The sequence below is a fragment of the Sorghum bicolor genome, chromosome 6, assembly GCF_000003195.3.
Source record: "Sorghum bicolor cultivar BTx623 chromosome 6, Sorghum_bicolor_NCBIv3, whole genome shotgun sequence".
NCBI lineage: Eukaryota > Viridiplantae > Streptophyta > Magnoliopsida > Poales > Poaceae > Sorghum > Sorghum bicolor.
Genome location: NC_012875.2, coordinates 56,213,288 through 56,281,837, shown reverse-complemented (window position 1 = coordinate 56,281,837; position 68,550 = coordinate 56,213,288). Strand labels below are relative to the sequence as shown.

General features: G+C 42.8%; 8 protein-coding genes across 11 annotated transcripts in view; 1 reads left to right on the top strand and 7 right to left on the bottom strand.

Annotated features, from left to right (window-relative positions):
* LOC8063969 overlaps positions 1-1,485 on the bottom strand; it is a 5,595-nt gene extending 4,110 nt beyond the window's left edge. The window contains exon 1 of the mRNA XM_021462982.1: positions 1,005-1,485. The gene's annotated coding sequence lies outside the window, so the exon portion shown is untranslated. The remainder of the gene's footprint in view (positions 1-1,004) is intronic.
* LOC8063968 (putative leucine-rich repeat-containing protein DDB_G0290503) lies at positions 12,809-21,905 on the bottom strand. Its single transcript, XM_002447048.2, has 9 exons — positions 21,709-21,905; positions 20,489-20,588; positions 15,306-19,790; positions 14,970-15,194; positions 14,720-14,878; positions 14,228-14,386; positions 13,882-14,031; positions 13,550-13,642; positions 12,809-13,465 (listed from the first exon to the last, which is right to left on the bottom strand). Exons 2-9 carry the CDS (start codon positions 20,558-20,560, stop codon positions 13,247-13,249), a joined length of 5,562 nt encoding a protein of 1,853 aa, XP_002447093.1. The 5' UTR covers positions 20,561-20,588; positions 21,709-21,905; the 3' UTR covers positions 12,809-13,246.
* Positions 27,603-32,943, bottom strand: LOC8072343 (gamma-aminobutyrate transaminase 1, mitochondrial). Its single transcript, XM_002447046.2, has 19 exons — positions 32,709-32,943; positions 31,791-31,921; positions 31,619-31,703; positions 31,295-31,367; positions 31,090-31,187; positions 30,862-30,954; positions 30,348-30,421; positions 30,132-30,170; positions 29,930-30,018; positions 29,754-29,830; positions 29,591-29,665; positions 29,304-29,351; positions 29,126-29,209; positions 28,952-29,039; positions 28,771-28,849; positions 28,595-28,685; positions 28,403-28,481; positions 28,112-28,227; positions 27,603-28,027 (listed from the first exon to the last, which is right to left on the bottom strand). Exons 1-19 carry the CDS (start codon positions 32,748-32,750, stop codon positions 27,953-27,955), a joined length of 1,536 nt encoding a protein of 511 aa, XP_002447091.1. The 5' UTR covers positions 32,751-32,943; the 3' UTR covers positions 27,603-27,952.
* Positions 37,302-46,981, top strand: LOC8063966 (DNA (cytosine-5)-methyltransferase 1). The gene is made up of 20 exons (XM_002448480.2): positions 37,302-37,792; positions 37,906-38,002; positions 39,521-39,628; positions 39,704-39,841; positions 39,919-40,018; positions 43,323-43,501; positions 43,585-43,650; positions 43,735-43,950; positions 44,086-44,144; positions 44,219-44,285; positions 44,377-44,706; positions 44,797-44,865; positions 44,936-45,022; positions 45,085-45,172; positions 45,297-45,418; positions 45,489-45,593; positions 45,737-45,780; positions 45,874-45,943; positions 46,135-46,238; positions 46,403-46,981. Exons 1-20 carry the CDS (start codon positions 37,302-37,304, stop codon positions 46,602-46,604), a joined length of 2,742 nt encoding a protein of 913 aa, XP_002448525.1. The 3' UTR covers positions 46,605-46,981.
* On the bottom strand, positions 47,544-52,327 carry LOC8063965 (MADS-box transcription factor 31). The gene is made up of 8 exons (XM_002447045.2): positions 51,206-52,327; positions 50,283-50,505; positions 49,160-49,229; positions 48,907-49,068; positions 48,715-48,759; positions 48,585-48,629; positions 48,205-48,464; positions 47,544-48,084 (listed from the first exon to the last, which is right to left on the bottom strand). Coding segments are annotated over exons 2-8 (771 nt in total). The 5' UTR covers positions 50,471-50,505; positions 51,206-52,327; the 3' UTR covers positions 47,544-48,083.
* LOC8063964 (peroxisomal 2,4-dienoyl-CoA reductase) lies at positions 52,524-54,812 on the bottom strand. Its single transcript, XM_002447044.2, has 5 exons — positions 54,413-54,812; positions 53,827-53,986; positions 53,441-53,610; positions 53,127-53,349; positions 52,524-52,866 (listed from the first exon to the last, which is right to left on the bottom strand). The coding sequence occupies exons 1-5, from the start codon at positions 54,596-54,598 to the stop codon at positions 52,712-52,714; spliced, it is 894 nt and encodes a 297-aa protein (XP_002447089.1). The 5' UTR covers positions 54,599-54,812; the 3' UTR covers positions 52,524-52,711.
* On the bottom strand, positions 56,186-59,590 carry LOC8063963 (peroxisomal 2,4-dienoyl-CoA reductase). Of its 3 annotated transcripts, none has more exons than XM_002447043.2 (5): positions 59,293-59,590; positions 57,600-57,759; positions 57,205-57,374; positions 56,901-57,123; positions 56,186-56,578 (listed from the first exon to the last, which is right to left on the bottom strand). In XM_002447043.2, exons 1-5 carry the CDS (start codon positions 59,476-59,478, stop codon positions 56,424-56,426), a joined length of 894 nt encoding a protein of 297 aa, XP_002447088.1. In that variant the 5' UTR covers positions 59,479-59,590; the 3' UTR covers positions 56,186-56,423. The 3 variants fall into 3 exon arrangements, with proteins under 3 accessions (XP_002447088.1, XP_021317900.1, XP_021317901.1); XM_021462225.1 differs by having other exon boundaries at positions 57,600-57,904; positions 59,293-59,315; XM_021462226.1 differs by lacking the exon at positions 59,293-59,590 and having other exon boundaries at positions 57,596-57,759.
* Positions 62,524-65,381, bottom strand: LOC8072342. Of its 2 annotated transcripts, XR_002453882.1 has the most exons (6): positions 64,920-65,381; positions 64,336-64,423; positions 64,027-64,231; positions 63,483-63,554; positions 62,959-63,352; positions 62,524-62,887 (listed from the first exon to the last, which is right to left on the bottom strand). XR_002453882.1 is itself a non-coding variant. In XM_021462494.1 (5 exons), the coding sequence occupies exons 1-5, from the start codon at positions 64,997-64,999 to the stop codon at positions 63,147-63,149; spliced, it is 651 nt and encodes a 216-aa protein (XP_021318169.1). In that variant the 5' UTR covers positions 65,000-65,381; the 3' UTR covers positions 62,524-63,146. The 2 variants fall into 2 exon arrangements, 1 of the variants encoding a protein (XP_021318169.1); XM_021462494.1 differs by having other exon boundaries at positions 62,524-63,352.

Sequence of the window (68,550 nt, the reverse complement as noted above, 5' to 3'; positions counted from 1 at the left end):
AGAGGAATCCACAAAAGCCATGGCTCAGGTCTCCTCCCCTCTCTTGCTGTCTAAAGACAATGGTGACTTGACAATATGAAATCAGGGCCATGAAGGTTAAGGGACGGCACAAATTCCCCTCTTTAATCACAAGGATTGCGCATAAATCCATATGACAACTACTCGCAATGATAGTCTCATTTCGGGGAATAAGGTAGGGCCTACACAATTTTGGTAGCCGGCAGTGAAAATGAAGCTGGGCAGGGGCATCACGTACTTTCTTGAAAGAGAAAAGCAGGAACAAAAGGCCCAAAAAGCGCCACCAGGGATTGGTATGGAGTAGCCAAAAAAATCAGCCACTTGTTGCAGCTAAGTCTGGAGTGCGGTGCGGCGACGAGCAATGCTCGTCCCATGGGATTTCCCCAAACCTGAAAGAATGCCGAAGGCAAGAAATGGCAAGCCATCGACCACGCCTCCAAGAATGTCTCCACAAGGAGGGGACCTCGCTTTCCATCGCATACGGCACCCAAAGCAGATTACCAGCAACCCTCACGCTTTTCTATCTATCTATAGTAAAAAAAATAGAAAGAAAACGAGCAATCAGCCGATGCTACTACGATCGAACAAAAAAGGGGAAAGGGGGCTATAAGAAAAGGCAAAAGAAGATAAACCCCGCTTGGCTGTTGCTCTACTCTGCCATACATCAAGAACCTTTCCCCGCTGTTTGGGTATGAAAAGGGGTAAAAAAACAGAGGGGCCTCGAACAGATGAACCAACCACCCGTAGAACGAGGACGAAAGCTACGCGGGCTCACGAATGCAGCCATGGATCAACCAAAAAAGAGCATAACGAGAAAAAACGGCCTGACAAGTGGAAACCAAGGCAGGCAAGAGAAGGCGCCGCCAAGATTGGCAAGATCCCGCCTTTCCTCCATTCCGGGGCTCACGGCCGGCGGCCAAGAGATCCGATCTCGGTAGGATTTGAGGAACAGGAGGAGGAATTCCATTTCCAGGCGCTCTGCTTACCTCGACGGGAGCAATGGCAGGCGGGCGAGCGGCCTCAGCAGTGCTCCCCCGGTCGACGCTGGGTATCCATAATTGGGAAAATGGGGATGGGAATCTCCACTGTTTATGGCGACGCCCGGTGGACAGAAGCCGCCAGCTTTGCAGCCTTGCTGCAGCGCGGCAGAGCAGCCAGCGGCCTCCTCGGTCCAGCGGCCCCTTACTGCTCGCGCCTGTGCGCTTCCGCTGTGAACGCACAGGCACAGCGGGAGGACCAGACCAGGGGCTAGAGCCTAGCGAGTAGCGAGTAGCGAGAGGGAAGAGGAGCCGGTGAAGAGGGGCGGAACCGGAGGGTGCGGGAAGCTGTGGGCAAAGAGAGAGGCAGAGGGAGATGGAGAGGGGCGGACGGAGCTCCCTCGGCTAGCTAGGTGATCATGGTCACTGGGTCAGAGATGAGACGAACAGCAGCTAATACTGTTGCGCCCGTGTGATGTGTCGACCACCGTGTTGGTCTGGAGGTGTGGCTGCATAGTCGTCCATGTCCCCCCCGGAGAGACGGACGGCCCGGATCGCCCGCCGGGGGAGACGCCGGCACGTGGCCCTCCGGCGTCCTCTCATCCCGCGGCGGGCTAGGGTTTGTGGGAGGAGACCTTTTTGTGGCGTTGGCGATAAACCGAAATGTTTTAGAGTACCAACCAATAACTGAAAATCAGCTAAAAGGGTGGTGACGTCAGAGCAACTCCAACAGATATGTTATCTATATTGTCTATGCTATTTTTATATTTTTAAAGCAAAAGTTAAACTCCAACAGATGTGTTATCTGGTTTGCTAAAATAGCAAGTTTGCTATTCCTAAACTTTCGCTTGTCATATATAGCATGTCGTCCTCACTGGCTATCCTATACAAGAGCTGTTGTGGAACTCTATGTTTTGAGTGAGTTTTTTATTTTACACAATGGCTAAATCTTATAATTTAGAATATAATTTTAGCTAGTCTCTTGGAGATGCTCTCATGTTACTAAAATTAGCATGCTACAATCTTACTATTTGATACTAGAGACCAAGAGCGATCCATTAGCAATTTAGCACTAAAAATTAGCTAGTTAGTTAAGAACAACTCCACCAGATATATGCTACCCATATTATATAGGCTATTTTTATATTTTTAAAACAAAAATTAAAGTTCAAAGCAAGTTTGTTATTCCTAAACTTTCGCTTGTCATATATAGCATGTCCTCCTCACTAGCTATCTTATACAAAGGCTATTGTGGAACTCTATGCTACCTAGACTCTTGGAGATGTTTTAATAACTAATAATTGCTAATTTTTAGCTAGCTAGAGGTTGTTTTTGGATCCACCTAATAGTTGGTTGGATAGTGAGTTGAAGGTGTATATAAACTATTAGCACCTATTAGCATTTCCAGACCAGCTAATGGAACTAATTGTTAGCATGCCTTTAGCCATTAGCAAGACTGTTTGGATCCACTAGCACTTATTTAGTTGGTAGTTTTTACTGCAAATAGATCTAAACAAACCCTAAGGTCATGCCTCGAGGAGTCATTTGGTTCATCGCACATGTAATATTATGGCCTTGTTTACTTCCACCCAAAAACCCAAAATTTTTCAAGATTTCCCGTCACATTGAATCTTTAGACGCATGTATGGAATATTAAATGTAGACGAAAATAAAAACTAATTGCACAGTTAGTCGAAATTGACGAGACGAATCTTTTGAGCCTAGTTAGTCCATGGTTAGACAATAATTACCACAAACAAACAAAAGTGTTATAGTGTCGCGAATTTTTTTCCTTCACGAACTAAACAATGCCATTGTTGGGCCAAAGAGCGTTCTTAGATGTTCGGTTTTGGTCGCCTGGAGCTAAGATCGTGGCCTAGCTAGCCGATCATCTACCTGATCATGTGCGATCCAAACAAGCCCAGCATTGAATTGTGATATTTTTGTATGCCACGTCTTACGTATGTATATGGATTGGAGATAGCACATTGGAACTCTAAGGGCCTGTTTGGTACACCTCACAACAGCTTCATGAGCTGTTGTGAGCTGTTTTTTTTTTGCCAAATACTTATTTTCAAAACAGCTTCATGGGTGAAGCTGTTTTTCCCCTTCTCTCGCAAAGACATAAGTTGGATAAAGCTAGAAAAAAGTAGCTTATTGCAGCTTCTCCCTTATTTCTCTCTCAACTATGCATAAGTAGTTGATGAAGCTATTTTGCCAAACACTTTCTCCAAAACAGCTCAGCTTCACCTAGAAAGTCACTCATGAACTAGTCAAGTTGAGCTGTGCCAAACAAGCCCTAAATAATGTGATGCCAAAGAGTTCTATGGACTGAGTTTGTGAATTATGTCGACAATTAAGACTGGCCCGAAGATGATTTGAGATCTTCGAGCATGCTCGATGGCATGTGTTCTAGCGGGACACTCGGCTTTGTTACGTTGTTAGTTGAATGACTTGCGGTTTAGAGATTTATTTAGCGATAATGTTATGTGTTTAAATCCATATATATGGGAACTATGTACTGTTGTGCATAAATACGTGTAACATGTTGCTTTGATTCGTATGGGTACGAGAATGTTTAGATATTTATATTTATAAATGATTACTTCATGTATTTCTCCCTCCCAAAATAATAAATGTTATCTTGTGTCCAAGGAGTCAACCAATCATATGGGTGATAACTGATAAGGGTGTGTTTGGTTGTGGTTATTAAAGTTTAAGAGGTACTATAATATTTTTGTTTTATTTGATAATTAGTGTCTAATCATAAACTAATTAGTCTTAAAAAATCCATCTTATACTCTCTAGCTATGGATGTGTCCAGACATTCGTACGGCTTAAGATGACGCGTTCCACGAAAGGTGTTTGCTGCCGTAGAGTTTTCCGTACGAGTACTGTTGAGAGGAACGAAGACCATGGTTCAATTCCTTTCCTGGTAACCATGATGGTGATGAGAAATCTGTGTGGCGCCCCGGTCGAGCAGCAGTGTATCCAGTAGAAAAGGTGAGAAAGCACAGGGAAAACCACCACAAAGGATGATAAGGCAGCAGTAGCGCGGCATATAATGGTTGCAAACGGTGTCTCCATCCATCCATCCATCTCGTCCCAGGTCCAAAGCGTCGTCACTCCTCTCGATCGCTTTCGGTTCGCTAGCTGCAGCTAGTAGTGCATGGTCATGGAGAAGAAGCAGGTAGCAGTGTAGAGTATCACATGAACGGGCCCCGGCTGCTGCATGCTGGCATCAAAGCTGGGCGGAGCTCGATCATCATCGATCGCTAGTGCTAAGAGCGAAGGCCGGAGACACAGACGAGAGGAAAACACGAAGGAGCCGGTCGCCCCGACGGCGGCTTCTAAAACCTTGCGATATCTCGATCGCTCGGTATTGCTGCTTGTTGGCGATTTGGCGTTCGTCCCGTGGAAATAAACGTACACACCGGCCGGTCTTTGTTTTTGCGATCGCCATCGTCGTCGTCCCATCCATCGCATGGATTGGGGTCGGAGAAAGATGCCGGATGGATCGATCGGATAAGAGGGCAGAACGGGCTGCTGGTTTCGGATAAGGCCTTTGTTTGTTATGCTCGCGGGCGGTCAGGATTCAGGAAAAATATCTGTGCTTCCGCGAGAGCCGAGAGCGAGAGGGAGAGCGAGACGTCGTCGTCGGCAACGCTGGGTGGTCCGCGCTAATGGAGAGGAGAGCGAAGCCCAGCTGATTTCTGATGATGCAGCAATTAATTTGGCTCAGCATTAGTGCGGTTTAACATCTCGTTCTCTCTATAGGCCACGTTTGGAAACAGCGTAGATTATGGAAGGGAAGCTACTCCCATCGTATTTAAAATTTTAACCTAATTTGTAGAAAAAAAAACATTAAGATTGATAATACCAAATGGCAGCAGCACAAGCTCTGCCTCGCTCAAAATGGCAGCGGCACCGCAGGAGGCAGGGAAGGGCAGGCGCGCATGAGGGCACGCAGAACCAACCAGAGCTGCTGTGTGTTTTGTGCATTGGATGGGATGGGAGTACTCCCCTACCACCCTCCTCGGCCTTGATCTGCAAGGCTGCGATTCCTGCGCTGCAAATTAAAATCTGCGACTGCGACTGCGACGCTTGCATTGCATTGCATGGATTTGGTTCAGCCTTTTTTGACGCTGCATCATCTGCATCTGCTGATTGTTTTGTTATGGTATCGGGTGAAATTATTAAAGGCTCTCAGGGCAGCATTGATTTCGTGCTCGTGGGAGCGGGAAAGCAACGGCCTTCCTTCCTGTAGGCTGAAACGGCCGCGACAGTGCCGGGCTGCAGCAGGCAGCCGCCGTGGGGGCCGCCTCCCCTCCCCCTCGATCCCCGGGCGACGCTTGGAGGCAGCCATTGCCTTGTGGCCGCAGTTGCTCCACGTACCCGGGCCGGGCGGCCACAAGTCTGCTTGCTATCAGTGCTGTGAGACTTGAGCACTTGACTCCTAGGTGCACTAGTCGTAACGGTGGAGGCCAAGGCAAGGCATTGCCGTTCTTCAGGGAGGGGAGGAGGCCGACAGGAGCATACGACAGATGCAAAGAGCGAAAAAAAGCAGGATAGGATAGGAACCGGGACCATTGAGATGTCTCCATGCATGCATACCCACTGTGTCAGTGCGAACAGCCGGCGCGGCGTGGAGCTTTGGCCGCGTGTGCTTTGCTTTGCTTTGCACTGCCACGGCGAGCAGCGGCAGGCAGCAGAGGACGACGGAGATAGGAGGGTTCCCAGCGGTGGCTCATGCTCGCTTTCCCAGCTGGCCGGCCGGCCTCACCCACACCCACCTTTGACCGGCCGGCCATCATGGCGTTGGCATTTGGCAGTGGGGCCACGCCACGCCCCCGCGGTGGTGATTGCCGGTTGGCGCCATATCGGAGAGAGCATCCTTCAACAGTGCCACGTCGCGCTCCCATTGGCCACCGATCAGCCTCTGCTCTGACGACACCCACCCAGCACCAGCAGTACCCCTTTTGGGTATCCAGGAACAGTATCGCGCGCCCTTTTCCCAACGCGCTTCGCCGCCGCCTCGGGAATGCCGCAGAGATAGGGTTCGGTTCGTTGTGAACCAAAAATGCCAACCGTTTAAAAAAAACAATTCTAGGTGCATTTTTTCAATTCAAGTGTCTAAAATTTTGATCAAATATTTTCGTCAAAAAACTTGATCAAATGTCTAGGTAGTATTATAATGTTATGTACTAGTATATAATAATAGTATGTTTTATGACGAATCTAATGTTACATATTTCTATAAGTTTTTTTTATACAAGTTTGATCAAATTTGACCTACTAAAACATAACACTATTCAAAATTGCATCTTTCTTGGGAAGAATGGGGTAATATACTATACCCCCTCCTTTTTAACAACAAAAAAAAATCTCACCAATCAATACAAGTTGGCTAGCACACACAAAAGAAACGTATCTATACTAGTATTTTCTTCCACATGTGTTTATTAGACAAAAATTTGCACCTATCGCTTCTCAAGAAGTCAAACTTTTTAAAGTTTGACTAGAAATATATCAAATCATATCAATATTTATATCTGTAAATAAGTATATTATAAAAGTATATTTCATGCTTAATATAATAATACATATTACATATGATAAATATTAATATTTTTTATATTTGGTTAAATTTAAAAAAAGTTTGACTCCTCGAGAAACGAGATGTGCATTTATTTGTGGACGGAGAAAGTATATATCATATTTTTAAGATATATAGTTTGACTTAAAATAGTTGGACAAAAATAGCTGTTCTTTTCTATAAACTTGCCCCGGCTTAAAATAGTTTGACTTCGTATAATTCTTGAAGTTAATCAAATATGAGATGTGGGAGTATGTAGTATTAATATTTAAGACTCCAAATTGCTAATATGGAAACATTAATATCTTTTATATAGATTGCTTCAAGCATGATTTTAGAATTATGTTTTTTCTTATCATAAACATCAATACATTTTCTTTTAAAATCTGGTTGATTTTACTACTTGTTAGACTTAAAATAAAGCTAAAATTGCATTATTTTGAAGGGAAAGAGGGGGGGTGGGGTGGGGGGAGGTAGTCATTTGCAAGATCCCCATCATCCGAATTGCTTGGAAAGCGAGGTAGAATAAAATGGTTTTATCTTGTGACACTTTATTGTTTCGTTGAAAGGATATATAGAGCTGTTCTATTTCCAGTAGTGTTTGATTTGAGGGGTGGAATGAGGAATGCACTGAACCTGCGTTGGGGGCGCACCATCGTCGTCCTCAACATGCCACTACACTCACACTCTTCTACCCACCTCTTCCTTGCTCAAAGCCTCGCGTTGGGGGCACACCAGCCCAGTTGTTCCCGCCCGTCGCCCGCGTGGCCGCCTGGTTGGAGGGAGAGAGAGCAAAACGGGAGAGAGACATACAGTACGACTGACGCACACGATTGCATGAACATCCGGCCCCTATACGAATACTGTTGTCCGAAATGTCTCTATCCTCTAGATACTTAGGGCCTTGTTTAGTCAACAAAAAACTAAAATTTTTTCAAGATTCTCCGTCACATCGAATCTTACGCCACATATATGGAGTATTAAATATAGACAAAAATAAAAACTAATTACACAGTTTACCTGTAAATCACGAGATGGATCTTTTAAGCCTAATTACTCTATGATTGGATAATGTTTGTCAAATAAAAACGAAAGTGCTACAGTTCCGAAAACTTTTCAGTTTCGGAACTAAACAAGGCCTGAATCAAACACTAGCAGAAATAGAATGAATGGTTTCATTCTACCTCACGCCACAAACCATTTACACTCTAATCAAACGAAAAAAAGGGTATTTATGCAAGATCAGAATAACACAAAAATCTTACTAGGCCTTGTTTAGTTCCAAAAAATTTTGCAAAATAGAAATAGTACCACTTTCGTTTGTATTTGAAAAATATTATCGAATCATGTACTAACTAGACTCAAAAGATTCGTCTCGTCAATTCCGACCAAACTGTGTAATTAGTTTTTATTTTCATCTATATTTAATACTTCATACATGCGTTTAAAGATTTGATGTGACGGGAAATCTGAAAAATTTTGTAAAATTTTTTGGGAACTAAACAAGGCCTAGTACTGTTGAGTAGTGGAGTGAAATAAAGTCAAAACATTTTTCTTGAGATTTCCACAACCACCGTCTACATATGCAGCACCTTGACAGGCCTTGTTTAGTTGTACCCAAAATGCAAAAAAATAAACTTTTTTAAAATTTCTTATCACATTGATCTTGAGACATATATATATATATGGAGTATTAAATATAAATAAAAAAAATAATTATTTATATAATTTATCTATAATTGATAAGATGAATCTTCTAAAAAAAATTCAACCAGGAAGTGATAACGTGGTGAATGCATGCGCGCGCGCACGCACGCATCGGGAATAGGGACGGATCGGAAGTGGTGTCTGCTGCTTGCTGTGCAGCGCGGCCATTCATCCGGCCATCCCGGATCCCGCCATGCCGTTTTGTTGCCCATCCGATCCCACTAGGGGCGCGCCTACTACGGCTAGCCAGGGCATCTCGCAGATAAGCTAGCACCTACTTGTCCGCCTTTTTCACTTTTATTACTGCTACCCTTTTTATCCCGTCTGCAAAGCCCAATTCGTGTGGGGATCCTGGATCGATCTAGCGGAGTCAGACCCTCTTTGGTTTGCACCGTTTTTCTAACACAATATTCTATCGAATATTTAGATATATATTTATATAAAGTATCAAATATAGAGTATTTATAAAATTAAAACCATAGCTAGACAATAATTTACGAGATAATTTTTTAAATCTAATTAGTCTACGATTAAACAAATTAACTGTTATAGTTATAAATGTGTTATAGTACCTATAAATTTTAGCACCTCTAACCAAACATTCTTTACGTATAGGTTATTAGTTTATGTGCTCACTCATCATCTAGTGGAAAGTTGGTTCCTCCTAAAACCTATGCGCTTTAGAGGGTTCGGATCTAGGTTTACATATTACACCGAACAAGTTACATATTACACCAAACAATAGATTAAACATAAGCTAATTATAGGAGGTAATGTAGATTCTAATCATCATTTAACCCATGATTAATTTATGTTTAGTGCTCCTACGAGCGGTGGTGGAGGACAGATAAAGAACAAAGTGTGACTACATGTAGTAGAATTGTCGGAGCTCCATGCCTTGATTAATTGTGTAGACATTGAGAGAAAACACATGATATATACAGCCAAGATAAAAAAAAATAGCAGAACAAACTTAAGGTAGTAGGGTGTCAGCCCTAGCGAGCGCTCCACCACTACATATTGCATAAAAAAACTTAGGGGATGCAAAATCTTTTTGCATTTTGACAGTGTAGTATTTTTGTGTTTTTGAGTGTACCTAAATAGTTCTAAATTTGTTTCAAGATTTTCCATCACATTGAATCTTTAAACGTATACATGAAGCATTAAATATAGATAAAAATGTAATTAATTACACAGTTTGCCTGTAATTTGCGAGACGAAGCCTAGTTAGTTTATGATTATTAGACAATAATTACCAAAATACAAACAAAAATGCTACGGTGATAAATTTTAAAAAAAAAATGCCAACTAAACAAGGCCTAAACAACTCTTGCATACTCTGGTCACGATGTTTGGAAGTGGAAAACTGCAGGGGTGGGCACCGATGCTGAATCTTGAAGAGGAGATGTGTCGCGCTTGTGTGCCATTCAGGAGGAGAGAGGAGTTGCTTTAGTCTAGCCGTCATATTTGGTGCTATCGGCTAGCAGATGTGAGAGCGTGAAAGTGGAAAGACCGAGGGAGAAATAGACGCAAAATAGACGGGGATACTGCAGGGGTGGGAAACTGCAGGGGTGGGCAGGGATACTGCGGCAATTTTGTTTATATTTGATAAATTATTATTTAACTATAAACTAATTAGGCTCAAAAGATTCGTCTCGAAAATTATAAATAAATTATATAATCAGTTATTTTTATCTATATTTAATATTTTTATACATACGTTTAAAGATTTAATGTAACGAAAAATCTTGAAAAATTTTAGAAACTAAACAACGCCTGCAAACGAGAAAACCCACTGCCTCGCTCAATATATCCGTGTCCTTTCTCGTGCAGAAGCGGTCAAGATTGCGAACGAAAAATTTTTTTTGTCACATTGGATGTGTCGGAAGTATGTTGAAAGGGGTTTTTAGGAACTAATAAAAAAACAAATTACATAGCTCGTTAGGAAACTGCAAGACAAATTTATTAAGCATAATTAATCTGTCATTAGCATATGTGGGTTACTGTTGTACTTAAGGCTAATCATGGAGTAACTTGGCTTAAAAGATTCGTCTCGCGATTCTCAACTAAACTGTGTAATTAGTTTATTTTTTTATCTATATTTAATATTCTATGCATGTGGGATGGATGAAAAATTTTTGGGTGGAGAACTAAACAGCGCCTTAAAGAAGCGGTCAGGATGACGATGACCGATCCAGTTCCCAGAGACCAGAGGTCACCGCACGCAATGCAAAAAGACCATCGGACGAGACAGCGAAACCATACTGCAAAGATCAGCGTGGATTAATCACCGTGCATGCATGCATGCCAGAAGGACATTACCGGGCCGCTGAACCTGTCCCGTAATTAATCATCACATGATCGAGCGCAGAGCTTCTGGAACGAACCTAAACATCATCAGAATGCAAGTGCGTGTCAGTGTCACCACGTGGATAGAGATATATCCTTGCTTAGCAGCTCTCATCATATATATATAGTAATAAATAATAAATAAGGGTAGGTTACATCTACAAGAGTTTCCTGGACCTATTTTCAATTTTGATTTTTAGTAAGATTAAAAGGTCTATGTTCGATAACTCATTATCTTAACTTCTAATCTTTCTGCACTTAGGTCTTGTTTAGTTCGCGAAGAAAAAATTTTGTGACACTGTAGCATATTCGTTTGTTTGTGTTAATTATTGTCTAACTATGGACTAACTAGGTTCAATAGATTCATCTCGTCAATTCCGACCAAACTGTGTAATTAGTTTTTATTTTTGTTTATATTTAATACTCTATGTATGCGTCTAAAGATTTTATGTGATGAGGAATCTTGAAAAAAATTGAGTTTTTGAGTGGAAGTAAACAAGAGCTTAGGAAAGTTGATCAAATCACACAAAAGATACGCGATTGTATCCAATCAACCAATCTTAAGGTAGAGGGACATAGGCAGGAATAAGGAAAAAGAACAAGGTAGTACCTCTTCTTTATTAATAGAAATTGGCTTTGTTTGTGTGAATTGGCTCAACTGGTTGGATTTAGTATAGTGGAACCTGTCCATCCGGATTTAAGTTACCGGCTTAACACAAATGCTTCTATTTCCGTGGATTTAACAATGCTATTCTTTTAGTGGTAGACAACATGCCCGTTGACAGCAAGGTACCTGTGATGACTTCATTAATCTCAAAATTTGTCGATCCAACTCAGTTTTTCGAATGCGCTCATAGAAGATGACCGTGTGTACATTTTAGGGTGACTATGCACTCATTTATAAAGGCGAGTATGCACGTGGTCATAGAGATAGGGTATGTGCTTTCATAAGGATGATGAGTATCGTGAAAAGAAATTAACAATGTCCTTGGTTCAAAAGAAAACAAAAGAACAAAGAACATATAAAAGAGACTAGAGTGATTTGAAAATAGTTTATAATTCTTGATATAAAATTGTTTTCTAGCTTTTAGAAGTATACATTGAAACCGGTTGATAAGACAACAATTTGCAGTGACTCGAAAAACTCATTGGTTTACCAATTATTTTTTAGAACTATTGGAGATACTCCAAGCATCATTATTTTTTGCGGCCATCATGCTTAATAAAACAATAATCCGTAAATAGTTTAGGACCACACTGCTCCAATGATATAGTTCTCTTAGAGAAAATACGGTGGAATTTTTACAAGTCATATATACTCTCTTGTTACCACAAAAAAGTAGAAATATCAACTTTTAAGAAGCCAAATAATCATAAATTTAATAAATATTTACAAAATATACTAATATTTAAACATAACAAACACCATTAGATTAATAATAAAATATTTTTTTAGTAAATGTATTTGAAGATATAGATTTTAATATTATTTTTATATAAATTTAAATAAGACTGTTTGATTTCTCAGAAACGAGACTTTCAGTTTTTTTAACAGAGAGAGAGAGAGAGAGAGAGAGAGAGAGAGAGAGAGAGAGAGAGAGAGAGTATATCTGGTGACATTTTTTATGAGGGAATATGGTGACATTTCTTGATAATCACCAGAATTTCACAAAGTACGCGTCAAAGCACTGAAACGACGGTGTCTGGGCCTTTGGGGGCGGCCTTGACCGGTGGGCTCCGCGAACCGGGCGTGATGATTGGGCCGGCCCTGCCACTTACGGCCCAGTGCGGGAGACAGAAAATGACAAAGAAGGAGAAAGGCCCAGGGATCATCGCCGGCGGCCGGCGGCCAGTCCGCGCTCGCAAAACCTTTCCACAAATGCTAGATCCACACCGGAACCTATCCAAACCTTTCACACTTCTCCAATATTCGTGTAGAAAATAATGCAAAAAAAAGGCATATACATATGCATTTTCCATAGTACAAGGTAATTACCAACAAAGGACGAATTAGTCGCCGAAGAGCATATATGGAGCAATATGTAACATAGCATCACTGAAATCTAAACATAATGAAGGTCACGCCCAGTTGATCAAACAGTGCTCCATATATGCTCCCAGCAATTCAGGTGTACATCAAAACCACTGGATTGGTTGAATCTGTACGTGGTAACAAAACTTGCACTTTCCATACGAGCATATATAGCAAAGGCTTCATGTTTTGCGTCCCTGGACTTCTGATCTTTACAGAGTAGAAATGTACACGGAAACTTGCTGTCGGCAAAACCAGTTGCATGCAGTTGGCCTTTTGCATGCAAAGGGTAGGAATGAACAAAAATCAAATTCCTTGCCCCCCCTTACCCAAAAAGATGAAAATTAAGAAAAAAACTCAACAACAGGAGAATAAAAAGGCTTCCAAGATCTCCGACTTCTCCCAGAAAGTCGTCGAACCATTACCACCAAGGCCACCAATCCTTTCAAACTTCTGCTGGCTAAGCCAATTCAGCTACAAATTAATAACCAAGTTTCGCTGAGAGCAATATTAACAGTGGGATCTTCCATGAGCTGATGGGCATCAACGACTTCCACAAACTGAGCACTAGTACCGCTTCCCAAGAAACACACCAATGAGTATGGATAGCAGGGCAACTCCCAGGATGAACTTGAAAGCCATGATGCCAGAAGGTTCCTGTACTTCTTGCAGGGTTGGGCTCGGTGAGGCCTTGTCAGCAGCCAGAGTTCTGTCTTGCTGTTTGACTGAACTTGTTGATGAATCCAGGCTGACTTCACGGGATCTCGATTCCACAGCATCCGTTACCTGCAGGGAGATTATGCAATTAGTTACTGTTAACAACGGACCAGGGGTAACCAAAGTGATTCCATAGCCAAGTGCTCTGCTTGCCTGTTCCTCAGACTTGGAATAAGCTAGCTGCAGCTTCTGCTCAAGGTCCTGCACCTTCTTCTCCAATTCAACACTCTTGTTTACTTCTGTGACCTGGAAAATACAGAAAAATTCAACGCAAGAGAAAAACAGTTGCAAACTAGCAAATGCGTCATGCAATTTAATCATTTGGTAAATTCCAAAGGCACAAGGACGTCCTGTATTAGCAAGAACCTAAAAGTATGGCAACTGCAAATTTGCAAATTTCCACCATGTTATTTTATTATTCGCTGACCGCCTATACGATAATGTTTTTCTTCACTATTAAACATCACTGCAAGGATAATGTTTACCTTCTGCTTGTAGTGTGCATCAGCTGATTGTAACTTCTGTGTAAGATCTTCAATTTGTTTCTCCAAGTCCGTGGCATAGTGACGCTGAGCTTCCAGTGAATGATTTTGATCCGCTTCCCATTGAACCTCCCTTAGAGAAACTTGTTCTTCCTGTCATAAGAAAAAAACATCCACTTTAAAAATTTCTACTGGTACCAGGAATACTAAAGTATCCAAGTAAAACATAGCTTTTAGTATGTCATCTAGTTGCCACAAAAATCTATAGGAACCACAACCTATGTTAGGTCCAACAAGAAACAGGTGAATTAGCACATAGCCCAAAATGAAAAACTCAAAGAAAAGCCACCTTTTGCTTGTAACGGATCTCAGCTTCTTGGAGCTGTTGTTTAAGAGCTTCTACTTGTAGTTCCAGCTCCTCAGCACGCTGCTGCTCAGCTTCCAGACGATCCTCTGAATACTTCCTAAAAGCGTCCCACTTTATCTCTCTCACAGAAGCTTGTTCTTCCTGAAAAAAAAAAGTCATGTCAAGACTGGATCCAACTAATTTTGAAGAGAGAAATGTCAGAATGATTTAATTGCCTTGGTTCCAGAGTCAGACAATGTCAAGACTATTGAGCACAAGGCAATACAGAAGGAAAACAAGGACACATAAGTTAACAGTTATTATAGAAGGAAAACCAAGACACATAAGTTCTGTCTCCAAACAATAGGAGGTTATATTTGTCCATAATCTTAAAAAAGAAGGAAGCTATATTTGGCAATCCCTTATTTCCTTAGTAATGAGGCTTGAAAATAGAGCAATACAATATCGCCAATATATTTAATGACACCAGTTTACCTGATTTGCTATGGTATGGTAGGCACCATCCAGTTCTTTCCTAACTTCCAGCAACTGTTGTTCCAACTCATCTTTCTCATGCTGTAGGTCTGCGTGTTCCTGCAACTTGGCTGTTAGTGCTTCATTCTTTTCAGTTGTCTCCACTTGCATGGTCTTTATCTGAAAATAATACATATATTATACAGATGAGATATCATTCCCAGGTCAAATCCCACATAGTTTGGAGAGAGATGAACAGGGGACCACATACCTCCTCCATGTACTTTATCTCGGATAATGTAATCTGTCGCTCAAGTTTTGAGATGTGAGACTCCTTTTCTGACTTGTCTACATTAATTTCCTCCTCCAACTTGGCTATTGCATCCTCGAGCCCTTTCTTTGTGGTTTCATATTTATCACTCAACATCTGCTTCTCTTCCATTGTATTTTGGTACTTGCTCTTCAGTTCTTCGTGCTCTTGTATAGTAGAAGATACCTGAAAATTGTTCTACTTAGTTAAAAAAAATCTTTTCTTTCTACTGCTATGTATACGAGAACATATATTGAAGCTACAATTAAGCGGGAATTTTGACAAGCATGTCACTACCTGTATTTCTAATTCTGCTTTGCGCCCGATCATTCCATCGAGCGTTTTACGCAGTGAATGAATCTCTTCAGATGCCTCCTCCTTTTCTGCTACTGCAGCAGCAAGTGCAAGTTGTAAATCGTTCAACTTGTTCTGATGTACTTCCAACTCCTCATTCAAACTACTATTTGCTTGAGCCAAGCTTTCCTTCTCTGTAAGGAAATGCTCCAACTTGCTATGTGTCTCTGCAAGTTGTTCCTCCAAGATCTTTATCTTCTGTGAAGCTTCATCAAATTTAACCTTATGATTCTCTTCAGCAGCAGCAGCTTCAGTTGCCTGCTCCTCATAATATCCCAACTCAATTTCAAGGGCATCCAGCTTCTTACACAATTCTTTAACTTCACCTTCTTTCTGTGCTATTGTCTCAAGAGCCTCACGGAACTGAGCTTCAATTTCTTCATTTTTTGATTCAGCTACAGAATGGAGCTCCAAGGTTCTTGTGTGTACCTCTGTCAGTTGTGAGATTGTCCTCTCATGAACAGCTAGCTTCTCTGCAGCTTCTTCCTTCTCCGCATGAGTAGAGCTAAACCGTTCCTGTAGCTCATCAAACATGGCCAGCTTAGCATCCACTTCCTCTTTTAATGCCCCGTTCACACCAGTCAACTTTTCATTCTCAGCTTCGAGCAAAGCCAGCTTCTCTGTCAAGTCTGTAACTTCAGCTTCTTTTTGTGCTACCTTTTCAAGAACTTCATGCAGTTGACTCTCAATTTCTTCATTCCTAGATTCAGCTACAGATCGGAGCTCCAAACCTCTTGAGTGTTCTTCTGTCAAATCTTCTAACTTTCTCTCATTAATAGACAGCTTCTCTGCAAGTTCTTCTTTCTCAGAATTTATAGAACTACACTTCTCCTGCAGCTCATCAACCATTACCAGCTTAGCATTGATTTCCTGTTTCAAGGCTTCATTTACATGCGTCAAACTTTCAATCTCGGACTCAAGTGTAACCAACTTTTCATTCAAGTTTCTCAACTCAGCCTCTTTCTGTCCTAGTGCCTCAAGAGCTTCCCGCAATTGAGCTTCAATTTCAGCATTCCTTGATTCAGCTGCAGATTGGAGTTCTATACCTCTACTGTGCACCTCAGTTAAATGTTCTACTGTCCTTTCATGCTCAGCTAGCTTCGCAGCAACTTCTTCCTTCTCCGCATGAGTAGAATTAAGCTGTTCCTGAACTTCATGAAGCATTGCCAGCTTAGCACCAAGTTCCTCTTTCAAGGTCTCATTTGTTCCACTCAGCATTGCAAGCTCAGCCAATGCGTGCTCCGTCTTTGACTCCGAATCAGAGACCTTGATCTTGAGTTCTTCAATGGTGGCCTCATGAGTAGAAATCTCTGATTCAAAGGCTTCAAGCTCCACTTTCATGGCCTCCATCTCTTCTGTTGCTGCAGTTGCTCTTGATTGATAAGATGCTGCTTCTTCCTCGGCCAACTTCAGCTTTTCAGACAGTTGCTGGCACTCTGTCTCCTTCTGCGTCAAGCTGTCTGCGGACTGTTGAAGCTTCGTCTCTGTATCTTCAAGCAAAGACTGATACAGAGCTTCCAAGTCTAGTTTCTTGGAAGTGGCATGTTCCAGCGCTCTTCCTTTGTGCTCCAACTGCTCTTCTGCAGATTTAAGCTTATCAAGCACTGAGCTTTCTCTAATACCCAGAGACTGCAATTCATTTTCCACCTCTTCCATTTTGCCACGGGCAGATTCCAATTCGTCCTGCAAAGTTTGGACCTGCTTCTCTGCTTCCAAATGCTTTATGGTTGTTTTCTTTGACAGTTCTTCAAACTTATCCTTTTCTTCATTAACTTGAGCCAACTTTTCTGACAACTCAACCTCCAATTGCTTTGCTTCTACTAATGAAGTTTCGAGATTAGCTGATTTATCCTTGTATGCTTCAAGCTCCCCAGAAAGTTCATCAATCTTCACATGACAACTACTACACTCTGCTGTAGCAGCTTTAAGCTCTTGCTCAAGATCTATGCTTGTTTTCTCAGCAGATGTTAATTTAGACTCCAACTCACTGAGCTGCAGCTTCAGACTCTGTTCTGAAGCAGTTAGTTCCTGAATTTGAGTTTCAAGCTCTGAAATCTTCTGCAATGAGGACTCAGCAGCTGTTTTGGATGCAGTGTGCAGATCATCAAGGGATCTCAGATTTAACTCAAGTTCTTCTTTGTGTGATTGTGTTTCAGAGAGAAGTGATTTTGTTTTGCTATGATCATCATCGATCTCCTTTAGCTGGGACTCCAGTTGAGTGTACATGTCATTATTAGTGGAGAGCTGCAGGTTCAGATCAGCAATGTTGTTTTGATGGTGTTCGTTTTCTTCTCTTAATTTCACCAGCTCTTGTTGCAGATCCAGCACCTTCGATTCTTGGCTCTGCAAACTCTCTTCAAGAGATTGCTTTTCCTTCAAGCCTTCTTCAAGTTTAGCTTCGTATTCTGCAGTTAGTTCTTCAATTTTCTTCTTTTCTTCAGTTATTTGGTTCAATGACTCCATAAGCTCCTTCTCTTTCTCGCTTGCTGCTTCCACCACAGCTTCAAGACTAGCTGCTTTTGTCTGATAAGCTTCTAGATCATCAGCGAGCTGTGAAGCCTTGCTTCTGTACTGCTCGAGTTCTTCTTCAACCCCCTTGAGCTTTTCATATGTATTGTTCAGCTCCTGCTCCAGCTCCTGTGTCCGTGAGTGTGCACCTTCAGCATGAGTCTTTGATGTGTGAAGCAAATCTTCCAGCTCCAGACTTCTTTGCTGAACTGAATGCGCTTGTTCTTGATGCTCTGAACATTTATCAGTCAGCTCCTTGACTTCTTGTTCAAGTAGCTGATTTTTAGACACCGAGGAATCTAGGGAGGATTGTAGCTCGGTAATTTTTTCTTTGTATCCCTCTACACTGGTCATTGTTTCTTCAAGCTGCATTCCTCTTTCTGCTGATACAGCAGCTTCTTGTTGAATACGCTCTTTCAGCAACTCTATTTCTTCACTTGATGCAACTAATTTATTCTCAATCTCACTGAGTTGTTGCTCAAGGTCTGAGCTTTTATTCTCAGCAGCTTTGACACTTGCCTCGGCTTCTTTTAGCTCTAAGTTGAGTGCCTCTTCAGCTGCATGCATTGCGTGTACTTGTGCCTCAAGCTCGAGAATCTTCTGACTTGCATTTTCTCCAAAAGCTTTGGATTCACCATGCTGCTCACTAAGAGAGTTCAGATTCAGCTCCAACTCTTCTTTTTGTGACAGTGCTTCTGAGAGGACCAATTGTGCTTTAGCAAGCTCATCTTCAGCCTGATGCAGCATGGAATCTTTCTCAGAAAATTTTGAGTTAAGATCAGCAAGAGACCCTTGGAGAGTTTCATTTTCATCCTTCAAGTTGTCAAGCTCAGCCTGTAATACGATGAGCTGCCCATTTTGCTTCTCTAGTGCAGCCTCACTTGTTTGTCTGCCTTTTGACTGCTCATCAAGTTTTGTCTCCATTTCCTGCAAACTCAATAGCTTTGCTTGTAGTTCCTCAAGAGCAGTAGTAAGTTCAGTCTCTAGTTTAAGAGTCTTCTCTTTAAGGGATTCTTCAGACGAACAATGGAGATTCAACTCTTCAGTTAGTTTACTGATATCAGCATCCTGGGAGGCAAGTTTCTGCTCCAAATCTGCCACTTGTGACTTTGACAGCTCCAGTGCCTCTTGTACCACCTTGAGTTCTGAGATTGTGCTTCTCAGCGATTCTTCTATTTGCTGATGGTCAGTGGCCTTATCTTGATGACCCTTTACCTCCTCTTGAAGACTGCTAATATGTTTTTCCATTTCTTTCATGTTTGACTGTGCCAGTTCCAGCATCTTATCAAGTTCTGAGGCCCTCTTTGCCTCCTGTGCAGCATGCAAGCTTCTTTCATCCTTCAGCTCTTCAAGTTTATGAAGCTTATCTGCTGATGAATCCAATTCAGCTTCAATTTCTTGAATCCTCCTTTTTGAGGTTTCAAGCTCAGAACCCAGCTCCTTCAGAGACTCCGTTGCTTCAGCCAACTCCTTATCTTTCATAGCAAGAGAGCTTTGAGCTTCTTGTAGAGAACTGTAGTGCAGGCTCTGCTTATTTTCTGCTTCTGTCAAGTCCGTTACCAGTTTGTCTTTTTCAGATTCAAGCTCCTCAATACGCCTTGTCAGCTTTTCCAATTGTTGTGTTTGTTGGTTCAACATTGAGGAGTCTAGATGTCTTGTGTTTGCTGCAACTGATTGTTCTTCATGTGCTGTTGTTTTTTCTTCTTGTGCTTCACCTTCTTCTGTAACAGGAGATGTATCGACTGTAGTACTTCTTGGAACGGCCATTTCTTCCTCCACTTTTGCTGAATCGAAGTTTTCCTTCACATCTATCAGCTCAAACCCATCAGATCCTGTTCCATCGTCTTCATCATTGTGTGCTTCCTTCACTTGCAAATTTGTATTACCATTCGGTATATTTTCTTTTTCATCATCGTGTGCCTGCGAAAATAGCATTGTTAACATTCAGTGATCTGTTTGGAACTTCAGTTTTCAAAATAAATAAAGGTTTTGTAAACTTGAAGAGCTGAAGGATGAATAACAGTGTAGGAATTATATTACGCATTGCTGGTAGTTTTGTAATTTGTGTCATTACCATATCAATGTAGTGGATGCAAATATTTATGACCTGAAACTGAAAACTGCATTTGGCTTTCTAATATAACCCCAACAAACCAATCCTGAAAACTGCATTGCAGTGTTCACGGTGCAGCGCCATAAGATTTCATATTGTGTATATATACTAGAATACTAGAATCAAATATAACCAGCATACCAGAGAGATGAAGATCAGCACAAGGTACCTAGAGCATTCTTTTAGCAGCTAGCAACATATTTTAGTCAATCCAAACAGGGCCTTAGCATGAGAAACACCGAATAGTGCATATGGAAAGAAATGAGTTCAGCTAGAGCAGTTTTTTGTGCATCAGGGAAATGTGTGTACGACAGGCACTGGAAGCTAAGTGTTTTCAGTTATTGGAAATTGGAAATGTGTGTATCTCAGGGCCTTAGCAGAGCTATCGCAAGGCCATCAGTCAAACATCATAAGTGGAAACCGACAACAAGACTCTTGTTACTCGGTGGGCATTAGTGGAGGATAGCATGATCTCATCATCGTTACCAGGGACATGTTATCTTACCAGCGTCTTATCAGGCGCCTTAAGATCGGCCGTCTCTGGAGCGCTTACTTCAGCAGCCTGTTCGACTTCCATATTCCACAGCTACTTCAGCTGTCCGTCCCTGCAAATGGTAGCAAGAATCATCAGCATCAATCCCTGAATCGAATCATAGTCATATACTGTGGATAGTAAACAAGTAACGGTACAATCCAATGCAGAAACTCAGTCCAGTCCAACGGCATTAAAAAACGGGATTTCTTTTACAGCCTGGACGATGAAGGATACAGAGAAAAAGGTAGGAGCTAGAATCCAATGTGTCCACAGTGTTAAGTAAAAACATTCTGGTACTCGGAGAGGATTAGGTGGTTCTTTCTACGCCAAAGCTTACCAACAACAACACGAAATTCGATCGGAAATCGATTGAATCTGAACCGCGCAAAGGTGGTCAGCTCACAGAACAAACTGAAAATATGACACATCGATGACATCGGTGAACACACTGTGCGCACGACCAGATAAGATTTTTTTAAGAGGAACCATTAGATTATTTGATCTGAGCTCACTGACCCTTGAAGCGCAAGATTGCAGGCACCAAACACAAGGATCGACAGCAACGCATAGCAAGCGAACAAGGCAAAAAAAGGCAAAGCCAAGAGACAAAGACGACAGCCCGAGCTCACCAACCTCCCCACGATCGTCTAGGCGTCCACTGCCTGCCTACCCCGAGCGGGGACATGGCATCCGCAGCGCCCGCGAAGTCAAAGAGGAGCGAGCGATCCGATCGGGGCGAGAGTAAACACAACCACCGGTTCCTGCCGCCGCCAACCCAGCCTTGCGGACGGAAAGTCGCCGATCGATCGAAATACTGAAAAAAAAAAGAAAAACGGAAGCAAGTATCGAAGCGCGAGGCAAACGAGGAGAGGCACAGAAATCTTCCTAGCAGCGTCCGGCTGCACAAGCACAAGCACGCATCGGCGAAGCCGAGAACCAAACGCCAACGAGGTGGCACAGTGACTCCAGAGAAGCAGAGCCAAATCCGATCGGAATGGCAGCAGCAGCAGCAGCGACCGAAGCCAGGACCTCCGAACCAAATCGGGCGGCGGATCGGTGGTGGACAATCAGAAACCCCGAACGCAATCGGACTCATCAAGAATGAAATTGGAAAACTAAAAAAAAAAATCCGGCCGTTTCAGTACAAAGTAACTAAGCAAGCTTTCCAATCAGAAGAAACGGAAGATCACCTTGGATTGGGATTCGGAAGAGAGGCCCCGGCGGTCCGATGCTTCCTCTCCGTCGGCGGTTGCAGGCGAGCGGCGATCAGCCGCCAGAAGTAGAGAGAACCAAAAACCAACCCCGGCAAGAAGGGAGAGAGAAGCGGGTGGATGGAGAGAAAAAAGGAAGAGAGAATCTTTTTATTTCGTCGGGGGGGTTTTTTCGTCGTGGGAGGAGGGTTTATATGTACCTTGCTGGCGGTGCCCGCGGTATGCGTACGCTGAATACGTGCTGCTGAGCTGGCCGCGTCCGGCGAGTGGGACCCGCGTGCAGTGCCAGCGACGGGGGTTGCTGGGCTCACCGCCCTGTGACCTCACCTCCTCAGTGACGGCCCCTGCCGGTGCCGGCCTGCCGGCGGTGTACGTGCGGGTAGGGCCCACGTGTAAGCGGGCGAGAGGCAACCGGTGGCGTGATCAAAATACGGTATTGCCCCTGGGCCCGACAGACTGTGCATGTCAGTACTGAGCTGACGTGGATTCGACACAGATTTGGAATTGCATGAAACATTTTTCGCCGGCGTATAGTAATTTCGCTGGTCAAGCACCATCTTTTGACAAACATGAGTTAGTTTTAGGTGCTTATTAGAGTCTACTGGCTCTTATTAGCATATAAGCAACTCCAATAGTTTACTAAAACTCAATTGGCAAATCTATAGTTTTGCCAAGTCTTAAAACCAAATGTCATTTCCAACAGTTTGCTATTTGGGCTTGGCAAAAGAACTTGGCATCCTAGGATTTTTGCCAAAATCACAAAATTAAGCCTCCAACAAGTTGACAAAACTAGTTGGCAAATTGGGATACACGTGATGCCAAGTGATGGAGGACTGGCATATTTGCCAAGTGAAGGGAGAATTTTGCCAAGCTCACAAAATTACCAAGTAGTTTTGCCAACTTGTTGGAGGCTGTTTTTTATGGTTTTGGTAAAAATCCTAGTATGCCAAGTACTTTTAGCAAACTGTTGGAGTTGCTCTTATGAACTCATATTTAGTCCATTATCACAAAATGGGTTAGTTTTTTTTTCTGAGAATAGAACAGGTTAGTTTTTAGTCCTAAGATCCAAACACCTCCTAATTAAGGCCTTGTTCAGTTTTCAAAATTTTTTGTTTTAAGGTCTTGTAGCACTTTCGTTTTTATTTGACAAACATTGTTCAATCATGGAGTAACTAAGCTCAAAAGATTTATCTCGCAATTTACAGTTAAACTGTGTAATTAGTTTTTATTTTTATCTATATTTAATGTTTTATATATATGCTGCGAGATTCGATGTGACGAAAAATTTTAAAAAATTTTGAGTAGTTTTTAGGAACTAAACAAGGCCTAAGACTTCATGTCACAAAGTCATACTGCCACTTACACATGCCTAGACCATAGACTAGAGCGATGATCGGTTCGGTGAAAAGGTGATAAATTTCTTTCTCACCCTTTTATTTTCCACGCTCTCTAGTCTCTAGTCATGCCTGGGTCCAACAAATCAAATTAATTTAATGAAAATATGTATAAAAAATTATATATTTGGGCCACCAAAATGACAACGTACAATCTGTATTCTCACACCGGGTCGTTTTCACAGATCCCACTTAATTAACACCTTTCTCTTTTGGAGTAGGAGGACGCATTCTCCTTGAAGATTTATTACACTGATGGTATACATTAGCATCATCCATCGCTTTGCTTGTGGGAAAATGATGCATCGATAATGCACTCCAAAAGCAAAAGGTGCTCCCATCGTGCACGTCTTTAAGGTTTGGATTACCTTGCAAGCCTATCCTTCTGTTCATCCGCAAACAAGAAACTCCAATCATTTTCAGGCGCGTGTGTCTGGCCTCTGTCAGCACGATCGTCATGCTCCTCTCTCAATCTCAAACCCAAATTCAGTGACCATAACCAATTATTCAGGAATTATTGGATGATCTGATTCTGATATGTACGTGTGGCTGCAATGAATATGCATGGACCTTCTTTCTCTGGATGATAATCTGCATAAGAAACTGTCTCATGCTATCAAAAGGCCTTAACTGCGTTTCTACATATATAATTGGCAAACTTTTAGTTAGTGGAGTTTGTACCAAAGAAAAATAAATTCCACGTTTTAGCCAAATGGAATGCAATTGACTTAGGCCTATCAAAAACTTTTCAAGATTCTCTATCACATCGAATCTTGCGGAGCATTTAATATAAACAAAAACTAAAACTAAATACACAGTTTGTCTATAAAATCGTGAGATGAATCTTTTAAGTCTAGTTAGTCCATAATTGAACAATATTTGTCATAAACAAACAAAAGTGCTACAGTATTCGAAAACTTTTCATTTTGCCAACCAAACAAGGCCTTAAGTTTATCCATGACTTGGTCTTCCAAGAGAGACCACTTCCATCCACAGACAAATATATAAGCTAGCACAAGACAATAACGCCCATGTCGTCATGCTTTGCATTACATGTAAGTTGTGATAAGCTTCGAGTATCCACCAACCAAAAGATATACAAAAAACCACTTGCATTGCATAGTTATTATTTTTCTATGCTAGGAAGGATGGCAGATTGGCAGGCACGGCTGGCCACCGCAAAATAAAGAGAGGCTTCAATTGCAAGTGCAATGCAAGGTTGGCAGGAGAGGGAAATAGTGGCCGGCGTGGCCTATGTGGGCAGGTACTGGCATCATGGCACAGACCATTGCAGCTCAGCCACAAACTCCATGAAAGAATATGGAAAAATTTAGAAATGGGGAGAGAAAGAGGAGCGATGCCACTGGCCTTTGTGTCTCGGCGGGTTGGTCTCGTCGGGCCCACGGCGCAGTTGACGGCGGCCGATAATCCGCCGGCCACAGCCACACCGACCGCGGCGGCGGATTAGCTTTCGGCTTTTGGCATGCTGATGCTGTCACTGTACTGTGCCACTTGTCTGTAGCTCAAGCTTGTGTAGGAGTATTTTTTGTGTCCAAAAAGGCTTGTGTATTTTAGATTCTTATATGTATGTGATATACATGGTTGGGCAGTTTCTAAAACCTTTTTGTTTCTATCTCCCTCGGTCGGTGCACGTCATAATTCCAGATCCTGCAATATTCGACGCATGTGATGCGACACGGTGGCAGAGTTAGATCCATCAGAGGGCAGAGCTGTGGTAGGTTTGGTTTACGATTAGCGGGAAACTCCATCAGTGGTCTGTCAAATAACCCTGCATCAGGTGTAATGCCACCATCGATTTCTACAACTAAAACTGATAGTGTTTGCTTTGTTTTTTAAAAAAAAATTGAACGAGTATAAAGACTGTACGCCATTCATATTGATATATAGAAGAAAATTACAAGTTTTTATTTTTGAAAAGAAGAAGAAAAGTAGCCGTGAGAGGCTACTCACAGGCACAGGGCAAAGACTTAATGGTCATCCACAAATCTTTAATGGTGGCGGAAAAGGATCATTCCTGTGGCTCCAGATATGTCTCGGATCACAACATTCTAGGAGGATGTGGCGCGTCGCCTGTGCCGGCTGTGCGACATGCCAATAAAGGGCGCAGCAAGCATTTCTTGGCCAACTATGGACCTTTAGTTGATCGGATGTTCAAACATGGTTGCGTATAAGGAGCCGAGCAAAAGATTAAAAAAAAAGTTTTTTTGGTGGACCCGAGGCTTCCAAATAAGTGGCCAAAGGTTGAAGCTAGTGGACATCATCAAACGCGCGCGATATGCCGATCCTGACAGTGTTTACCATTAGTGGGCGCGGACGACTCATCAACCTAGCTGTATGTAAGCCCTGCGTGCGAGCTGCGATCTGTGAATCACATCTGAAGACGACGAAGAAGAACCATGGAGATGGACCAGACAGAGCATCACGTGCGCTGCTGCCATTTGCTAGCAGCAGCAATGCAGCATGAGACCGAGGACGCCGGAGAAGAAATTGGTTTGAATAGCGCACGGATTTGGCAAGTTCCTCAAGGCATGTGTGTAAAGCTGCGACTGCAGGTGACTCGGTCGGCCCATCAGATCAGTTCAGTCAGTCCATGTGGACATGCATGCCCGTCCGCACCATCGGAAAAGAGATCGCCGCAGCATCATTACGCGTTGATTACGGCCCCCGTAAACACACTTTCTCACTGGCCAAGCCAGCATGCTTTTTGTCTTTAATACAAAGACAAGAACCAGAATTGTGTTATATACTATGAGTCTATGACAGTAGCTCTGAAAGCAGCAACGTTCCAGGTGTGGTAAACTCTGAATCTGCCTTCGCCTCTTTTTTTTTCTCAATTTAATAGTTCAACATTTCTGCTGTACTGTACAGTACCATTCAAATCAACGTACCGTGCTGAACTTGACGAAATCCAAAGGAAGGGGAAGGCTGGCCGGCCGGCCGCTCGCTGACTAGATCATCGACGCCGGTCCCGTCACGACGTCATGGTGTGCAAACACATTTCTATCTTTCTTCAGCCAAAATTCTCCAGCCGCCCCCTCCGCTTTTCTTCTTCCTCCTGTCAACATCTCCACTCCAACCTCCTCAGGTTTTCACCTTTTATGAAAGCCTGAAAATTTGCTCCTTTGCTCTGCTCTGCTCTGCCCTGCCCGGTCCCCGTCCTCGCCGTTGTTCCGCAGCTGACCTCGCTCGCCGTCTCCAATGGTACTTTCGCTGACTTGCTGCTGAACCGGCGCCGGCTGGCGGCTGTTCCCTGTTCCTTTCAGCTTTCCGGCGAGGCGGCGGCGGGCGGGCGGGCGGGCCTGAAACCGCAGGCAGGCAGGCACCGAAAGGCTAGCTACGACTGGTAACCGTCAAACGAATAGGGATCACCAGATTCCTATTTCCAAAGCTGACGTGGACGCCACTGCCTTTCCCGGGCCCTACGGCCACCGCCCACCGGGCTTTCCAGCTGTGGCAGGGGCCCCGCCATGTGTACTTGCCTGGCCCAGCTGGGCGCGGCCTTTGAGAGCGACGCCTGGGCCCGAGTCGCCAGCGGAACAGGCACTGCGCGGCGCGGGAACAGTTTCCTCCGCCAGTCCGCGGCTCTCGCCGCCCGCGCTGTGTCTGCTGATCGCTGACGTCATAAGTGAGTGCTGTCACCAGTGGCCGCCCGAGGTGAGGCCGTGTTTAGTTCCCAGGAAAAAATTTGCGTGACACTAGTATTTTCGTTTGTTTATAATAATTTTTATTCAAATATAAACTAACTAGACTCAGAAGATTTTTCTCATCAATTTTGACCAAACTATACAGGCCCTATACATCAGCTGCAGCGACCGTCGTCGCCGCCTGGCCTTGTCGTCGTCATCCTGGTCCTGGCCCTCTTGGCTAATTCTTCTTGGACTTCAGGGCTGCCACCCTCTCCTCCGTGGCCTTGAGAGCTTCTCCACAGATGCTCACAAGCTAGGCTCGAGGACAATGGTGACACTGTCACTGTGATACACTGATGGCAAACCTCGTCGACTTCTGCCTGGCGTCATGATCGGCGTTGGCGACTTCATGATGTCGCCGCCGGCAACCCTGACCAGCCTGCCGCGCTTCTGGCACTCCTCTCCAAAGATCGCACGAACCAACGCCTGAAAAAAGCATCATCCCACATCGTACAGCTTGCTCTCTGCTTTCTAGTACTAGTAGTAGATTCAGGCTTGCGCTTTGGCTCCAAGACGGTGGCATTTCTATTGTACCTTGGAACAGGATTAGCAACCCACTAACTCCCTGTCACATGCCATGCCGTTGTGGTTGTGTACTAGCTGCCACCTGACTACCCGAGGCATTTTGCTTAACCAACTGTTTGTGATAACTTGTGCAGGTTATCTAATTTATTAGCCTTGTTGCTTACCAAAGGCGATCTTATCCTCTCTGATTGCCTTGCTCTCTTTACATGCACACCGATGTTACAAGCAGCAGTGCACAGTACACGGGTTCAGCCCTGTAATTCCTTCACTTTATTTGGGACCATTTACTATTGTTTTGCCTTACAAAGTTATGTATCTGAATATTCTACCAGTAAGGGTATACTTGAAACAAATTATCTTCAGGAAGTACAGGGCAGCAAACATTTGAGATATTGCCATTGCTTAGGGGGAAAAAAACATCTATGTCCTGTTTAAAAGGTCAGTCACCATTGCTTAGTGACCGAGCAGCTGCGACCTTGCACTTCAAGAACAGCGACGACCGTTCCGGTGCGTTATTGCCATCTCGCAGCCACCAACTTTTATTTCACCTGTACATCAGCTCCGCCCGGTGTTATCGTCGTCGTCCTCGCCCTTTTGCTAGTTCTTCTTGGATTTCAGGGCTGCCACCCTCTCCTCCGTGGCCTTGAGGGCTTCCCCATAGATGCTCACCAGCTGAAAAGGCAAAGCCAATGATGTTACTGGGTTACTACCGAGGCTTGAAGACAACGGTGACACTGTGAATCGCTGATGGCACACCTCGTCGACTTCAGCGGGTGTCATGATCAGCGTCGGCGACATCATGATTGCGTCGCCGGCAACCCTGACCAACATGCCGCGCTTCTGGCACTCCTCTCCAAAGATCGCACCAACCCCTGAAAAAGTATCATCCGACATCATACAGACCTTTAGTTTCTGGGGGATTCAGGAAGCGCTTTGGTTCCAGGATGATGGCATCTCTAGGCATCGTGGAACAGGATTAGTAAAGCTCTAACTATCTGTTACATGTCAATGTCATGCTACTGTGTACCAGCTGCTACATTGACTTACCCCATTCGGCAGGGAATAGATCGGTCGGTGATTTGTTGTTAGTGAATTCGGTTCCCATTATCATCCCTAAGCCGCGTATCTGGAGTACAGGAGCATTTTAGTTATGTATTTGAACCAAGAGAAAGAGCCTCTGGGTAGGTTTGATGATTCAGGAATTCATAGGTTTGGTGATTCAGAAATTCAGATGCGTACCTCCCCAATAATTGGACTGTCTGCGAACGCCCTAATTCCGTCCTGGAACTTTGGAGCGATTTGCTTGACATGACCAGGAATATCCCTTTCGCTGATGCCATTTTTTTGCAAATCATTCATCAGGAACAACAGATAAATAACTCAAATACGTGTTATGAAAAGTGCAGCATATATACCGATAAAGTTTCAGAGCTTCTATGGCCACAGCACAGGCAACTGGATGACCAGAGTATGTAAACCCATGAGCAAATGAACCTGTAATACAAGGTAACATGTCAGCAAATGCGATGTTTCAGGAAAGCTCACCACACACCATTGCAGAAACAATACGTTGGTCTCACAGAAATTGTAACCTACCAAGCTTATTGCTCTGGGAATGAATCACATCTGATATCTCTTGGCTAACAAGAGTTGCCCCGATGGGTACATAGGCATTTGAAAGAGCCTGTTACAGTAAAATTGGCATTAATCTCTGTACATCAGAATGTCATATAAGCACTGTTCATATGTCCAGTGAGACTCAAAATTCACCTTGGCCAATGAAACTAGATCTGGCTTGATGTTATAATAATCACATCCAAACATAGTCCCCAACCTTCCAAATGCAGTGATAACCTAGAATGTTTTATCAGTCAACAATATCTGCACAAAAATTATATTTTTTCCTTCATATTTGACATTGTTTGATTTCATAGAAAGTGTTCAATACCTCATCTGCTATGAAAAGAATGTCATACTTCTTGACCACTGCTTGAACCTGTTGACAGAAAACAAAGTGACACAGAATAAACACTGGGAACAAGAATTCAAGTCCTTGATGTAGGCCTTTGTTTAATACACCAACAATAGCAATTCACAAACAACACCACTACAATGAGATGAAGGAAGGAAAGAGAAGAGGCAAAGAGGGATGGGTGAATTAAGCAACTATACTTTCAAGAAGTTCAGTTTGTTCATAGAAGAGCTATCAAAGTATTGGAACTCGTAGTATATAACCTTTTCAAAATAGGTTTTTGGAGGAGGGATGACACCACCAGCACCCATCACAGGTTCAGCAATGAAAGCAGCGATCTGATAAATCAAAGATAGCACATAATTAGGGAGACATTAAGTTTTGAACCTATTGACAACATTCAAGCTTTGGTGAAAAGAACTCTACTGTTTCTGGTCCTTCTTTGAGAATAAGATTCTCTAAATTGGTGGCAAGTCTAGTCGCAAATTCTTCTTCTGTCTCACCTGTTTCGCACCGAATTATTTATTAGCAAAACATGCGGCTCAATTATACAGAAGTTTTGCTTTTTGGAATTCATCTAGCAAAATTTTAAATCATATTACCAGGAAGATGATATCTCCAGTAGTGAGGGCAGTCAGTGTGCAGAACAAAAGGTGCTGGTAGATCAAACTTCTGGTGCAGGGCAGGAAGACTAAAGATAGAGTTGCAATCAGAAAACTATTGAAGGTCTATTTATGAGTGCCGTTGGACATGCTTTAAAGATGTATGCTGGTGAACCGGCTTTTTTAGTATGACAGTACTCACCCAGTTAGACTCGCTGATATCAATGTAGATCCATGGTATCTGCAACATGTGTAACAAGCAGTAAGAATGGAATCTCAAAAGCTTCCAGATTTTCATAGAACATAACTTGACATCAGAGAACATTGCAAATTTTGATCAGGAACCGACATTTATGACAATTCTTAACTGAAGAAGCACTAATTCAAGAACAAAATTTGATTACAGTACAAAGCTTACGCTTTTGATCGTGCAATAAATTTCTTCTTGTTTGGCCTCCCCAATGCATTGTTATAATACCATACTAGTTTGACCTGTAAAATATAAGGATCAGCAATGAACCTGTGAGAAACAAAACCATGTTTATACCAAAGAAAAGGGAAAAACACATTAAAATGATAGAATATAAAGCCTCAAGGTCTACCAACTACTAGCTAGGTATATATATTTCAAAGACAAATTGGGCCACAATGGACACATGAATACCATGATCGATGAACCAAAAGCCATTTTACTAGCAGTAAAGAGAGAGCACGGACATAGTTCTTTAGTGATTTGTAAACACCATGTAAAATTCACTTTTAGTTTTTGTGTAAAAGTTCTTTAAATATGAGCAGCTGATGCAAAAATCACTATTTAAGAACTTTCAGTTATTTGCAGTAAAAGCAAAGAACAGTGACAGCAACACCATCGATGGTATCAAGGGTCTGAACTGTAAACTGCAGAAAACAGTAGGTGCTATCAATAGTCACACCTGAGAGTCATTTGCTTCTGAACCGCTGTTTGTGAAGAAAACTTTTCCCATTTTCCTTGCAGTGAATATGCTAAGGATCTCCTGTGCAAGATCCTGAAAGTAGCATTAAAACTCCGATAATTAGTTTTGGAGATCTCGCAAGCGATTTTTTTTAGAAAAGAACTAGGATAGGGACACTGGTTTCAATATGAAGAAACCAAAAATTGACGAGTGATTCAAGAAATGTACCAACGAAGGTTTGGTAGTACGGTTCCAAAAGGAATGGTAGAAGGGTAACTTGTTTAATTGCTCAGTTGCTGCTTTGACTAATCGAGGCTCGCTACCACCTGAAGACATAATGAACACAGATGATGCAGTAGTAACAGATGCAAAGACATTGCTAAAGACACAGAAATAAATGGTGGTACATTATCACAAAATCAAGTGCACATACCTAACGCTGTGCACCATAATCCTGCAAGAGAATCCAGGTACTTGTTCCCATTAATGTCATAAACATAGGAACCCTGCATATACAAATAGTAAGCTAGACAGCAAAATATTCTGTAATGACTGTTTGGATCCCATTAATTAAAACCAATATCTGGAAAGTGCTTCCCATTATTTTATTAGATTATTTTTCAATTCAATTCCTCTCAATTCTTGGGAACCAGACAGGACCTAAATGTAAGATAGGTAATAAAATAGGTGGCATTCTAAATTTACTTTTCCATAATTTAATACTACAAAAACTAATTCTAAAGTTCAGAGTTGCGACCTCAGATCTCTCAATAATCAGTGGATGCAAATCATTGCTCTGCCAGCCAGCTGTAAAAGGTGCCAACATGCCATGGCCCTTAAACCTGGAAGAATCACTTTGCAGATCAGCAATAGCCAGGAGTTTACATGGTGTAACAGAACACAACTGTGTGACAATTCCAACTGCGTACCCATTTTCTTCAGTTGAGGCAGACTGTGCAGATGGAGCTGAACTAAAATGTCTGACTGAGGCATCCAACAAACTATCCGCATGCCCTTGCAAACTCGCAGTGCCAGTTACATGCTTCAATAAGCTGCTTGCCTGTGAGGCAGGAAAAAAAGGGTCGCATATGAGCTCCGACAATGGCCAAACTTTGGCAAGTGATGTCTGAACCACACAAATAGGTCGAATATTCATGTCATAGAACCTTTTTTTTAGATAACGGAAAAGATCATGTCATAGTACCTCAAGGCAGTAAATGTGCAGCACTGAATAAAGCATCTTACTTTGTGTATGCAAGTCAAATAAAGGAATTGCATATCCCGAATATAAAGGAACCCAGCTTTGCATCACATGGTACTACGACACTAGGACTCGAAAAGACCGTTTCAGAATCTACGCGCAAAAAGGGGGGAAATTTAAGGTGGGAGCATACTTACTCTACTAATTTTCCACGAAAAATTGTCAAAACGCTGGGTTTTTTTTTGTCAGTTCGCGATTTTAAAATCAGGGATTCCTAAAGTATAATCTGATACCTCGACTACTACGCACCTCGAAGCAGCTGGTAATTAGAACTAGAATAAGCCGTACATAATTTATCGTACTTTCTCCAAGAAAACGGTAGAAGGGCGCGACCAGAGTACTACTTTGCAACCAAAAAAAGCATATTATCCATCCAATACCAGCCACAGCCACAGGAAGTACGTCCTCGCTTCCCTGAAGCGATGAACGCCGATGATTTCTATCCAAAACAAAGTTTTCTTCCACTCAGGCGATGAGAAGCCTGTGAAATTCTGCCCACTGTACCCGAGAAAGAAGCCATCTTTTGCATGCATCTACTAGGACTCGGAGCGTCGGACTGAAGGTACATGAATGGATATATAATCACCTGGGCGGGGGCATTGGATCGGAGCAGGCGTCGCGCGATCATCCTCGCTCCCCGAGACGGAGACGGAGACGGGGACGGACGGCGGCGCCCTCACGAGTTGTTGGAGGCAGGCAGGCAGAGGAAGAAGAGCGCGAGAAGCGAGGGCCCGAGGGGGGCACGGAGAGAGTTGTAGGCAGGGCGAGGAGGAAGGCGAAGTTCGCGGAGGAAGACGTGCCCAATTTTGTCCAGGGAATCTCTCCCCGTGCTCCGCTCTGATAACGCCAAATCGGACGAGGGAGGATGCACGCACGCGTACGGCGATTGATGCGATTTTCTTTATTGATTGATTGATGATGAAGTTTTTTCAGCGACCACCTTATTTGTTTGTAGTCATAATAGAAAATACTGTTGAGTAATTTGTCTGATAAGTTCAAATGAACAAGACGTCTCAGGTCACGTCAGTCGGGGGCCACGTGTGAGCAAAGAACTCCAGTTTAATTGTAAGTTGAGCTATTTATTGATCAGGATTAGCGAGGGGGTTAACAAGATCGATCGATACTTGTTTTGTTAGTCCGGCCATCGCTCCTTGTATCCAAAATAGAACAAGCCTGTGCGGCAGAGGAATGGGCGGAGGGGAGGCAACAAGATCAAGCTCGATCGCTTGCCACGAACTGGTTGCAGCAGCTTCGCAGTCGCAGGTGCTGCGAGTGCCGTTGTCCTGCGGATCCGTCCAAGGCCGAGGAGTCGTTGTGAAAGAGAAAGAGAAAGAGATGGTAAAGCCAAAGGTGATGCCCGATCGATTGGCGCCTTGTTAGATAAGTACTCAGATGGAGCTAATTTTCTACCCCAGCTACCTTGTCTACAAACTCCTACTACTGATGAACTCCCAACCACAGCAGCTGGTTAGCAGTCAGCTGCGTTTCGGCTTCATTTGCGTCATCGGAACTTTTTCGTCACGTGGCTGAGTCACGGGGTGACCTGGTGAGTAGCAGTAGATTGCGATGCCGATAAGTTTGGCTGAAAGTATTATTTATGATTTATTGTTAGAAAAAAATATTATTAGTTAAAAAATATGATATATAAAACAAATGAATAGATCCAAAGCATAAGACCGGCGGCTTCTTGTTTTTCATATCATAAAAAATATGATTTATAAAACAAATGAATGGATCCAAAGTATTATTTATGATTTATCATATCATAAAGGGAAGAATGCTTAGCATTTGGAGCAAACCGAAACAAAAGTAGTTCCCTACAACTGGTTTTACTCATTTGAGAGAAGGTTTCCTAAAACAAACGGTGTTCTTCTGTGTCAAATTCCCTAAAGACGTTTAAGAGAGTGTTTGGTTGAAGGTGTTAAGGTTTAATAGGTACTATAGCTTTTTTGTTTTATTTAGTAATTAGTATCTAATTATGGACTAATTAGACTCAAAAAATTTATCTCGCAAATTACTCTTTAGCTATGTTTTTAGTTTCATAAATAGTTTATATTTAGTACTCTATGTATATTTCCAAACATTCGATATAACGAGAGTTAAAAGTTTATCTATACAAACCAAACAGACCCTTGACAACTTACTCATATCATACCCCTACACTAGTCGTTCAATTATGTTTGATCGTTCCCTAAAGGCTGCATGTGTGACTGTAAACTTGTACGAAAATAGAAATTAAGTACACAATTTACATGTGTGACTGTGAACTTGTACGAAAATAGAAATTAAGTACACAATTTACATGTAAATTGCGAGACGAATCTTTTTAAGCCTAATTAGTTTATGGCTGGATAATAATTGCTAAATATAAATGAAAAGTGCTACAGTATCAAAAACTTTTCACATGTTGCTCTGTTCGCTTGGTTGATAAAGTGATAAGCCATGGCTGAAAGTATTGTTTGCTGATTTGTTGTGAGGGAAAAACACTGTTGAATGGCTGACAGATTCGGCAGATAAGCGGAAGCGAGCAGTTTTGACCAGCTCGAATATTGTTTAGTTCCCAAAAAGTTTTGTAAAATTTTTCAGATCTCCGTCACATCGAATCTTGCAATACATGTGTGGAGCATTAAATATAGATAAAATACATAACTAATTACATAGTTTACCTGTAATTTGTGAGACGAATCTTTTGAGACTAATTAGTCCATGATTGAACAATGTTCGTCAAATACAAACGAAAGTGCTACAGTGTCTATTTTGTAAAAAAAATGGACTAAGGCCCTGTTTAGATTGGAGATGGAAATTTTTTGGATGTCACATCGGATGTGTCGGAAGAATATCGGAAGGGTTTTAGAAACTAATAAAAAAACAAATTACATAGCTCGTCTAGAAACTGCAAGACAAATCTATTAGGCATAATTAACCTGTCATTGAGACATGTGGGTTACTGTAGCACTTAAGACTAATCATGGACTAACTAGACTTAAAATATTTGTCTCGTGATTTCCAACCAAACTGTGTAATTAGTTTATTTTTTATCTATATTTAATGTTCCATGCATGTGTCCAAAGATTTGATGGGATGGATGAAAATTTTTTTCGTGGAGACTAAACACGTCTTAAACAAGGTCACCCAAAATCCAAAAACTTTTTAAGATTATCCACCGCATCGAATCTTGCGGTATATACATGAAACATTAAATATAGATAAAAAATAACTATTTGCACAGTTTGCCTGTAATTTGCGAGATAAAATTTTTAAATCTAATTAACCCATGGTTGGATATAATTACCATATTAAAACGAATCCAAATAAAAAATAGAGCCTTGTGTAGTTTCGAAAAAAATTCGGATTTCGGTACTGTATCATTTCCGTTTGTTTGTGGCAAATATTGTCCAAACATAAACTAATTAGGCTCAAAAGATTTGTCTCGTAAATTACAGACAAACTGTGCAATTAGTTTTTGTTTTCTTCTATATTTAGTGCTTCATGCATGTGCCACAAGATTTGATGTGACGAGGAATCTTAAAAAGTATTTGAATTTCGGGGTGAACTAAACAAGGCCTAGATCCAAAACCTCGATGTATCATGCCTTTTTTAGTTCACCTAAAAAAACAAAAACTTTCGAGATTCTTTGTCACATCGAATTTTGCGGCACATATATAAAGCATTAAATATTGATGAAAACAAAAACTAACTACACAGTTTGCTCGTAAATCACGAGACAAATCTTTTAAACCTAGTTACTCCATGATTAGACAATGTTTGTCAAATAAATACGAAAATGCTATAGTGTCAAAATCTAAAATTTTTTGATCTAAGGCCTTGTTTAGTTCCGAAACTTTTTTGGATTTCGATACTGTAGCATTTTTGTTTTTATTTGATAAATATTATCCAATCATGGACTAACTAGGCTCAAAAGATTTATCTCATTATTTTACAGGTAAACTGTGCTTTTAGTTTTTTTGTTTTCGTTTATATTTAAAGCTCCATACATACGCTGCACCTGCAAGATTCGATGTGACAGAGAACCTTAAAAAGTTTTTAATTTTTGGATGAACTAAATAAGGCCTCGGTGACAAACACACACCCCCAACCCCTACCCCCACCCCACCCAAAAAACAAATTGAGGCCTTGTTTAGTTCCCAAAAAATTTCAAGATTCCCCGTCACATCGAATCTTGTGGCACATGCATGAAGTATTAAATATAGACAAAAACAAATACTGATTACACAGTTTACCTGTAATTCGCGAGCTGAATCTTTTGAGTCTAGTTAGTGCATGATTGGATAATATTTGTCACAAACAAACGAAAGTGCTACAGTAGCCAAAACCAAAAATTTCCCTCAACTGAACAAGGCCTGAAACTCTGGCCCACACTCAGTTCCATCACCACTCCAGCCACCCCCACCATATATAGGGCCTTGTTTAGACGCGAAAAGATTTTGGATTTCGCTACTGTAGCACTTTCGTTTGTTTGTGGCAAATATTATTTAATTATGGACTAACTAGGATCAAAAGATTCGTCTTGTGATTTACAGGTAAACTGTGCAATTAGTTTTTATTTTTGTTTATATTTAATGCTTTATGCAAGTGATGAAAGATTCGATGTGACGGAAAATCTTGAAAACTTTTTGTTTTTTGGGGTGAAGTAAACAAAGCCTAGGTCTTGTTTAGATTCAAAAAGTTTTTAGATTTTAATACTATAGTATTTTTGTTTTTATTTGACAAACGTTATCTAATTATAGAGTAACTAGACTTAAAAGATTCGTCTCATGATTTACAGATAAACTGTGTAATTAATTTTTGTTTTTATTTATTTTAATATTTAATACATGTGGTGTAAAATTTAATGTGACGAAGAATTTTATTTTTTTTAGTTTTTGGGTAAACTAAGGCCACAGCCGGGTCATGTGGCAGAGACAGGGGTGGAGGGGCCAAAGGCCGAAAGCTGCCAACCCTCGCCTCGCGGGTGAGGAGCGAAAATTCGAATCCATACCCTCCCGCTCCCGCTCCCTCGAACTTTTGGGTTTCGTTTTCCCTCCGCCCCCCGCCCGACCGCCGCGTCCGCTCTGCCCTGTTTTCACGTTCGATCCCCTTCGATTCGATTTCTACACCCCCAGAGTCCAGACTCCAGAGCTCTCACTCTCCTGCCAAACCCCCTCGTCTCGCCCCTGCCATGGCACCGAGCTCCCCGTCCCCCGCCGCGCCCACGCGTGTCTCCGGCCGGAAGCGTGCCGCCAAGGCAGAGGAGATCCAGGAGGAGGAGGTTGTGGTGGCGTCCTCCGCCAAGCGCAGCCGCAAGGCGCCGTCTTCCGGCAAGAAGCCCAAGCCGACGCCCAAGCAGGCCAAACCGGCCAAGGCGGCGAGGAAGAAGAAGGGGGAGGCCGAGAGGAAGGAGCCCGTGGAGGACGACGTGTGTGCCGAGGAGCCCGATGAGGAGGAGCTGGCCATGGGCGAGGAGGAGGCGGAGGCGGCGGCCGATGAGCAGGCCATGCAGGAGGAGGTGGCCGCGGTCGTGGCCGGGTCGCCCGGGAAGAAGAGGGTGGGGAGAAGGAGCGCCGCCGCTGGCGGCGACCACGAGCCGGAGTTCGTCGGCAACGCCGTTCCCGCGGCCGAGGCGCGCAGCAACTGGCCTAAGCGCTACGAGCGCAGCACTGCCGCAAAGAAGTATTTTTTCCCTCCCTACTCTGCTTTGCTTTTGATTCGACCCCAGATGTTTGCTTCCCTGTTGTGACTTGTGAGCTGAGCAATCCCTGTTTGTTGATTCATGGCTTGTGCAGACCGGAGGAGGACGAAGAGCTCAATGCCAAGTGCCACTACCGGAGCGCCAAGGTGGACAACGTCGTCTACTGCCTCGGGGATGACGTCTATGTCAAGGTCCTTGTTCATTGCTTTCATTGCCTTCTTTATTTGCCATGATGCTGTTGCTGCTCTCGTTTATGCTCTGCTCATGTTTTTGTTAAGGAAGGACTTGTTTGATTTTTATTGTCCATTTCCAATGACGAGTTGTGCGTATGATCAGCAGTACATGGTGGCACGCTGGAAGTCTGTATGGACAAAATACTGTCTTGGTAGCATGTTTGGCTTCGACCAGGACCTTGCTTAGGACCTTAGTAGCTGCTTGGGTGCTTTTTGCAGCAAGCTTGGCAATGATGACCAAGTTTGGCCGCTTATTAGTTTAGTTGTTTGGTTGTTTTTTCATCTAAGTGTAAGTTATGCTCTGTGACGGTATAATTGTTACTGTGATCATATAATTGTCATGGAAGGAAGCATTGAACTTTAAAATCAAGTCCTAGTGATGTGTGTTTAACAAGTGGTTTATGGTCAATTCTATCTTAATTTTGGTGGCTTGGTCATTCTGGAATCATCACAATCGCTCCGTGTTTGATGGGATTACCCCTAGCCTGAATGGTGTTTTGTCGCTCATTAAAGAGGAGATACTTCTATGGAGTCTGGTTGGGGCTAGAGGAATTTCTCATCTCCTCTCTCTAGTGACAAGTGCAAACTAGGACTCTTTCTCGGTCGAGGTCAAGCGTTTTTTGATGTAATAGGCGAGCAGTGGTTTCTTGAGTGAGGTGCGGTGTGTTGTTGTTTTAGGTTATGGGGTTTTACACCCCTTTCTTCTTAATATATAAAACAAGTGGTTTATGGTATTACTTCCTCTGGTCATGAGTAGAACAAGATTTGGTCAAACCTTCAAAACTACAAACATCAATAAGTATTCCACATACTTGCAAATCTCTTATATCGGAAGGGTTATAATATTATATTCTAAAAGAAATTAGTGGTCAAAGATATGCATGGAAGATTGCAAGGTCAAATATCAAATGTGTGAAGTATCTGTGAGAGGGAGTATAACATAAGGGGTGCTCTAAATGTCTGTCTCTACACAATGCTGTGTTTGGTGTATATCCTGCTCCTAAAAGTTGGATCCTTTTGATTCTGTTGAAAATGAACTGTTCAACAATTTCAATGCTACTAAATGTTCTAATGTTTTTGAGGAAAAAGTGTTCTAATGTTAAGAGGATGTTATTTTTAATAACAAAAATGCTGTTTAACCCTGCATCTATTTTGCATGTGCGGTTGTGCTAGTGATTGCTTACATCATGTTATGATCTCTGACATTATTTGAAAACTTTCTTGTCTTATTTGCCTGTCTATGAGAGCCTGAGAGGGAAGTATTGTTTGTCTCTTAAACTTTACTTTCATGAAAGTTCTTATTAATTCAACTGTACATAAATACTGATGATGCAATGAACAAGAGTGCTCAAACTAATGGTTGTGTACAATACCACTGGATGATTTTGCTCTCACATCAAATCTTTTTATATGTTCTTTAATAATAGTTAGTTAGTTACTGACCTTAAGTTTATGATTGCTTTTTGCATATTTTAGGCTGGAGAAAATGAGGCAGATTACATTGGCCGCATTACTGAATTTTTTGAAGGGACTGATCGGTGTCACTATTTTACTTGCCGTTGGTTCTTCCGTGCAGAGGATACGGTGCGTATTGAGCTTTGTGTCATTTCTAATCATTCATGTCAAGAAGTAGCATAAAACTGAACCCTATCAGTGCAGGTTATCAATTCTTTGGTGTCCATTAATGTTGATGGCCACAAGCATGACCCTAGACGTGTTTTTCTTTCTGAGGAAAAGAATGACAATGTGCTTGATTGCATCATCTCCAAGGTCAAGATAGTCCATGTGGATCCAAATGTAAGTCCCCTGATGAGAGCTTTATGGTTTTGCTATGCACATAATGTTTCTCACTCTAACTGTTTTTTTTGCCTTAGATGGATCCAAAAGCCAAGGCTCAGCTGATAGAGCATTGTGACCTATACTATGACATGTCGTACTCTGTTGCATATTCTACATTTGCTAATATCTCATCAGGTAATTGCTTCTACATCATCCTTTTTTGGTTGACTAGCTGAATGCAATTTACTTGCTTTGCTAAATTAGTGCAACGATACTACTCAGGGGGTGTTTGGATGCATGGACTAAAGTTTAACAGATGTCACATCAAATGAATTAATTAAGTCTAATTAATCTATCATTAGCAAATGTTTACTGTAGCACCACATTGTCAAATCATGGACTAATTAAGCTTAAAAAATTCATCTCGCAAATTAGTCGCAATCTGTGCAATTAGTTATTTTTTTAGTCTATTGGTTTGGTCATGTCCAAAGGAGACCTTATGAGGCATAGTCAAGGTTCAGCTAGGCGCTAGGCGTAATCGGGGCGCTGACCCATTGCCTAGCGCCTAGTCGGGAGTACTCGGTCCTAGGCGCTCCTAGGCGTTTTCCTAGGCGTTTTGGCAATATAAGCCATAAATTATATATATTATATATATATATTTATATATAACTACTATATATGAGTTACAACTAATGTGCATGCTACTGAACAAAGAGCAAAGAGCAAAGAGGGGAGATGAGCAGGGGAGGAGCTGGGAGGGAAGGGAGCTCACCTTGGGGACTTGGAGGAGCAGGGGAGGAGCAGGACCGACGGAGGAGGAGCAGGACCAGCGGGGGGCGCCTCGGGGATTAGCAGGGGAGGAGATTGGAGGAGCAGGGGAGGAGAAGATGAGGAGCAGAGGAGGAGCAGGACCTGCAGGGAGGTCGCCCGGCGACGAGGACCGGCGGCAGGGACGACCAAATCTGACTCGGGGACGAGTGAATGACGCCGCGCTCCCTTCTATTCCTCCCGCGCCTTCGTTTCATGGCCGCGCGGGAAATCCTCCCGCTCTCCGATTTAGCGCGCTAAATTGGCCGCGCTTGCGCCCGCCCAGCGCCGACTCCGCGCCGCCCAGCGCCTCGAAGCGCGACTATGGCCATAGTCGAGGCGACGGGCTTCGCCTAGCGCCTAATCGCCGCCTACTCGACGCCTAGCCGAACCTTGGGCATAGTGCATTGTGGAGTCCTAAGTCGAGATATCAATGTGAGGAGAGGTAGAGGAAGACTGAAGCTGACATGGGGGGAGGCAATAAAAAGACATTTAAAGGGTTGGAATATACCTAGAGATCTTTGTTTAGATAGGAGTGCTTGGAAAGCAGCTATCGATGTCCCTAAAAAAGATATTTATTCATTCAAAAGCTATTCTGCAAAAACAATTTTGAAAAGTAAAAGCTCAAACAACATGCCTGTACTCCATCCTAGGTTTATTGGGTTAACTTTGATTAGTGCATGCAGTGTTGAAATATAAGTGAATTACCCACCTTTGCCTAACAGGTCAAACTTTTGGTTTGAATTGGTTGGTGCATGCAACTCAATACTCAATATGGTATTAGTGCTAGAGGTGAGAAGTCTCGAGTTTGAATCTTGGCTAGTGCAATTAAATAAAATAAATATAGTTGACCTCTATTTCCATAATATTTGAGGCATGAGTGACTGAGCCTGCCAGGGAGGGAGCAGTGTTTTCTGATCGTCCGATTAATCGCGATTAATCATCCTTATCGGTCTGTAGCACTTGATTAGGGCCTCCGATTCGATTAGAGCGATTAAAAACCTGATCTTCCGATTAATCGTCGATTAATCATGATTAATCGTCTTGATTAGGGTCTGTAGCACTTGATTAGGCTTTTGGCCTGGGATATATTTAACTGGGTCAGGCCCATTAGGGTTTTCCTTATAACTTCACCCCCACTCTCTTCTCAGTCCTCACTCCCACTCCAGCCGTCAGCTACTGAGTTGCTGCTCCTGCTCGTGCTGCTTGCTGCTTCCTCCTCCCTCTTCCCTGCTGCCTGGTGCTTCCTCCTCCCTCTTCCCTGTTGCCTGCTTCTTCCTCCCCATTCCAGCTCCAATCCAAGTAGCCCGCTACTGCTTGCTTCCTCCTCACTCTTCCCTGCTGCCTGCTTCTTCCTCCCCCTTGACCTTGATGCTTGATGTCCATATATAAATATATAGAGTCAAATCTCACAGGTAAGTAGCCAACTAACTAGAAATATAGTCTTGATGCTTGATGTGTACTATATAAATATTGGGAGGGAGAGTGTTGAAGTATAAATGAGCTGTCCACCTTTGGCAAAAGTGGTGGGATCACGGCCTGATCTTGTGCCAAAATTAACACTATGTTGTAATGGATTGAAATGAGCTCCAACATGGCTCATGATGCCTAATAGAACCATTGTGTGCGACGGGGAAGACTTTCAGCATGTGATATATTCAGCGTGAATCATGGCCTGATATTGCGTCAAAGATGATCACCCAACCGTATGAATGATGCATTGCTGGTTGGTCGCCATCCTTTGTGACTTTCTTGTGGAAGTAGAGTGCCATTGCCTTCAACTCTCTGCTCCTTGCTTCATTTGCCTTTCTATGTCTGGCTTTTGCAAGCCTGCCCAATAATCAAGAAAGGAGCACATCATATAGATAATCTTAGAGGGGGATTTGGTTCTTTTGTCCTCAAAACAAACAACATTTCTTGTGCACCATATTGCTTGACACAGCTGCCAGCCTCACTGCATATACCAGTTTACCATTCGGTAAACAAAGCTTGATCCAAACCCAAAACTGATCATTATTACAAGGTTTGCAACTGACTCCAAGGGCACAGCAATCAGAATCAAAATGTATTTCACTGTCATCCATCCATCCAACAAAGAGATGTTCCACTGATTCCTTTTCTGTTTAAAAGGCATATACTGTATTTCGCTTCCTTTCCAATTTCTCCTCGTGAGGTTGTCCTTAGTAAGGATAGTATTTTGAAGAAGCCACACAAATATTTTAATTTTCAGAGGGATTTTGGATTGCCAAATATGTTTAAAATTTTGACCTTGATCATTTTAACATAAATGTTTATACACTGATTTGTTATCTACTTCTATTTTACGTGAGGGGGAGCTTCCATGTGATAGGTATTAAATATAACTGAATTGCGCAATTCCTTATCAGCTTAGGCTTGTGAGTGCAATGGTTGGTGTATGTAGCTCAATAACTAAAACTGGTTTGAACAGTCTACAATGATTAACTTTGATACTGCCTCTGTCCCAAAATAGAAGTCAGCTTTTCTTAACTTTCACTAACTATATATAAAAAATATTAATATTTATAATACATAATTAGTATCATTAGATAGATCGTTAAATATTTGGAGATATAAATGTTGCACGTATTTTCTACAAATCTAGTCAAACTTGAGAAAGTACTTGTTAAAAGTTTATGTTTTTTTACAAACCCTGACACTTGTTTTTTACTAGAAAATGGGCAGTCAGGTAGTGAAACCGCTTCGGGTATTTCTTCTGATGATGTGGATCTGGAGGCGCCATCTAGTATGCCAGAGAGGACAGCAACCCTTCTTGATCTGTATTCTGGCTGTGGGGGCATGTCCACTGGTCTTTGCTTGGGTGCAGCTCTTTCTGGCTTGAAACTTGAAACTGTAATCTTCTACCTATTTATCTGTTGGATAGAATGTGTTCATGGTCTCAGCACTAATTCTATTGTTCTGGCTATGATTTGCAGCGATGGGCTGTTGATCTTAACAGTTTTGCGTGCCAAAGTTTGAAGTACAATCATCCCCAGACTGAAGTATGGATAGTAAACTGCATCTTGGATATTCCATCTGTTTTGTCCAGCTGCTCTCACAAAGTTCCTTTGGATCTTTGAATGTAGGTGCGAAATGAGAAAGCCGATGAGTTTCTTGCTCTCCTCAAGGAATGGGCAGTCCTATGTGAGAAATATGTCCATCAAGATGTGGATTCGAATTTAGCAGGTTCAGAGGATCAAGAGGATGAAGGCAGCCCTCTTGACAAGGACGAATTTGTTGTAGAGAAGCTTATTGGAATATGCTATGGTGGTAGTGGAAGGAAAGATGGCATCTATTTTAAGGTACTTAACGTTGTCTGTTCATCTGTACTTGATACCAAGAAAAAAAGTTCAATTACTATGGCAATATAGAAAAAACTAAGCTTTTCAAGCAATGGATATTTCTGTGTGTTTTGTTGTAATGCTAGATTTCTGCAGGTCCAGTGGGAAGGATATGGTCCTGAAGAGGATACATGGGAACCGATTGATAACCTGAGGTTCGTATTTGGTATGTCATCTGCTTGTTGCCTTGTACATCTGTTTGCACTCTAATCCTTGTTTCACAAACCAGTGACTGCCCGCTGAAAATTAGAGAGTTTGTACAAGAAGGGCACAGAAGAAGAATTCTCCCGCTGCCTGTGAGTATTTAGTTGGGTGTGGTTTTCCTCCCTGTTTGTTTAGTTCCCCATTTTCATTTGGTGATATCTACCTAATCTATTCTTTCAAAAGGGTGATGTTGATGTCATATGTGGAGGTCCACCATGTCAAGGTATCAGTGGGTTTAATCGGTTCAGAAACCGTGATGAGCCACTTAAAGATGAGAAAAACAAGCAAATGGTGACTTTCATGGATATTGTGGCTTACTTGAAGCCCAAGTATGTTCTCATGGAAAATGTTGTAGACATACTCAAATTTGCTGATGGCTACCTAGGAAAATATGCTTTGAGCTGCCTAGTTGCTATGAAGTACCAAGCACGCCTTGGAATGATGGTGGCAGGCTGCTATGGTCTGCCACAGTTCAGGATGCGTGTGTTCCTCTGGGGTGCTCTTTCTTCCATGGTTTGTTTCTTACCTTGATGTTTTATATGCTTTGTTACATTTATATTGCACTGTTGACTGCTGGCTAATCAGTTGTATTTGACAATGTAGGTGCTCCCTAAGTATCCTCTGCCTACATATGATGTTGTAGTACGTGGAAACACCCCAAATGCCTTTTCGGTAAGTGCAATCACTACTTTGAAATCCTTTGGAATGTGTAAAATCTGTTGACCAACTGAATTGTTTACAGCAATGTATGGTTGCATATGATGAGAAACAAAAACCACACCTGAAGAAAGCTTTGCTTCTTGGTGATGCAATTTCAGATTTACCAAAGGCAAGTGTTTTCTCAAGTTCATACATTTCTCAATGTGCATGCAATCTTACTCTTCTCTGCAGGTTGAAAACCATCAACCTAAAGAGGTAATGGAGTATGGTGGTTCCCCCAAGACGGAATTCCAGCGTTACATTCGACTTAGTCGTAAAGGTAAGGGCCAGTGAGCTTTACTGGTTGACTTTCTCCATGAATTTCAGAAGAACCACCTTTTTTTTCTTGGTCCTTTGCTAAATTGCTACTACTGCAGCAAGTTCACTCTGTTTTATTCTTTCAGACATGTTGGATTGGTCCTTTGGTGAGGAGGCTGGTCCAGACAAAGGCAAGCTCTTGGATCACCAGCCCTTACGGCTTAATAACGATGATTATGAGCGGGTTCAACAAATTCCTGTCAAGAAGGTTGGTGGCTTGATAGTGTTTGTGCCTTCCTTTGTTGTTCCTGAAATAATCACACTCTTTCCAATGACAGGGAGCCAACTTCCGTGACCTAAAGGGTGTCAAGGTTGGAGCAAACAATATTGTTGAGTGGGATCCAGAAATCGAGCGTGTGAAACTTTCATCTGGGAAACCACTGGTATGTGTTATTTCGTGCTGTTGTTTCCATAAAGTGCAACATTTATGTTACATATTCAGACTCATATCTGATGAGATGCTGCAACTACTGTAAGATTCATGGTTAAGACATGATAAGATTTTGCACAAATCTTTGTTATCTAGGTTCCTGACTATGCGATGTCATTCATCAAGGGTAAATCACTCAAGTAAGTTACAAAATGGTCCCGCTTTCTTTCTTTCTTTGTTTTTTTTGAAAAAAATAGGTTATTGGTTACTTGTCCTTACATATGTTGTTGTAGGCCATTTGGACGCCTGTGGTGGGATGAGACAGTTCCTACAGTTGTAACCAGAGCAGAGCCTCACAACCAGGTCAGCTTCAGTACAAACTACCCCTTTATGATAATCCCTGCAACTGTCTTTACTGCTAGTGTTGTCTGCATATGATCCTGATCGAATATGTTGTTATCAGATTATATTGCACCCCTTTATGATAATCCCTGCAACTGTCTTTACTGCTAGTGTTGTCTGCATATGATCCTGATGGAATATGTTGTTGTCAGATTATATTGCATCCGACTCAAGCAAGAGTCCTGACTATCCGGGAGAACGCAAGGTTGCAGGGCTTCCCTGATTACTACCGATTGTTTGGCCCCATCAAGGAGAAGTAAGTTCCTCTTTTCAGTTTGCCTGTACGTGATCTAGTCACTCTTGAAAGTTGTCAGCAGTAAACCATTGAACAGTCAGTTTCAGCTCTTGAAATCAGAAGCAGGATTATGCTGCATTGTAATCCTTGCCTCTGAACATGCGTGCTTTCTCTGATGGTGATAGGTATATTCAAGTTGGAAATGCAGTAGCTGTCCCTGTTGCCCGGGCACTGGGCTACTGTCTGGGGCAAGCCTACCTGGGCGAATCTGAGGGGAGTCACCCTCTGTACCAGCTGCCTCCAAGTTTCACCGCTTTGGGGCGAACTGCGGTGCAGGCGAGGGCCTCTCCTGTTGGCACTCCTGTAGGGGAGGTTGTTGAGCAGTAAGAGGATCAGAGCTGAGCTGAGCAGGCCAACAGCCAACGGCAGGAGCATCTTTGGTTGGGTTCGAGCCCAACCGATAGCATGTCTACCAATAAATAATCAGTGCATCGTGCTGATTCTTATGATTGGTGATGAATGTAGGCAGGGTGCACTCGAGCTCGAGTGCTTGTTGTACTGTAGGTTGAGGTTTCAAAACATTTATTCATCGGCCCGCCTATTTGTGGCTGATGTTTCTCGTGTCATTTCAGTTTATCTGCTGATTTGAGGCTTCGTCATGTACGTGTAGGTTGAGGCTTCGTAATGTACGTGTAGGTTGAGGTTTGAAAACATTTATTCATTCTTGTTAAATGCAAGTAAGATAACATTTGACCCTTGTTCAACGTGAGCAAATTTTCATCCACTGTAGTTGAGTACTGAATGGTTTGAGTGATTGAGTCATCATGTAGTATTTGCATTTATTTTCACAAGAGTGTAGGAATAAAACTTACAATAAGCACCTTTACATCCTAATATTTTGCCTACTATTGTGTGAAAAGGATAGCTTAAGGATTTGTTTGGATACTTGTATTCACCTTAATTCATTTGAATATATGTGGATTGAGGTAGATATGAAAGTACCCAAATAAGCCTAGAGACAGCATACAAGATAGTTTGATTGACAAGATGAGTCATGTTGAGGATGTCGAATGTGTGATAAACTTGCCTATGTGTAGTTTTATTTGTACTACCTCTGTCTTAAAATGGATGCAATTTTAAGTTTGGATTGAATCAACTTTTTTGAATTGACGAAGTTTATACAAAAAATCAATAACATTTATGACTCTAAATAGACATCTATCAAAATATATTTTATGATTATCTAATGATATTTATTTAGAACTGTGTAACAAAAATTGCATTTCATTAGGGGATGGAAGTAGTAGTTCTCAAAATTGGGCCTGAGATGCAACCTTCTCACACTATTCAGTTCAGTCTTTGCGTCTGAGATGCTGCTGGTGCACATTAGCAATTTAGCATTAAAGGGTTTATTTATGGCAGAATTGCTCAACATACTCAAGATCCGTTGTAGCATGTCGGCCTTGCCTTGACCGGGTAGTAGGTAGTCATGGACCAAATACATCATATACTATAGTAGCAGATGTAAGTGTAACTATGCAAGCCAAACGTTTGAAGCACGCAGACTCATCCTTGGCAGCACAAAAGCAACAAGGCATAGGCAAAGATGCTGTGCTGTGCTGTCCTGCTGCTGCTGCTACTACTACTGTTACTTCTACTGCTACTGCTTCTGTTACTCGTTGACGGCACCCCAATTACACAACACGAGCAACCGCGATGACAACCTAGCACAAATTTAATTAAGTGAACTCCAGTAAGTTTATTTTCAGCAGGGCACGTTGGCTGAAGCTATGGAAAATGAAGACACTGCAAGGACTAGAACAGGTCACAAGCTGAGGAGCTGCATGTTCAGCGTCGTCTCGTTCATCTGCAGGCATCGACACCACCATCCCGTCCGTCAGAGTTGAGAACGTACGTACGGTCGATCATATGCATGCAGAAGTCCTCTGAACCAACAGCAAAGCAGCACAGGCAGAGCAGAGCTTACCAGAGCCAGCCATGGACGTTGGCGTCCTGCTGCAGGTTGGGCTGCCGTGGCTGGAGCCTGTACTCGTGCAGCTGCGGCGACAGCTGCAGCGCCGTCATCGACGACTCCGCCGCGTCCCGGCCGGGCAGCTGCTGCTGCTGACTCTGGCTGCCACTGCCACTGGCCCCCACGTCCCACCACGGGAATGGCCTCTGGTTAATTCCCGCCATCTCGCCTGCCTGAGCCTGCTGCTGCTGCTGCCCCCTCGCAATAGCCTGGTTCTGTTTTTTCATCACAGGTCACAGCCATTCAGGTGCAGAAAAGGTTTGGAACAAACAAGGTGATCACTTGACTTGGTGAGGCTGGTCAGGAGAAGGGCCAGCCGTCTTCAGTCTTCTTACCATGAGGCATAGGTAGCCGCTCTGCTCTCCTGGTATGTGCATCTCCTGTGGAAATTCAGGAGCAAAGAGAACTCTGTCAAAACTCGATCGATGTGTACAGGCTACCACGAGAGGGAGGAATGCAGAGTACCCTTTGGCGGATCTCGAGCAGCTGCTGGTGGTCAAGTAGCTCTTGCTGCCAGAAACAAAACAAAGGGTGTTCAACGTTAGCACTGAGGCGTCTCCCAAGAGTGTGTTTTTTTAACAATAGGATAAAGAACTAAGAACCTACAAGGCTACTCCATCAATCTATCTGTCGGCGTGCTAGTCAGTGCTTAATTACCTTCCTCAGGCGAACTTTGTAGAGCGAGAACTCGATCTGCTGTTCAAGGTTGCTCAGATCTTGCACGGAGAATGTGGCCAGATCCTCCCCCATGTACTGTGCCATGATCATCCTCAGCCTGTTCCTCTCATCCTTCATCCTAGTCATCTCCTGGATGATTTTCTTCATGGAAAATGAGAGGGGAGAATATTAGGTCAGGTTACATCAGTGGAAACACAGAGATCAGTGTCTTGGTTCAAGAGAATTGGCGTACCTGCTGGATATCCATCTCCTCAAAACGGGTACTAGGGGCTTTGAGGTATCTGTCAAAGATGCTTGCTATTCTGCAACCAAAAGAAGCAGTAATATATGATATAAAAACTTTGTAAAACCCCTGATCGGCACTCAGTCATAAAGAATTACTATAGAAACTATCAACTGTTAGTATGGACCGTGAAAAAAGGGTCCCGTTAGCAATATGATACCAGTATACAGTATTATACCACCATGCACCTGATCATCATCTCTTCTTTTTGAAGAATTTAAATTGTATATCTAAGTTAGAAAGGTTCCATTATGTATGCCAAATTATAAGATTGTAGTTGGCAAGAATGATTACAAATCATTTCTGAAGCTCTCATGAAACTTTGATGTCATTACTAAAGTCAAAAACCTTATAGCAGAATAAACAAGCTTCAGAAATTCCTACCACAAGGTGTGTCTTGAAAAAATATGACAAGACAAAACAACATACTGGTGACTACACCACATCTGAAAACTCTACTTGCCCATAAAAATGATAACTGAGTTCTAGGGGCTTTCAGGTATCTGTCAAAGCTGTTTGCTACTCTGCAACAAAAAAAAGAAACAATAAATGTATGATTTAAGAATGTTTAACTGGAGATACAGAACTCGAGACGGTCACTCACTATGGAAGGATGTCTTCATTGAAACTAAATGACATAACATGGTACCAGTATGTAACACTTAGCTGATCGATGTCGCATTGTCTTTGCAGACCAATGTATGTTAAGTTAAAAGGTCGTATGCTAAGTTAAAAGATTACAATTGGTAGGAACAAATCAGTTTTAAACTGCTCATGATACTGTCGTGTTTTACCATAACCATACTAAAAAATAAGCTGAATCTTGTATATTGCAAGACATGTCCCACAAAAAATTGAAAAACAATGTATACATGATTTGTTCAACTGGAGATAGTAAATGAAAAAGAATAATTTGTAAAATTGCAGGACTACTAAACAAGCCTAAGGATAGTAAGAAACTTCAACCACATGATCTTTGGAACTATGTCATATCTAAACTTTCCTACTTCTCCTCAAAGATGAAAATGAACAAAAGGATGGATGATATGAAATGGGAAAGACTTTCACGCACCTCCATGGAGGACTGGAGTACTCATACATCCTGCCACTTCCAGAGAATATGATGACTCCGATTTGCGCATCACAAAGAATGGCTAGCTCGTTTGCCTTCTTGAACAACCCCATCCGCCTCTTGGAGAAGGTAACTTGGCGGTTTGTTGGATTCTCAATCTTCTTGAGCTCTACTTTTCCACGCCCCATTGGTACAGCTTGGTGCTTCTTCTTTCCTATTCAACCTACCAGAACATATGCTGACAGTCATGCTTCAGGATACCAAAGTACAACCATGACAAGAAGCAAATAAAGATTTCATATGTGTGAGAGGAGATAAAAGCAAATGGTCTCGAATCACCTAGATCATGAGAGATTTTTTTGAACGTATAGATCATGAGAGATAATAACAAACAGTTTCAGTCTTTCAGATGCGGGATAGGATAGAAACTTGGAAAGCTATTCATGCAGGCACAAAAGATAGTATAACTGTGCAGTGCAGTGCTTATATTTAATTCCCTAATTTGTGAACTTCAACAAAAGTAACGGTTGGTCCAGAAGAATCAAACTTTCATGAAGATCAATGGATTTAAAAAGCTTGAGAAGATGAAAACATTTCATAAGCACAAGAAGATGAAAAGATTTCATATGCATGACCAAGAGATGATATCAAATGGCTTCAAATCATCAAAGTCATGAGAGATGAAAGCATTAGTTTCACATGCAGGATTCAATGGAAACTTATCTATACAGGTACAAATGCTAGTAGTGTGTAGTGCTTATATTTCAGAAAAATCAAACTTTCATGAAGATCAAATGGATTAAAGCATGAGCAGGTCTATAAAAAAAAACTCTTCTTGTATCTTGTACTAAGTTGCCGGATGAGAATATGAGAGAGAGAGAGAGAGAGAGAGAGAGAGAGATTTCATGGAGGAGTGCTATCACCTGTATCTGCTTCTTCTGAAGATAGAGGGAAGCAAAGGGGGGCTGGTCGCCTTTATACATGGTCTACAGAATTCCTCATCTCGAGTTTATTTTTGTGAAAGTCATTGTTCACACCATCACCTGTCCTGCTGTCCCACTAGATATCACAGATAAGGAAAATATCAAACTACAAATGCAGAAATTAAGTAAATGGCGAAGTTTATAGTACTTAACTTTCTATTGTCTGTTCATTTATCAATTAGTATGTACGGATCAGACTTTGAGCCTAGCATGTACGCTACAAATCTCTATCAGGCAAACTATCACATCCAACAACAGTATGTCCTTGTGAATCAACTACTTGCAAGTAATGCATGTTGTGCAGCATGTGTGTGTATCAGAGATGGCACCAGATGACTGAAAATGGCAATGCTGAAAAGCACAAAGAACCGTGCTGTGGACTGGTAACTGCCCATAGCAGACGATGAGCTTTGCATCTAGGCTGCATCTATAAGATGGCAAGGCTAGAATTGACCAAGACATGGAATAAGTAGGGCCAATAATGCTTTCCAGTTTCCATAGGTAGCTTCGGGTCCACACTACACACCTACTTAATGTCAGGCATAGTCAAATACATGACATCTCACAGATATCCTGCTATAATTTTGTTGTTGGCACCAAACTAAAGTTCTTGGGTTACAGTTTTCGGTTATCATGGCAAATTTCAATATCCTAATTAAAAGAGACACATACCATCAGTCGTTTCATAGATACTGCCTCTAAGTTCTAAGATGAAAGCAATAATTCATGTAATAATCATAATTAGTTCAGAAACTTTGATTTCCCAAGCCTTACTCTAGGGGAGATTTTTTTCAGAAAGAAGCTTGTGAACTGGTACAGTCAGAGTTTAGATCATCATCCATGAGTCATGATCAAAGACCAGCAGAAGTGCAGAACAAGATGGTAGAAGAGCTTTTTCTTAAACTGGATACCTCCAAAGGAGTTCACGGCACCATCATAGTGACTTATAAGGCAAAGAAATGATTCTCTCCTTCTCATGTGGCAGTTGAGGCACAGGAGGAGAATCACACAACTTTGTTTGCCTGTCAGCGTCTGGTTTTCTCTCTCTTGAAGATCTTCATTGTGTTCACACTGGGTATATGGTCTATAGTTGTTACATGTTTTGTTACACATATAAATCCTCTCACTTTCCTAGTTTTGCAGTAGCTACAACTGAAGTGCCCATTTGCAATGTTTCACACATATATTTATCCTCACTAACAATATGCAGAGATGAAGGACAATAATGCTGTATTTTGTGACATATGTGAACATTCGGTGACAAACATCTTGGCTGGCACCACTTATCAATCAAAACATTCCCAATGGAACTTAGAAGTGAAAACGTACTATAAATATTTGAACTTACTCACGTAAACAAACTCGCTAGTTAGAATACAAGAACCACATAGACAATAAAGTTTCATAGTAAAATATTGATTGATACTACAGATCACACAAATGCAATCACAATTTGCTGGTCGGCGCACCAACACCAGAGGTCCTAACTTTTTTCTCGACAACCTTTGAAAGCTCCCTCACTTCCTCTTTGGGAATATGGCGAGGGTGACTTAACCAAAGACCTCCATCAACCACTAGTGTAGTCCCATTTACATATTTGCCTGCAAACAAGATTACAAAACATGTCAAATGTCTGTGTTTCAGCTGAATTCTAAGTGTTTCACAGCTCTATTGACTCCTTCAGATCACACCTAAAACAACAAAAAATACAATACATAGCTACCTAATTCTATTAGCTCTGTAGACAAGATCTTTGATATGACCTTCAAGTTTCAGGTAAGTGGTGCACGGTTCTTGTTGACATTCTGAGAGTATCTGACTTATAATAATCTGGTTAGGAAACATGTAGAACAGAACCAACCTGCATCAGAAGCAAGGTAGAGTGCAGCCATTGCTATGTCCTGCTTCTCCCCAAATTTGAATAATGGCATCAGTTCTCGCAGCCCCTTGCTCATCTCTTCAGGTGCAAGTTTCCTCACTCCTGGGGTGTCTTGAATTGGTCCAGGTGCAATCCCATTGACTCTAATGTCATAATCTGTTCCCCATTCCAGAGCCAGTGATCTTGTGATGCTATCAACCCCAGCCTATGCAAACGAATACATCAAAAAAAAAACAACTGCCTATTCCAATTATTTTCTCTTATTAAGGAGTGGTTCAGAGAAGAGAACCAGGTACCTTAGCAGCAGAGACATGAATTTGGTACCAAGACGCAGTGTAATGCAGTGTTGCACTTATGTTAATGATTAGGCCACCAGTGGACGGGCCTTTTCCAGGCCCACCCTTTTTCAGATACTTGAGGGCTTCATAGCACATTGTGTATGTACCCAAAGTGTCAATCTCAAGAACTGCAGAGAGAAATTTGGTCAATTCAAACTTCTCTGAAAAAGCGTAATAATAAGCAAAGTAAAATAAACAAGTTTTTGATCTAGCATAGGCATGGAGTTGCTGATCTAGAGGCAAGCGCAATCGCCCAAACCAAAGACTCAGTGTATTGCTGACAATTGGCAACAAAGAGCTCCACTGATCTGAATGGAAAACAAGAGCGCACTTTGAGGAAGTACCAGTCCGGAATCCCTTGGGCGTCAAATCCTCCGGGGAAGCAAGGAAGTTGCCGGCTGCACCATTTACAAGAATGTCAAGCTTGCCGAAATGCGCAACTGTCGCAGCGAGAACTCTGTCCGCATCCTCCTGCTTGCGGACATCTCCATCAAAACCAACAGCCTGCATGTCGCACCGATCTTTAGATCATTAAAGGGTAACACTGGTTTTATATCTGTATCCCAAAGAAAAAGAACTATGGTTCAAGTTGAGCACACTGAGATCACTGCAGGGAGCTAGCATACGGATACGGTTTTTATTTCACAGGTTTGGCACAGGCACATTCAGTTCTGAAAACAGCAAAGCTGTTCGGTTTGATGCACTGCATTCGTCAATTAACTAATTCTAGAGAATAGCAATCCGACCGACATTCCTTACCACATGTCACATGATAAGCAATACGATATGCACAGCTAGCAAATGCACTTCATAACTGCTAGCAACGTTAATTAAGGCAGTATACTTATAAGGAGAGAGCAAAAGGTCGCCCCCCAATTACGAGGCAGGAGCCCAAGAACCGCGGCGTAGGGAGTCGATGGGGGGACGCACCTGGAGGCCCTGGGAGCGGAGCGCGGAGACGGCCTTGTCGAGGACCTCGCGGCGGCGGCCCATGATGGCGACCTGCGCGCCGTGCCGCGCGAGCTGGGCGGCGATCTCAAAGCAGATGCCGGATCCCCCGCCGGTGACCAGCGCCGCCTTGCCCTTGACCACGTCCGCGCGGAACGGGGACTCCATAGCCTCCTCAGCTCAAATCTCGCGCGCGCCGGCGACGGCCTCGCGGTTCCGGAGACCTCGGGCGGGCGCAGATGGGGAAGCACCGAACGAGTACTTGGCAGTTGGCTGGTGGTTTGTTTGGGTTCGGGAGGACTGGAGGAGGACGGCGGAAGCTGAAGTTTCGCGTTGGCTGCTATGGCTGCCGGCGGCGGGCTCTGTCCATCTTGTTTATAATGGTAAAGTTATTTTTACCCTCAAGGGCATATGCTCTCACTATCTCTATCACTGGATTCGCATTGAGAAGTGTGCAAACACACATCTCAATACGAATCTGCTTTGAGATGTGTGATTGCACACTTCTCGATGCGAATCCAGTGGTGGAGAGAGTGGGAGCATATGCCCTTGAGGGCAAAAAAAAACCGTGTTCGGCGTTGATCTTCTCCTTCGTGTTTTCCAAGCCGGCACGGCACGGCACAGGATAGGTGCTAGCGCTAAGCACGAAGGAAAAATCGAGGGAGAAGATCGCCAAGATCAGTCAGTTAGAGAAGGAAACCGCGTCACTTTCGCCCCTCTTTGCTCGGTTGGTCTTCACCCGGGGCCGATTCGGTAGAGAGAGAAATTTAGACATGCACTATAAAGCATAGCAAAAGCTATGAATTTAGAAAAGCTAAAACATTTTATAATTTGGAATAGAGGAAATAAGAGTTGAATCCTCTAATAATTTTGCACAAGCTCCGGGGCTTGCCCCCTCCTGTTTCATAAAAAAAAATGCACAAACTCTACAAGTTTGGAGGCATTTAGAAATCTCTTTAGAGACCATGAGAGGTGACCTGTTCTCAAGTGGCATACTAGCATGTAATATATGTAACGTCCTTTTCTCGTGGGAGCATAGAAGAATTTTTAGTCCAAAAATTCTTGTTAAATACCATACAGAAATCTTGATGTAGTTGTCTGGACACCTTTTGGAGCAAGCAGAAGTACGATGGCACAAGCTAAAAATTTGATATATAGTTGTCTGGACACCTTTTGGAGTAGTGCCACATTCTCATAGCAGAAGTACGATGGCCCAATAGCTTGTGCAGGTGGCCATCTGTCCACTGGTTTCGCAGGTTAAGGTCTTTCCCAAAAAATTTTAAGATTTCTCATCACATCGGATCTTACGGTACATGCATGGAGTATTAAATTTAAACGAAAAAAAAACTAATTACACAGTTTGCTTATAAAACGCGAGATGAATCTTTTGACTCTAATTAGTCTATGATTGGACAATATTTGACACAAACAAACGAAAGTGCTACAGTACCTAAAATCCAAAATTTTTGCCAACTAAACATGACCTAAATCTAACCATTGAATTTGCGACAGGCATTGGCTTATCATTACTACCGTGGTCCATGTAGTGGACCTCTACTTGTGCTTGACCTTCAAATCTCTTTCGCTCAAACCTTGTGCAGACATGCATAGGTCTTACATGTTTGTTATTACACATACAATTTCAACCATTTCCCTTGTTTTGAGGGTACTTACAACTCCGGACAGCCAATTTGCCATGTTTTACACACATCTTGGTGTGAATTACTTGCATTGAGTTGCAACACGGAGAAGAGGGGGATGCAAGTTGTTAAATCTTCAATATAACCCTTTCATTGACAATCTGAACATACATGTGAATATTTGGCAATAAACACCTTTTGGTTGGGATCCCATACCGATCTCAACTATTTCTAATGCAAATTGGACACTGCTCAGCCGGCTAACAAGCCATGTGCATGGACTGGCGGCATTAGCCAAACTGACAACAGTATGATACAGAACACACCGAAGAGCTACTTAGTCAAAGGTGTCATCACAATTTGCTTGATGGCACCCCAACACCAGAGGCCCTAACCTTCTTCTCGACAACTTTAGAGAGTGCCTTCACCTCCTCCTTGGGAATATGGCGAGGACGACTCAACCAAAGGCCTCCGTCGACAATAATTGTAGCCCCATTTACATATTTCCCTGAAAATCAGATTGTATCACACATCAAATGTCTGGTTATCAACAAAAGAAAAATGGCTAGGTTTTCAGGTGAGGCTATTTTCTTTTTCTTCATCAACATGAGGCTAAAACTTATTACAGATCAACCACAGTGGTTACACTGACTACTTAAAAGGTATGCATGAACATAAAACAGAACGATTGTTAGTTTAGTAAGTATGGGCACCAAGTCTTTTGGCTAACTTTCAGATAAGTGGATGCTCAGTACTAACTGAAATTCCGTGTATAATGCCTTCTGATAATCTGGACAGAAAACAGGGAAGAACATGGCCAAGTGGCTAACCTGCATCAGAAGCTAGATAGAGTGCAGCCATTGCTATGTCCCATTTCTCCCCAAGCTTAAATAATGGCATCGTTTCTCGTTTTCCCTTGCCCATTTCTTCAGGCGCAAGTTTCCTCATTCCTGGAGTGTCTTGAATTGGTCCAGGTGCAATTCCATTTACTCTAATGTCATAATCTGTTCCCCATTCCAGAGCCAATGATCTTGTGATACTATCAACACCTGCCTATAAAAGCAGGTCAATCAGGAGAAGTTGCATACTTCATTAATTTTCTCTTGCAGAGAGTTTCAGAGAAGGTCCAAGTACCTTGGCAGCAGAGACATGAATTTGGTACCAAGCCGCAGTGTATTGCAGTGTTGCGCTGATGTTAATGATGAGGCCACCAGAGGAAGGATCTCTCCCTGGTCCACCCTTTTTGAGATACTTGAGGGCTTCATAACACATCGTGTATGTACCCAAAGTGTCAATGTCAAGAACTGCAGAGAGAAAATATTGTCAATGCAAACTTCTCTAGAACATGAGTATTAAGGACCGTAGTATAATAAACAAAAGTTAACAGAACTGTAGTTCTTAAGGTAGCAGACTAGCACAACTGCACAAACTAGTAAGAGCCAGTGTAATAATGGTAAACAGTGTACACAAAACTTGAATGAAGAATACCACTGAATCAAAACAAGGGCATGTCACGATGCAGTACCTACCGGTTCGGAATCCCTTGGGCTTCAAATCCTCTGGGGAGGCAAGGAAGTTGCCAGCAGCACCGTTGACTAGAATGTCAAGCTTGCCAAAGTGCTCAACTGTTGCTGCGATCACTCTGGCAGCATCCTCTTGCTTGCGGACATCTCCATCGAAACCAACAGCCTGCAAGTCACAGCAATCTTGGTTTGCTGAATTGTTACTGACCCGAATTATGGTAGGGGCATTGTGAATTTCATTTGATAAGTAGAGGCACAGGCAATATTATATTCCAAAGATACAAGTATAAAGTGCTTGACTGCCTGCAGCCCTGCAAAGATGCATTCCTACATTAGAGCCACTTCCCAGACTAAAAACTGATGCATTAGATTTGGTGAACCAAGATTACTCGCCATTCAGCGAATGTTTCTTCCTCACAGTATTACTCAGGCAGTAACAAATTCCTTTTTTTTTTTTGGCACCATTATGAATTTGCATTGATCACCAAAGGAGACTAAATTAGAGTGGCATGAAAATTACACCGGTTAACCTTTAAACCATTCACAACTTCACAAGTCTGATCACGCAGAAAAATGCTAGAATTCTAGAACAGACAGTAAAGATTGTAAAGACTACAGATCCTCCATGATAGACTTCATAGAGTCAAATCAAAGATCCTAAATTAAGTAATTAAGGGTACAATAGTGCAGAGTGCTCCTAGCAAAGCTGTTCCCAATCACTACATCAAAATCCCTCATCCTCCTAATATACACGTTGAAGTTTTGTTTTTGGCCTGTCTTGGCTCACCTTATTTTTAATATAATAACAGGCAGTCCTCCTGCCTCGTCCGCTTCAAAAAAAAAAAACGTTGATCCTCATGTCAGTATTTGCGTCCCATGAGATCTATTAGGGTTTCTGTCCATCTAATCCCACCAACTGTACAGAATAGTCCTGTTCACTTTAGATTTTTCAACTGAAAACGTCATGTTCATGCATATCCCAAGCTTGTGAAGAGCCCCTCTGCTTCTCCAATACTAGAGAACAAGGGCACCAGGTTCATGCCATTTAAAAACATTGCCTTGAGTACTGAAATATGGTATGAAACAATGTCCACTTGGAAAGAATTGCCTAGACACATATATTTCTCTATCCTACTAATTGCTCTAGTATGATCCTTTGAAAAAACAAATAGCAAGTGAGCAACCTTGTTCAAACCAACCCAAGCAGGATTCTATTTTCTACACTCCACTCCTCTAACACATAACTCTCAGGGGAGGTGAATCTTCACAATTTGTAGGCAATTAAACCACGCCTTAGATCCCATTAGGGCCAGTGGGTGACCACTTCTTCTTCTTGTTCTTAGTACAAGGAAAGACCTCAGATATTGTCTGGGCAAGAGGAGAGGTGACCCTAATCTCAAGTGTCACGTTATTTATGTACCCCCCCCCCCCCCCCCTTTTTTTTTTTTTTGTTGCCAACTAAGGAGAAATGTAAGATTACAGCAACTGAACCAATAATTTAATAGCATAGTTCTTGCACACGACATTGGACGACTACCCGATTGTCATCTTACTACTGGCACTACTTGGCAGCAGAAAAGCCAACCCCCCAGGCCCCAACCCCAACCCAAACGGACGACGAGAGCCAAGGAAAATAAGCACGACAGTGGTAGATTGGTAGGTAGAGCGGGAGTCTACGGGTGATAGGATACGTGCGCACCTTGAGGCCCTCGGAGCGGAGCGCGGCGACGGCCTTGTCGAGGACCTCGCGGCGGCGGCCCATGAGCGCGACGTGCGCGCCGTGGCGCGCGAGCTGCGTGGCGATCTCGAAGCCGATGCCGGAGCCCCCGCCCGTGACCAGCGCCGCCTTGCCCCTCAGCAGGTCCGCGCGGAACGGCGACTCCATTGCCTGCCTTCCGCCCAGGTCGCGCTCCGGATACCTTGGAGTCCTGGTCTCTTGGACCTTGGTCCTTTGGTGGTGGGGAAGAAGATGGCAGTGGGCACTGTGGTGGTTGACAGATTGCGTGGCCTTGTCTTTGACACGAGGAAAAAAAGCCTACAAGTGGATCAAATTGTTTTCGAGGAAAACGTGGAGCACATAATTTGTTTTTTTTCTGCGGGGAACGTGGAGTATGTATGTGGCCTCCTGTCAAATTACAGTTCACTTTGACTGTAACTTCAATGAAACTTTTATTGAGATTTTAGGAGAAATGGAAAATTGGTATTGACCATAACGACATGTATTAGTTTATAAATAAAAACTCCGTCGAAACAATATTTCATGGAAAAATGAAATCAACTAGACATTGTAGGCACTCAGCCTAGTGGAATGGAGAATGTCCAAAGAACGTGGCCCCCTTGATTTTCCAAATCTGCAAGAGAAAGAATAAAACTGTGCAACAAGCTTTAACTGATAGTAATTGGATGAGGGACATTAATCTTTTGAGGGTTGATACTGCACAACATTTTTACCCAATTTACTCGCCTTTGGCAAGGACACAGGAGGTGGAATTAAATCTGGAAATTCAGGATCAAATTACATGAAAGCTCGCTGCATCTAAGAAATAGACAGCTTGCTCAGCGTACCTGGCAATATGCTCTTGAACCAACGGAAAATTTCCTAGCCATGAAGGATAGAACAACATGGATTCTATGGTCCAGTGGTGGCATTCACTTAGGATGTCAACTGCTTCTCTATGTAAAACAATAAGATTGATGACACTTCTTGTCACATGGAAGCTTTGAAAAGAGCGAAATGCAAGGATATCTAAGCACCAATACAAATCGCCAATGGTGTTGATTGGAGAGATCAAGGAAGAGGCTCGACTTTGGTGTAGTGCAGGAGCCAAGCAATTACGAGAAATTTTGTCTATAGTTTAAGCCGTTTGCCTCTTTTGCCTTGAGGGCCTAAATATCTCATTTGGTTGGTTTGTTTGTTTTCAATTTTTCACTTGTACTGGTTGTTTCCTCTTCTATATTAATATTTTTTCCTGGCAAGAATGCCAGCAATTTTCGAAAACACGATTCAAGAAGCAGATCAAGACGGAGAGAATGATCATGAGACTCCCCAGCGAAGACATGGAGGGCATGTCTTTTGTGTTGCTGTTATATGTCTTGTTTGTTTTAGCTAGGTTTTGCTTCTCCATGTAATCAAAGTTAGTTGGCAGTTCGGATGTCAAACTCTAGCTCGTTCTAGCGATCTATTTCTTTTCTTTTCTGAACAATCTAAACTGTTGTACTTCCGGTGCTATGGTAATGGAAATGGGGAATGGGGATGTGCTCGCTTTGAAAAAAAAAAACCTAGACATTGTAGATGGTGATGTATTTTTCTATAAATTTCATCAAAGTTATAGAAAACTGGTTTAGAGCAAAATTTAAATAAAATACAATTTACAGCAGACGGAATGTTTGAAAAGTCTTGGAGACGCAATGAAGTTTGTTTTGTCACGTTTATTAAAGCGAGTGATCATCACGCCCTGATATAAAGAAGGCCCAGTCAGTAGGTAGGAGTGGATTGTAATGACGATATTTCCAGCCCAATTAAGGCCTTGTTCGTTTCTTCCGTATTCAAAACGGGCCTGTTTCTCTTCTTGGGCTGGATTGAGTGATTCCCAGTGATTCAATGAAACCTAGTGAGCATATTGAAAACGGGCCTATTTTTCTTCCGGAGAGCAGGAGGCCCAGAATTGATCCTGTGTAATAATACAGGAAAAACGCTAGGAATAAGCTGGCTATAATTCAGCCCTAAATTAACCGAACAGTCATTCTCGTTTAGACCAAGATTAATTCTGAGTCCAGTGGAGCCAAAACGAACAAGGCCTTAGGTGGACAGAGTCAGACGACGCACCGGAGAGCCAAAGGTGGCCTGGGCCAAGATCGCCATCAAGGCCGCTGGCGCGGCAACGCTTCGGCGAGACGCTGCCTGGCACTGCCGTGCTCATGTCCGGCGACAAGGTTGCTGATGGTCCACAGAGTGGTAAGTTCACCGTGTTCAAGGCCGACCTCGTCTCGTCACGATGGTTGGAGGTGAAGAGCGTCGGCCGGGTCCACTTCTTAGACGACGACGTGTTCTGCAACGGCTTCCGTCGCCAGTTTGGCTCCTACGACATGACGTGCCTCCATTGGAGGAGCTTTGCAATGGCGCTGCCGCGCCGGGCCGGGACACGCCGGGCCGGTGACATGCATGGCTCTTCAATTCCCTTGGTAAGAATGAACTGATCAAGCAATCCACACACACACACACACATAGCTAGTACTACACTTGAATTCAGCTTTGTTTTCTACGCCTTGTCGTGTAAGGCGTGTAACCATGTACCTCGACTGGGAAAGTACTCTTCACGTATCCGGCAGCGACAGCGACACCGGCTCTGCGGCGTCACCGCCTGCGGGGACCTGGTCTGGTCGCGTTCAATACGTCGGTGTCGACAGCGACACCGGCCGGCGAGCCGTTCGTCTCCGGCGTCGAGCGCGGCGGCGACACTCCTCCTGTGGGCTCGCCAAGATCCACGGCGTCGAGCTCGATCTCGTCGCACGCGCAGCTCACGGTGTTCCACGCGGGCCTCGCGGACACCGTCATATATATGCATGGGACGAGGAGACCCGACGCTGTTCGACGACGCGCGGCGAGCGCGGACTCGTGCACCAGTGTCCAGTGGCACCACACCGGCAAGCTCAACGCTTGATGATCTGGCGACGCGTGTGGACCGAAGAAATCACACGGCAGCCCGAAAGCGGCTCCTTGGCTCGCTTCTTCGGCTCGAGCTGGGCTCGCGTCGACTTCAGCTCCGTCGCGTATAGTAGACGGGAAATTAAGCGCATTGCCGCCCGCAAATGACGCAGCAAATGCTTGCCCGCGATGCCAACGGGCGCCTAAGTGATGTGCTGGAAGCGTGCGTGCAGTCCTTGATCGTCTGCCGCCATTATCTGTCATTCCATCATATATGTGTTTCACTGAACAAACAACTGTACCTGGTATATGGATTGGTAAATAACTTCTTCATGTAGAAACAAATTTTGTATCCGATCCAGTAGCTAGGTGTTCCGTCCGACGCTCGCCACTGTATAAAACTCTTGTAACATTTGGTTACCAACCTCTTAATAAAAAAACAGGCTGAACCCTCCCATCGCGAAAAATATGCTGAACTAGTTTAATCTGTACAGTTGTGACTTGTAGCTGTATCTAGCTAGATTGTTAATTTCTTCAGTTATTCAGTACTGGAGGAGGTCTTCACACGCTGCATATATTGTACCAGCATGTCCACCGTGTGGCAGCCTTCCAGCGTTGTAGACGGCAGAGTGCTCCCATGCACGGTCCTCTGATGAAATGACAAAGCAGAAGATTAATTCCAGGTCCCAGCAGCCAGCACCGGTTGTGTTGTGTACTCACGTCGAGGGAGCCAAAAACGCGAGCCCAGCAAGGAGCGATGTGTCTGGGAGGATAAAAGAAGATGCGGAGGATCGGAGGAGCCGTGTGATTTCTTGGGCCGACACGCGCGCGTCACCAGATCAAGTAGCAAGGTCACCAGATCAAGTAGCAAGAGTAACACCCTTGCTTCCTCTAGGACCCGACACAGTTCATGCAATTACAGAGAAGTAGCTAAATGTGGCGTCAATTTGATGCCCATGCGCAAATTCCCCTGGACTAGGGTGCAGGACTTCAGATCGACGGAAGCACATCCTGCAAAGACGATCTATCCTCCTATGCCCGCATGAGAATTTTACATTTGAGCAAGTGCCTTGGACAGTATAGCGCGAACCACAAATCAGGCAAACACAGTCATCTGCAAAACATAGGGAATAATCAAATATTAAGGCAAGGAATAGCTACTGCAAGGTATGGACAGAAGTCAACATTTTATGAGAAAGCAAGATATACATCCTGACTAAAGGAAGGAGAAGAAAGAGATATACATTTTCCACTCCGACGTTTAGCCCACCAAAGGGGAAAACCTAGGAACTTGTATGCTTCATTAACTGGTTCATCTGAAAATACATGGCAGAAACCAAGATATATATCAGGCTGATTGAAAGCCTACAATACAATAGCAAACCCAGAAGAAACAAAAACAAGAACAAGAACAAAACACAAGCTCATCAAGTACTTGTAAACTATCCCTCTTGTAAATAAATTAATGTTAAAAAAGCTAATAATTTGCCATAAATCAATGAATATGCCCACAAAGAAGGCACCATACAAGTGCTTGACAAGGTTACAAGTCATTGAACCTCATGAGCTCTGGCACTACTAGACGCATAGACCAACTAAGCAATGCAGTCAATTCCAATGGAATTCCCAGTGTCTTTGAAGGTAAGCTAAGTATTATTGTCTACTAAAAGACATCGAGCTACACTGGTGGTATATACAAAAGATCTTTATTAAAGAAAAAAACATGCTAGATAGACAAGGCATGATTTTTCTTAAACAAAAGTGTGGGCACAAATTCATAGTACATACCTAATGGTGCACATGTTACAATTCCACCATGATAAGGAGAACCATTCATCTCAAAAAAGAAGAGGGTCCGTGGCCCATATAGGAATGAGAAGCACCTCGCTTTCCTCTGACGAGCCACAAAGTTGCCATGAGCCCAGACTCCTCCTGCCATGCTTGTTCCTGCACTTTGCATCACCTTTTCAGAAGCAAGTACGTATTCCAAGCCCTGAACATAGTCAGATCGAGAGAAGCAATCGATGAATATGCTGTTGAGAGTGCCAGAGCATTTATTTGATCAATTCTGATAGAAAAATGAGTTAGAAACATCACCGGATGCCTAGCATTGTAGTATTTCAAGCATTGTATTGCAGTCTGCATTTGCTGTCCTTGAATTTCCAAGTACTTCGGGCCACTTTCTCTGGCAATAAGGGTAAACAAATTTGAGGAATCAGACAGACAAGCGGGAAGTCATACATGGTGGTACAAGGGATGATGGTCCCAAACAAATTTGAGCAATCAGACAGACAAGCAGGAGGTGATACATGGTACCTAGAGTATATAGGTGACATGTAAAATAGAGGTGTCAAACTCCGCATTTGTCAAGATAAAACAAATATTCAAACAAAGAGGACTAATGGTCAGCGGAGGGCAGATAACCTAGACATTTCCATAAATCAAATTGGCTACGAAAATCTCAAATATTCCACCTTGTACCTAGCTCGTGCAACTTAATGATCACTAATCTTAGCAAATTCGATTCAACAGCATATGATTCTTAGTAACAATAATGGGATTTTTCGCAATTCCTGGTCAGTCGGGGGAACTAGATCCCGTCAGAGCAGAGCACTCGTATACCCTTTGTAGATCGCTTGCTAATAAGAAAACTAGCGGGAAAAACATAAGCTACTGATTACCTAAAAAGTTGCTTGAAGAGATGTTGGTCTATGGACTCGTAGTAGTCGACCTCCACCTCGAGCGGAGGTAGATAAGCCATTCGTCCACCTTGTAGAAGATCCAGCGCAGCAGATAGGCGACTAACCAGCACACATGCCCGGCGGTATTGATGAGAGAGGGTGGGCGATCTTCCCTGCGCATGGCCTGCGGCGCTTCCAGATCGCCGTCGTCGGAAGCATGCGTCACCAACGCCTTGCCGGTTGCCATCAAAAGTTTGCCCGCCCCGCAGCTGTCGCGCGTCGTTCCCTCGCCGTATCCGCTCCCGGCGGCGCTGTCGCGCCCTGGTCCCTCGCGGATCCGCCCCTCGGACCTCGGTGCAATCGCGCCTCTGGTTGGGGGATTTGGGAGACAATCCTTTCGGGCTCCGTGAGGCAACGCGAGTGGGCCATTGGAACGTGATTTGCAACGTGAAAAAGGAAAAACAAAATACAGGTTCGAGGGATGTGTTAGTTATAAATCAGTTTACTCCTCCTTTTTTTTAAGCTTGTGGAATGGGATGGGTTGATGTATTATCTTAATTTTTTATAAGCTAATAATTAGGGCTAGTGTGACAAATGGAATCATTTCACTCAATTTTAGAAATAAACACATAACAAGAAAACTGGGCGCCTCTTTGCCGCGCCAGCCTGGGATTTTTTTTCATTTGATCAAGCAAATGGTGGGTGTTATGGAGTTGCTACCCTGCCACTAAAGATGTCAATGGGGCCCGCGACCCGCGACCCGATGGGTATTTACTCTATTAGGGTATCAATATGGAGTGAGACCAGTACACATGGGTACACAAACGGAGCAAACCCTTTACCCATTGGGTACGCGGGTATGGGGACGTTCCAGTAGTCCCCATACCCATTTACCCATGGGTGAAAAATACCCAACCCAAAACTAAAGAAGCCCAGCCACCAGTCCACCGGTAGCCCATACACTGAAACCCTATATAGTGCTAGCAAAGTACTACTCTCTACTATGTGATTTGTATGGATAATGAACTATTATGGTGTTGTGACTAGTGGTTGCAGCAGAAATTATTATGTTGCTATTTGCTAGGTATATGGTGAGGTGGCTATGTGACGATGCTTGTGAATGGCTATGTGACGATGCTTGTGAATTGCTACTACGTGAGTGATGCTTGTGAATTACTGATGTTTGGCGGGTATGGGTGACCCGCCGGGTCTAATTTACCCACCCAGGTATAGGTCTAGGGAAATTTTCCTACCCATCACTGTATATGGGGATACCCATGGTGTTATATTGTTGTCACGGGGATGAGTCTGGGTAGTTCATACCCGATGGGGATTTACCCATTGCCAACATTACCTGCCACAATGCCACTGCAACCTCTCACATTTCAATGACAAAACTCGAATACGTACTTTAACTATGGGGGAGATGGAATGAATCAAATAAATAGCGTCTAACACTGAAATCAAGATCATCTATGCTCTCAATTTTGAACTACCTGGATTTTTAAATTATCTATAATAACATTGTTCGTCAGAAAATGTAGGCAACAGACGAAAATAATTTTATTATCTCATGAAGTTGTCATTACTAATGCCATTTCACTCTTGTAAGAATCTTCATATTTCTTAGTAGCATTATAGTATATGTCAAGCTAGAAGTGTACTACATCAAATTATCTATGAAATAAATTAGACAAAAAGTACATGTTGTATTAAAGTACTACAATTAATTCAGAAGTTTTGACATTTTGTAACAGGTTTAAGACTTTAAGTACCAGAATGTTTTATTTTAAATTTTCTTAAAATAAACAGGTCAAGATGTAGCAATCTGAAATGTCAGGTCTTGTTCTAAGATGGGAAGCTCTTGAATGCCACTGTTTGTCAGGTCTTGTACTATCTAGGTCTTCAAAGATAATCCTATTCTTGATGGTCTGCGGACTTCTGTTAGTTAAATTTGAAGTTGTAGATCTAAGAACAGTCTTGTCCATTGAGATCTCCATGCCATTGATCTTGATATCTAGTGTTTAAAGCAAAGGAGTACATTTTGATTCAAAAAACGGTTTAGTGCGGACTTGGATTGAGACCCAACTGCTAACTGTTTTTGTTGCCCACCAGCACAGCCCATTACCGTTCCAGCCCAATTGAAGCAGCGGGCAGAAACCGGCCCAGCTAGCCATGTATCGTTATCGTTTTATAAAGGATCCGTTCACGCGCAGTGAAATTCTTCCGTCGCCGGAAATCTAAGACCGGATCTCTTCTCTGGAACTGCAAGTCAGATATCCTAATGCTGGTGGTACGTCCTGGAAGACAACGACTCAAACGAGTTTGTGGATTTATTTCTAGTTTTCTGTTTACGCTTTATTTTATTTAATAATTCGTTGTGAATTTACTAGACGCCATTAGTTTGTCTGATCACTCTATATGATCAGATCGTTACATATATATTGTCTGATTTTCGAATTTTCTCCTTATTGTCTCGGTGAACTTTTTTTTTCTTCTTTCGTGGTCTCGGTCTCGGTGTAAGAGTCTTTTGTCGCGCCGTCCTCCCTCACGTCGAGCTAGCTAGGCTGCCGCCGCCGTGAGAGAGAGCCATATAAACATGCCGACGGATATCATTAATATTTTATTTGTTTTTATATTTTTAGTCGGATTCGGATTTAAATTCGGGTACGAATAATTTCAACCAGGATAAGATACAATTGGATATCGATATTATAAATATACTATTTAAATATTTAGATACGGATACGCTATCGGATGTCGAATATTCGGATCTAGATACGAATAGATCTGAATTTCTCTAAACAAATTCAATCTTGATTACGGTTAGAAAATATCTGTACCATTTTTATCCCTAGTGATTGACTATTGTAACCAGCAGGGTGCCCGGCCGGCGAGCGCGACGGCGACGGGAGTCCGATCCGGCAGTTCCACGTCAGCGCATGCACACCGCAGCGGCGGAGTTCTTATCCGACTATACAGGCAGCGTGTTGCGTGTAGGACAAATATAAATATAGTCCAATAATCCAGCACAGCCGCAGCCACACGAGCACGACGACGACCCTTGTTTGTGTGCCTCAACGATCAGCCACATAGCGTACGTGTGCGTCCTTCTCGTACAGGAGCCGCGCCGTCGCGTCGTGCCAAATTGACTTGGTTCGTTTATTTTATACAGTCGTATTTTATTTAAACTAATAGTATTTTTCTCTTATAATAAATCAGTCAATAATAATAATTTCAATCATGACTTTTCACCAGCGAACGGACTCCCGCGACCAGATATGCCGGAATATGCCACGCGACTTGGCGCCAGGCGAGGCCGCCGGTCTTCTATCTCTCGCCATCGCCATGCATGACAACATGAGTGATCGAGAGCAACGCGCTCTCCATCGAGAGGCCAGGCTTCCGGCGCCATGCATTCATGCTGGTTGATTGATGCCGAGAGAACGATATATAATGATGCCACAACCACATCATGATGCCTGAGCGAGACCACAGACGGCCACCGGCCACCTGGTGCCCAGGTAGTGGCCCACAATAATAATGCTGCGTACGTACAATACCCATACTTTGGAATCTTGGATGGATCAGGGTAATAATCCTCCATTCCAAATACTTCCTAAAACTGCCT

Excerpts from the sequence above, each read along its gene's own strand:
- LOC8063968 (XM_002447048.2), bottom strand. The coding sequence starts at position 20,560 with ATGGAAGTCGAACAGGCTGCTGAAGTAAGCGCTCCAGAGACGGCCGAT. Across the intron at positions 15,195-15,305 it reads AAGCAGAATTAGAAATACAG|GTATCTTCTACTATACAAGA; the intron begins GTAGTGACATGC and ends AACAATTTTCAG. Across the intron at positions 14,387-14,719 it reads ACCATACCATAGCAAATCAG|GAAGAACAAGCTTCTGTGAG; the intron begins GTAAACTGGTGT and ends TTTTTTTTTCAG.
- LOC8072343 (XM_002447046.2), bottom strand. The coding sequence starts at position 32,750 with ATGATCGCGCGACGCCTGCTCCGATCCAATGCCCCCGCCCAG. Across the intron at positions 30,422-30,861 it reads CAGAAGCAAATGACTCTCAG|GTCAAACTAGTATGGTATTA; the intron begins GTGTGACTATTG and ends TATATTTTACAG. Across the intron at positions 28,482-28,594 it reads ACAGTCCAATTATTGGGGAG|ATACGCGGCTTAGGGATGAT; the intron begins GTACGCATCTGA and ends CCTGTACTCCAG.
- LOC8063966 (XM_002448480.2), top strand. The coding sequence starts at position 37,302 with ATGGCACCGAGCTCCCCGTCCCCCGCCGCGCCCACGCGTGTCTCCGGC. Across the intron at positions 37,793-37,905 it reads CGCAGCACTGCCGCAAAGAA|ACCGGAGGAGGACGAAGAGC; the intron begins GTATTTTTTCCC and ends TGGCTTGTGCAG. Across the intron at positions 39,629-39,703 it reads TCTTCCGTGCAGAGGATACG|GTTATCAATTCTTTGGTGTC; the intron begins GTGCGTATTGAG and ends CTATCAGTGCAG.
- LOC8063965 (XM_002447045.2), bottom strand. The coding sequence starts at position 50,470 with ATGGGGCGTGGAAAAGTAGAGCTCAAGAAGATTGAGAATCCAACAAAC. Across the intron at positions 49,230-50,282 it reads TACTCCAGTCCTCCATGGAG|AATAGCAAGCATCTTTGACA; the intron begins GTGCGTGAAAGT and ends TTTTGGTTGCAG. Across the intron at positions 48,760-48,906 it reads ACAAAGTTCGCCTGAGGAAG|CAAGAGCTACTTGACCACCA; the intron begins GTAATTAAGCAC and ends TGTTTCTGGCAG.
- LOC8063964 (XM_002447044.2), bottom strand. The coding sequence starts at position 54,598 with ATGGAGTCCCCGTTCCGCGCGGACGTGGTCAAGGGCAAGGCGGCGCTG. Across the intron at positions 53,987-54,412 it reads TCCGCTCCCAGGGCCTCCAG|GCTGTTGGTTTTGATGGAGA; the intron begins GTGCGTCCCCCC and ends TGCGACATGCAG. Across the intron at positions 52,867-53,126 it reads CTACCTTGCTTCTGATGCAG|GCAAATATGTAAATGGGACT; the intron begins GTTGGTTCTGTT and ends TCTTGTTTGCAG.
- LOC8063963 (XM_002447043.2), bottom strand. The coding sequence starts at position 59,478 with ATGGAGTCGCCGTTCCGCGCGGACCTGCTGAGGGGCAAGGCGGCGCTG. Across the intron at positions 57,375-57,599 it reads GCCCAAGGGATTCCGAACCG|TTCTTGACATTGACACTTTG; the intron begins GTAGGTACTGCA and ends TTCTCTCTGCAG. Across the intron at positions 56,579-56,900 it reads CTATCTAGCTTCTGATGCAG|GGAAATATGTAAATGGGGCT; the intron begins GTTAGCCACTTG and ends TCTGATTTTCAG.
- LOC8072342 (XM_021462494.1), bottom strand. The coding sequence starts at position 64,999 with ATGGCTTATCTACCTCCGCTCGAGGTGGAGGTCGACTACTACGAGTCC. Across the intron at positions 63,555-64,026 it reads TGTAACATGTGCACCATTAG|ATGAACCAGTTAATGAAGCA; the intron begins GTATGTACTATG and ends ATGTATTTTCAG. Across the intron at positions 63,353-63,482 it reads TAAACGTCGGAGTGGAAAAT|ATGACTGTGTTTGCCTGATT; the intron begins GTATATCTCTTT and ends TATGTTTTGCAG.